Source organism: Hyperolius riggenbachi, chromosome 4 (assembly GCF_040937935.1).
Source record: "Hyperolius riggenbachi isolate aHypRig1 chromosome 4, aHypRig1.pri, whole genome shotgun sequence".
Lineage (NCBI taxonomy): Eukaryota > Metazoa > Chordata > Amphibia > Anura > Hyperoliidae > Hyperolius > Hyperolius riggenbachi.
Window position 1 is genome coordinate 65,030,224 of NC_090649.1, and position 72,089 is coordinate 65,102,312.

The 72,089-nt window shown below is 42.9% G+C and overlaps 1 protein-coding gene across 1 annotated transcript; it reads left to right on the top strand.

Annotated features, from left to right (window-relative positions):
* The first annotated feature begins 1,365 nt into the window (after positions 1–1,365).
* Positions 1,366–58,835, top strand: LOC137571257 (cytochrome P450 2K1-like). Its single transcript, XM_068280133.1, has 10 exons — positions 1,366–1,548; positions 25,010–25,172; positions 27,328–27,477; positions 31,978–32,138; positions 37,390–37,566; positions 42,260–42,401; positions 49,298–49,482; positions 53,346–53,487; positions 55,835–55,883; positions 58,706–58,835. Exons 1-10 carry the CDS (start codon positions 1,366–1,368, stop codon positions 58,833–58,835), a joined length of 1,482 nt encoding a protein of 493 aa, XP_068136234.1.
* The last annotated feature ends 13,254 nt before the right edge of the window (positions 58,836–72,089 follow it).

The following is a 72,089-nucleotide window of genomic DNA, read 5'->3' on the forward strand; positions in this document are numbered from 1 at the left end:
GGTACTCCAGTTTGGCTTCTCCCTAAAATTGGCCATAGACTACGATACATGCACTACATGATATATACATAGACATATGACTATGGTAGAGATTAGATTGTGAGCCTGTCTGGGGGAAAGTTAAGTGACAAGACAATGTACTCTGTACAGCACTGCAGAAGATGTTGGCGCTATATACATACTAAATAATAATAATAATAAGACTATACCTAAAGATGACAGTGTAGAGGAGCAAAAAGAGATTTACAGAGACAAATGCTGAAGACACATCATGGAGGATGAGTTTAGAATAGTGACCTTTGGACTTAGCTGTTAGAAGATTAGAAGCAAATTTGATGACCACTGTTTCTGTAGAGTGGTTGAGGCAAAAGCCAGACTAAAGATTATCAAACAGAGTGTTAATGCAGAGTTGGCCAACCTGTGCTAAATGGATGTGCTGTTGTCGTAGTTTGGTTGAGAAAGGTAGAAGGGAGACCAGGAGGTAGTAGGTAAAAACTGTGGAGTCAAGAGAACATTTTTAACTATTGGTGCAATTGTTTATTTGAAGAAGGGTGGGCCAGTGGCAATGGATTGGGTCTGATTGAAGAGGGAAGTTAGAGGGGAATAAGATGGTGAGGAATTGGTCCTAAGGTGCAAATAGAGAGCCATGGTTAGGAAAGTAGAGAGGAGAGTATATGCTCAATGAGAGAAGTGAAGCATAATAGAGAGGAATCAAGCGTAGATGCATCCACCAGAGTGAGTTAATATTTATTACATCAATATGAATACACTTAAAGTCACATCCTATTTTGTCATTTTTCAAAGTCTAGAGAAGATAAGCATAAGATAGGAGGAGGAATGGGGGTGCCAAAAAAGTTATGCTGGGTACACACGTTAGAATTTTCTGGCAGATTTACCTACCAGATCCATTTTTTCCAACAAGTCCAATCTGAATTTCGATCGATTTTCCAATCAATTTTTCAATTCATTTCCATAAAAGTGAACAGAAATCAATTGGAAAATCGATCAGAAAATCAATCAGAAATTCAGATTGGACATGTTGGAAAAAAACGTTCTGGCAGGTAACTCTGCCAGAAAATGTATTGTGTCTACCTAGCATTAAAGGTGTTAGACAATCATTATGGATTGCAGGAGAGTACAGTCCTTGCCTGGACTCTGGACAAGGACAATGTGGTCACCAAAATACACCTGTACTAGCTGAAAGTGAAGCCACAGGCTGTAGCTGCCATAGCAAATTGATTAGTCTATTGTCTACACACGTGCTTTCTACACATTGGCATTGCTTTTTCTCTTCACTGAGCTGTTTCTAACTGGAAAATTACCATAGGTAACATCTTCATTTTCATTGTAGATATTAGTGGAGACATGCTCGCTATTGACCCTGTGACAATTCTTCTGTCAGTCATTGTGATCCTTTTCTTGGCCAATGTATATAAACGTTCACTCAGAGACAAGTACAAGAATTTCCCACCTGGGCCCCGACCATTGCCGATCATTGGAAACATACACCAGCTCGACATGAATAAACCTCACAAGACATTCATAGAGGTAACATATCGCTTATAGTAAAGAATCTATTGTTCATTCACTTTTGACCAGGGATGTTGCTAGGCTCCTAAGAGATCCGGGGCACTTTTGGACACTCCAGCTGGAAAATGGGTGTGGTCACACACCAAACTGTGGGTGTGGTCATGGGTGGAGCAAACTTTACATGAACTTAACAGCGGTCTTGGATGAAGCCCCTCTCTGCATTAATACACAATACAAACCCAAAAATGCAGTATATCCCATAAATAAGCAGTGTCACTTAACTAGGCAGAGTTGCCTGGCTTCTGTGCTGGCTTTCTGCTGGGCGGGCTGACCTGCTGCCAGGTTATCTGGCAATCCCCCCATAGCATTACCTGACCTTCTAGTCGACCCCCTCCCATGCTCATACGGGCCTCTCATTGAGGTACCACAACTCCCAGCATGCCCCCATAGAAAAACCACAGCTCCTTTCATGCCCCATAAAGTAATCACAGTGCCCAACATGGCACCACAGCACCCTATATGCCCACACAGAGGCACCACAGCACCCAGCATATGACCCATTGATGCACCATAGCTCCCAGCATGCCCTCCATTGAAGCACCACAACTGACTGTCTGGGGAACATCCGGGGCACCCCAGAATAGATCCGAGGAACGTGCCACTGATCTTTGGGGCTAGCGACGTCACTGCTTTTGATTCTACAAGTCTATGTAATTGGAAGTATTACAGTTGAATATATTATGCTTTCCTTAGAGCTGGCATAAATCAATCCATCTCAAGCTTGGTTTTTGTTATAAACTGTTCTTATCACCTTGCTTCGACACCATCGTCTCACAGACTGTGAGATCACTTGACTCTCCACACAGCAAACAGGATATAGACTTGCTCAGGCTTCTTTCAATGTTTCCGTTATTTATTCAAGTCACAGGAATACAGATAGATACATTCATCATATCCTAGCCATGCCAATCTTCATGTTGCGTTATAAGCTCATGATTAGACTCCCTCTTGAAGTCAATCAGGTACCTTCTTCCTAACTACGTTACACTAAACTACATATGTACAGCATACATTATATCAGATTACAGAAAGGACGAACATGCTTAGGTCCCAGTCGGCCTTGCGAGCTAGTGCAGAAGGAAGAAGCAGAAGTGAGTTCTCCATTGCTCGCTCCAGATTTAATACCGGCTAGGAAAGAGTTAAATATGACATCATCTTCGCCACCCCCTAAATAAGTCTATTGGTGGACTCACTTGTGGTGTCATCATACACACCTACTCGATTAATAATCGATGAGGCACTTGACCCAGATGCGGGAATGTGAATGTTTAGTAAATATGGCCAATGTTTACTGTTCCTGTCCTGTAAGTGGAGGTCAGAGTAAACCGATGGCCTTCTCTTAGGAACATGTTCTCAGTATCTGCGTGTATCTTCTGCTACACGCAGACCCTGAGATGCATCTGTCTATTTTAAAGGCATACACTGCAGACAAGCCTTTTACATAAAACTCAGGCCAAGTAACTGAGGCCTACTTAAATTATAACAATCCCCCCTAAAACGGCTTGACCCGCAGATCCCAGCGTCTGAACCTCCCAGTACCTGGTTTCTTTCTTGTATGTTTCACTTTTCGATGTTCGTGCTCACACAACTTCTCTGCTCTAGGCGGTTACCCCTGGAAGAGAGAGAGCAAGACCTCTTGGTCTTCCTGTAACCAGGCTCTCTGGGGAGGCCCTACTTCTAAGTCCCTCAATACCACATGCTCAGCATTTGCGTCACTTGCGTATCACTCACAAACTTGCATGACCACAGAAAAGTGAAACTCGTTTGGTTGTTACAAAACGGAGCAGTGCCCGGTGCCTTCTAAAAGAGCGCCTTTATACAATCAGCTCCTAGGTACTACTAAACCTATACCCGTAACCCTGTAGATCCCTTAATTTAAACTATTGGTTCCGGAGATTGTTTATGAGGCACCAATCTCTGGACCGGTTAATTTATTTTACGTAATTTTAACCTGCAACCTCACCTGGATAACGATGCCTAAAGTTGTCATCCCCATCCAGACGACCAGTGGGTGTAGAAAGAACTTTGGAACTGCAGATGCCCCGTCCGAGTGTCCCTGGAACATCACCGGAACCTTTGTCCACCAGGGTGTCGAGATTTCCATATGGCGGAATATCGTTTTTCCGATAAACTGAACCGCATATGATCAGATACAAATAAAACCTAATTAATTTCCTTCCCCTAAGGTACAGAAGACAAAGACTTTTTAATGTATGGTGATTGTAGATTAATATAGGTGCATTTATTATTTAGAAATATATATATATAGCTTATTTTAATATAACTTGTAATGCTGAATTGCATTGTCTGTGGCTATAAGGTGAGGTTAGCTATGAATAACAGGCAGTCAGCTGAGTGCTATTTGCAATAGGTAATCTCATTCACCTTACTTGAACAATGGAAGCAGACAAGTACCTTGTTTGACCAAACAATTGCCAAACAAGAAGAGTCTTAGGACAATGAAAGAGACAGACCAGACCTTAACTAGCTTTTGTCGGTAAATGAACCAGTTTTTGTAAACAATGGCTCAGACCTGGCTGTATTTAATGCATAGAAGCCTTGGATGGGGGTTGTTTTCCTTTCACAATGTATGTGTTTCCAAAGTTCAGACACAAAAACAAAGCTTGGGAAATATATTGACTGTGCTGTCAGCAATAGTTCATATTAAAAAGCATAAAGTTATATTACAATTCCCCATCTAGGTTAAGAAAACAGACAGCACATGTATGCATCATTGCATAACAATTAAGAATGAATATAAAAAAAAAGGTTATGGCATTGTATATGTATTAATATAAAGATTATTTGAATGAATATATCCAGGATGATATAGAGATGCTATATGTTTACCAGTGTTGTATGTTAAACAATAATGTTAGAGATATAAAACCCTGCTAACAAGCACAATGTGTTATAATGAGAGATCCATGGTGGTTTTAAGCATGCCAATGATTTTTGGATCAAATCCAATCTATCTTAAATATGGTAGAAAAGGTCACTGTATAATAAATAATAACCAGTGATTCCAGCAAGGTCAGCTATCCATAGAGGAATTATAACATTGATTTATTCACTGTTGGGTTATAATAAAACATGATTTTTGTTTTTAGTTTGCCAAATATCCCAGTAAGTCTGTGATTAGTTAGCCAACAGCACCTACAAAGGGTGAAAGCCAGTATTACACTTGGGTTAAAGATTAGTCACAGAAAGCTCCCATTGGTCACTCCCACTGCCCAGTGATAGGCTAGAAGATCTAATCTCCTGGGCAGGACCATAGGTAGTGAGGGGAATAAGATGAGAGGGGTCATTCAATGAGGAGGAGACCATCAGGAGATCTGAGCAGACCAGGACATAGAGGATTCATGCCATCTGAACACAGCCACGCCTAAGAGGAACACGCCCAGAGGCCATCTTGGTGACTATACTTGAACCCAGTTCTGATTTTTCTTTTTAGTCATATGGCTTATCACAGCATGAATATCTGAACTTTTGATTTATTGACGATTGTCTTTCTTAAGTTTATAGTCATTTATAGCCAAAGGGAGTGCGTTCTTCCAGTGCACAGGAATTACTCATTCCATATATTTGATAAAACCCATTCAGTGGGTATATTTTTCTGTCGTTTAACACAACCAATAGTTCGAGAATCGCTGACTGTGAATGCCATAACTTGTTTTGGATAAAAGCGCTAGATACTTCAAGCTACCTCCTCTAGATATTTTGATACTTTGCCGCAGCATGTGCAAGCCACACCTAGCCAAGTTTAGGACGACTCAATAGATATCTTATTCCAAAATTATATGTATTTTACCCGCTTGCTCTGTGTAGTATCACAGGCCAGCGGAGGTTAAAGTGTAGACAGTGGGAAAATTCCTGTCATTTATAGCTGATTGCATAGAAATTGTGGGGCAACGCCCAGTCGTTATATCCACTGAGTCATCCTAAATTAGCCATTTTGTTTTTGATAAGCCACCATTTTGTTTGCGATAGCACCATTTTGATTTTTGATAGCAGCCATTTTGATTTTGATAACAGCCATTTTGTTTTCGTTCAAGTCATCCATTTTGTCTCCAGACATCCTGTGGTAAATTGAGTAACAGGGCCGACGGCCATATTTGAGGAGTCATATCTATGCACTGTATTTGAATTGACTGCTGAATGGTTTAAGCCTTTTGTATTTGGTGATTAAGTATAATAACATTTTGATGTTTTACTGAAATTATTATCCAGCTCATTGCTTATTATAAGAATGACCTTATGAGTTTTGTTATATATCAAAAGTGCAATTTTATATTGTTTTGATATTGTAATATTTATTCGATATTAAATTGATATTTTTATAAATTGGTCTATGTTTATTTACATGTTTAAACCAGTACTGTAAAACCTCGAAAAACGAGCTCACACAGTTAGGCGTGTGTTTGTATCTTAAGCTCCTCCTATTTTTTCCCAGGAGCATTACATTTACATTTTTGATTTTATAATTATTTTTAACAATTTATACAAACATTGACAAAACGCCCGACATAAGATTGGAGGCCCTAGTGAGATTCGTTTACTTTCCATTACTGGTTTAAACAGTGTAAAAACGTTTTATTGAGCTGGTTTTATTGCATTGGCTATTGAATCATGAGTGCTACAGGTAGTGATTCAGAACTTCATTTGGAACAGACATTCCGAAAGATTGTGGAATTCGTATTTATACAGTTAAAATATAATGAGGAAGTAGATGACTGGATAAGTAGAATGAGGAAAAGTATAAAACAGGAAGCTGATTGTATATTTCAATCTAAAGGTATGGTTGATCATTATCTTTCATGTATGACCACAATAACTTCAGATTCCGAACTGAAGAAGAGGTTGTTAGGCGCCCTACCTTCTGTGTTATATGGGTTATTAGAGGTAGATATCCTTTCACAATCTAGAAAAAAAGAGATTGTACAGTTGAAATCCCAATTGCGAGGAACAGAGGAAAACGTCCAATCATTAACCTCTCAGTCACATAATGTGGAATCAGATCTTCAAATTATAAGGGCTGATAGAGACCAATTAATGATTGATATTTCAGACAGGGAGGTAGCGATCAAAAGTCTGGAAAGAGACGCCGAACGGAATCGTGAAGCGCATCGCAGACTTAGACAGGATTTTGAAGAACTACAACAGCAGTACTTCAAAATCCAACAGGCAGGTAGACTCGATAGATCATCCAGCCCTTGCCCGCCAGTACTCACTCCATATGACCTAAAATGGCAAGGCATGTTGGATCGTATGGAAACGGTATGTAAAACTATGAATACCATGATAGATGACAGTACAAGGGTCCCTAAAGATCAACATTTGGATTCCTCTCCAGAGAGAGATATGCAAATGAGGGCCCCTAGGTATGATGATTCCCATAAAGGTCACGACTCCCTTGCTGATATTGATTCAGATGAATTGGAGGCAGATGAGAGAAAGCGAGAATCCAGCCCTATCCCAAGAAGGGGGAAAGGTACGTATAGAGGGGAGTCAAATAGGGGAAATAATCAGTATCCACCAGAAAAACAGAGCTCAGCCAGCATCATAAAATTCTTAAACACCGCTGTGCCAAAGTTCACTAAAAAGGGTTCAGCGCAAATAGCATCCCACATGGAGTTGTATGAATCCACTATGGACTCTTTAAATCTGTCTGAAGCAGACAAAATCAGATTTCTCCCATGGGTTTTTGATGATAGATACCGCCACTATTTCACTTCATTTAAGGAGCGGGGTATCATTAGATGGCAAGCAGTTTCACACGAAGTGAAGCTTGAGTTTGGGCCGTATCGCACTATCTCAGAAGCAAAACGAGATGTGTATCGACTTACTTGTCGACCCGATCAGAGCCCCCGAGAATTCCTTTCCGTGCTAAAAAACTCTTACAGTTTAGCATATCGGAATCCTAACTGGGAGTCTCTTGATTTTAAACAGGCATATTACGATGCATTGCCTACCCAAATAAAGTTAAGCATGGCCAATGAGTTAGACTTCGGAAACTCCCTAGAGAAAATGGTTACCTCAGCGACACTGCTGTTCAACATCAGTGGGAGTTCCAATGTAAGTGGGAGAAACAACAAAAAGTACCCAGAGCGCAGAGTAGAAGAAACCAAAGTGAAAGCGGACCTAAACCTTGAATCCCAGCAGAAGAAAATACCTCCTGCAAAAGTACCTATCCAGCAGGGCCAAAGACAGCAACAAAACCCTAATCAAAACAGACCACAAAATCCTAAAGGGTCAGATAGGGATAGCTCAGGTTCTGAGAACCAGGTCTACCGTCCTCGGTTCAATCGCAGGTATCAAGGATACCAGGGTTACCAAGGAAACCAGGGTAGTCAAAGGTATAGAGGTTACCAGGGATATAGAGAACCCCAGGGGTACAGACGACCCCAAAGATATAGACAATGGGATAACCGACCCAGGCAGCAGTGGGAAAGGAGACAGCACCCACCTAATTCACCTAGGGGTAGATCACCACCTAACTCACCTAGGAGTGGATCACCCGCAGGGAACAGATATGATCCCAGGAACCAGAACCCTCGCCGACCTAATAGGTTTGATCAGCTTGTTGATCAAGTGAACAAATTGAGTGACATGATGGGTAAGTTGGCTCAGGGATCTGCAGGAAGACAGCATGAGGATTTTTTAGCTGGGGAGGCAGGGCCCAGCTCTGCCAACTAAAGGAAACCGAGACAAATCACTATACGGAAATGGATATGGCAATACTAAATACGAGTAATGAAAATGATGTGCAATGTACCAACCTACCCCAGGTCGAGGAAGGGAAGTCTAATGTTCTTGATATTTCACCACAAATGGGTGATATTATGTCATTTGAGCCAGAGCGTGAAGTACCCTCTGTTCAGATTGTCCCATTGGTAGAATCCATGGGAACCCAAATGCCTTGCAGGCAGAATCAGGAGGAACAAGTTCCTAATACCCTGACGCTACAGAGAGATCATTCTCTGAAGCAACAAATGGAAAAACATTCCAATTTTCTTTGCAATCTTGAACAGGTAGATGGCCGGTATTTTATCGATACCCATCTACAAGATGGATGTATCGGACCGATCCCAGGTTTACTGGATACCGGTTCCCAGGTTACTATTCTGTCTTTTAACTATTACCAGCAGATCTTGGATTCATCACAAAGGAAGCCAAGATTAAAAGCCTTTGAGGGTGCGCTGATAAGCGTTGGTGGTAATAGTTTACAAGTGAAAGGCACATCCTGGCTGACATATAAGATCGGTAAAAAGATCATTAGACATCCAACTTTGATTGTTGATCTTCCATATGATAGATTGATCATTGGAATTGATCTGCTCAAGCGACTAAATTCCATAATTGACTTTATTAATGAAGCAATATGGGCTCAAGTCAATACTCCAATTGATTTTGAGCGCTCCAGCAATGCACAATCGCAACGCAGCTGCCATACGATTGAGGAAAGGCCTAACTCTGTTGAAATCCATTTCCGGAACAGTCAGATACCAGAAGTCACGATCCTGAAAAACGGTAAACCCGAGGAAAATGCTAACACTGCTTTTCACATCATAAATATCCGAAAGGATAAGATTGAAAAGATAGTCCTTGAAGAGGATGTGTTAACTATTTCCTTTAAAGGGGGAAACCAGGAAGTGGCAGGCATAACCAAGCATACACAGGCATTGATTGAAATCGAGAAAATCAATGATAATGTGCTGGTTCCCGTGCAAGTAAATAATATTGCTCGGGTAAAATATGCCAAGTTGGATCTCAAATCTGAGGCCAGCTACATAAGCCTAGGATTGCTGAAGCAGGTTACCGACTCTCAGGTAATCAAATTTATCTCCACTCAGGAATGGATCCACGATCTGGATAACGATAACCAGAGTCATAATGTAATTGCAAAATGCATCTTATCTGTGTCTCTGGGAAACAAATCTACAAAACATGTCTTCAGTGTGTTAAAGGAACCACAGTACCAAATGTACTTAGGAAACGACATTATTCACCGATTTGCCATACAGGTTGATCTGGTCAATAATGTTCTGTGGTCCAAATTATCCGGAAACCCAGAGGAATTCCAGGATAGAGAACAAGCCCTGAGATGGGGACAACGAATACCATATGCAGTGGAAATCACTGTCGCTGAAAAAGTAAAAATCCCTGAAGGTTGCAAATCATTTCTTTTACCCATTCAAGTAAAGAAGGGGCAAAAGATGAGAAATGCAGATGCATTGATTTGTTTATCCAATCGGATGCAACAATTGGGGTTGAAGGTAAAACCAATTCCCCTAATAAATATTCATCAGGAACCATTATATATGGTCATGCAAAACATGAGCCCTCATAGTATCACGTTACAGGAGGATACAATGATTGGCTTAGCCATTGACTCAGAATATTATACTTTTGGATTCCAAAATGAAGTCATTGGATTAATACCTGATGAATATTTGACAGAAGAACAAATAGTGGACCAACAATATTTCTCAACACCTGAAGGATTATTCAGCATACACTCTGTTTATCCTTTCAGTCCTGAGGAAGGTACATGTCATGTCGAGGAAACATCATTGATTTTCAATCATGAGATCAATGAAAGTGAGTATCAAACACTCCAGCAGGGTAAGGATCAAGCATGTTACACCCCAAATGACTTAACTAATAGGCTTGAAGAAGCTTATGAGATAGGTCAACCTGAGATTTTCCCAGAATTTCAGGAACGGGTGGAAGAACAGCTCTCTATATCTGATGGATGTTCTAATGAATCAGAACGACAGCAGCTAAGGCAACTATTCTGGGATTTCCAGGACATGTTTGCCAAGGACTCTTATGACTGTGGGGAAACTAACCTGCATGTTACGAGAATCCTGACTGATCCAGATGCACCCCCTGTGTTTATCAAACAATATCGACTTCCGCTAGCAGCCTACGAGTCACTATCGGAAATAGTTAAGAACCTGGAAAAGAAAGGTATTATCCGCCCAGTACACAGTTCCTTCAATCATCCAGTACTCGGAGTTCTCAAACCGAATGGTCAGTTCCGTCTATGCTCAGACTTGAGACAATTAAACAAACGTGTCTACATGTCTGGTTGGCCCGTACCATACATTGACCAATGCTTGGCGCAAATCCAAGGGTCTAAAATATTCACAGCCCTTGACTGCGCACAAGGATATTGGACAATTAAAGTGGATGAAAGGGATCAATACAAACTGGCGTTCACATTCGGTAATAGACAATTTGCGTGGACCCGTACGCCTTTCGGATACATCAACGCAGGCCACGAATTTGCTGTGTTCATGCACAAAGCAATGCCTGATGCAGCTGAACGAGGTACCCTAACTTATGTCGATGATATCCTTATCAAAAGTACAATCTTTGAGGAACATATTTCAGAGTTGAGATATGTATTGAATCAACTAAGAGAAGCAGGTGTTAAACTTTCCCTACAGAAAGCTCAATGGTGCCGATCTAAAGTAAATTTCCTAGGACATGAAATTACTGCAGAAGGAATTAATCCACAGAAAAAGAAAGTGGAAGCAATCAAAAATACGAAGTCCCCCACAAATCTCAAGGAACTGAGATCATTCCTGGGGATGATGAATTATTCTCGCAAGTTCATAGATAACTATGCTGAGATTACAAAGCCGCTATTGCAGCTGCTAAAGAAAGGAGTACAATGGGAATGGAATGAGTGCCATGAACAAGCTGTATCTGAGCTTAAAACAAAACTCATACAGGCCCCATGCCTTGCTTATCCAGAAGGTGGTAAACCCTTCTATGTTGAAACAGGTTTTACCGACAAGAGTGTAAGTGCAGTTCTTTTCCAAAAGCAAGAAAGACTGAATAAAATAATTGCTTATGCCAGTAAATCACTATCACCAGTTGAAATCAAATTTAATAATTGTGAGAAGGCATTATTAGCAACTGTGTGGGCTTTGCAATATTTCAGAAGTTTTATTCAAGGGGAAAAGATCATTGTAGAAACTGCACACCAATCACTACAATATTTGCAAAGTAACCAAATAAAAGAAGGTAACCTGTCAAACAGTAGGATAACGGCATGGACAATGTCCCTAATGGGATGGCCACTGGAAATCAAATATAAACAGGATACTAAAAATCCAGTTGCTCAAGGATTAGCTGAACTCCATGATTGCTCTCATGTGGAACATAAAGATGAGCCACCAGAAAACGATTTTCTGGAAGAGCAATCTCTATCTCCATATAAATCCTATGAAGAGGAGTACTGCAAATCACTACCATGTGCATATGTTGACGGCTGTTCTTTTCACACAGAAGGAGATGAAAAGATGCTGGTTGCAGGTATCGGTATCGTATGGAATAACATATTTCCAGAGATATCTGCGGGATACAAAATTGGTCCCAAAAGTAGCCAGGTCGCAGAACTCGCTGCCGTGTATAAAGCTATACAAATGGCTATCGAACATGACCTTAAGGAATTTGTTTTGATAACAGATTCTGAGTATGTTCGGAACAGTTTTGTGGAATATTTTCCCAGTTGGAAAAGGACTAGCATGACAAGGAGTAACAAAAAGCCAGTCAAACATGGTAAATTGTTTTGTAAAATTGATGAACTGGTTAATACCCACGACCTTACCATTTATTGGAAAAAGGTAAGGGGTCATTCGAAACACCCTGGCGCTGATAAAGATGGGAACGATCTAGCAGATTCCCTCGCTAAGAAAGCAGCCATTGATGGTGAAATCTTCGATATCAATGACCTCATGGGAACTATCGAAGTAAATGTCACCACTAGGGGGCAGGCCCAAAAGGAGTCTCAACCCAGTGTAGCAATGTGGAGTCAAGATTCTCCTAATGAGGATCTCATTGCGAGCCAAAAGGGGGATCCCATTATTGGTTTGTTTTATAAACATATTGGAAGTCCACATGATTATCCCATTACCGTGGAAGACTGCAGTGACAACGAAGAATTACGTATTCTGATGAAAGGTGTGTCACAATTTTCATTACAGGATGGATTGCTGATACGAACCTCGAAAAATGGTATTACGCAGTGGGTAGTACCCGCAGCATATCGGGGTTTGATGTTGCAACATGCTCATGATGCCCCGACAGCTGGTCATCGAGGAGAGAAAATAACGTATGAGTTATTAAGGGACTACGCTTACTGGCCACACATGTTACAGGATGTCAGGACATATTGCCAAGGATGTTTGGTATGCCCTCAATTCCAGCCACAAGGTCCCACTCACAGGGCACCGCTGATGAAAAGAGGCATAGCCATGCCATGGTCAGACATCCAGATCGATTTTATTGGTCCAGTAACAACATCTTCAAAAGGAAACCGATACATGTTGACTGTAACATGTTTGTTCACTAAATGGGTAGAATGTCTACCGAGTAAAACATGCAGTTCTAGTGTGTGCGCATCACTGCTCATTAACCACATATTTTCCCGATTTGGTCTTCCACAGCGCATCGAATCCGATCGCGGAAGTCACTTCACCAGTGAAGTAATGACCAAGATGTGGGAAATCCTAGGGGTAAAACGGAAGCTACACATAGCTTACCGACCAGCCTCTAGTGGTGGAGTGGAGCGTTACAATCAATCCATTGTAAATATCCTGAAAAAATTTGTTAACGAATCAGGTAAAGACTGGGACATCAAGCTGCCACTAGTTCTCATGGCTATTAGAGCTACTCCAAGCGCAGCAACCAAACTTTCTCCATTTGAGATGCTCACAGGTAGAAAGATGGTGTTACCCCAGCATTTGCTTTACAAAACCACAGATCACAACTTGATGAATGCAACTACTGCACATCAATACGTGGAGAACTTACGAAAGCACCTCCAGCATGCCTTTGCATTTGCTCAAAGAAACATCGGAAAAGCCGCAGTCAGTACGAAAACGTACTATGACCTCAAAACTACCCAAAAGGAGTATCAGGTTGACGATAGAGTGTATCTGTATAATTTTGCCAGAGACCAGGTAAAGGAAAGGAAGTTCCTCCCTTCATGGAAGGGCCCATATCCAATCACCGATAAACTGTCTCCTGTAGTGTATAAGGTTAAGATCCCTAAGGGGGATGACTTTGTTGAAAAATGGGTGCATATTAATCAGTTGCGTATATGTCACCCTAGCTCACAGTTGCGGAGAATTGAGCAATCTGGAAATATGTGCTAACAAATTATTTTTCTCCTGACAGGTATACCTAATGATGTGTTAATCTCTACTAGAATCCATATGGACACAAAGATTTCATACCGGCGCAAAGATGCCCCACCTGACGATTGCCATCCTTTACGCAGTCCTAATTTTGGGGAAGAGTGCCGAGCCACGAGTGATGCCAGATTCAGCATCCGTGATGTTACCGGATACAGCGGAGTTCATCATGACCAGATAGATGTTCCTATCCTAGAGGGCCCAGATGAGCCTAAACCCGCGATGTGTCGTTGAATGACGAGCTGATGTATCCGAGGTCCATTGAAGGGAGATGCAAGTCTGATACCTGTTCCACACCAGATACTCACAGGAGTGAGTTATTCAAATCTTGAAGCAGATCCGGAAAATCCTTTTATTTGAACCAAAGGCCAAAGCAGTTCATCGCTGTTACAGTTGCTGTTTGCCACCTTTGCAGCAAGAGGAAACCTGTTTGTTTACAGCCGGAGTATCATTTGCCAAGTTTATTTTTCTTGAAGCGTGAAACATGAACTTCAATATGATGAAGTCAATGTTTTAAAGTCCATTTCCCTTTCATACTTGGATTACAAAAACATAACATGAAGGTTATTCACAACGCGTTCCCACGGGAATGAAGCAACGAAAAACGTTTAATAATCCTTGTTGTTCTTTTGAAATGATCACACCCTGGAACATTCCAAAAGAAAAGGGGGATGTGTCGAGATTTCCATATGGCGGAATATCGTTTTTCCGATAAACTGAACCGCATATGATCAGATACAAATAAAACCTAATTAATTTCCTTCCCCTAAGGTACAGAAGACAAAGACTTTTTAATGTATGGTGATTGTAGATTAATATAGGTGCATTTATTATTTAGAAATATATATATATAGCTTATTTTAATATAACTTGTAATGCTGAATTGCATTGTCTGTGGCTATAAGGTGAGGTTAGCTATGAATAACAGGCAGTCAGCTGAGTGCTATTTGCAATAGGTAATCTCATTCACCTTACTTGAACAATGGAAGCAGACAAGTACCTTGTTTGACCAAACAATTGCCAAACAAGAAGAGTCTTAGGACAATGAAAGAGACAGACCAGACCTTAACTAGCTTTTGTCGGTAAATGAACCAGTTTTTGTAAACAATGGCTCAGACCTGGCTGTATTTAATGCATAGAAGCCTTGGATGGGGGTTGTTTTCCTTTCACAATGTATGTGTTTCCAAAGTTCAGACACAAAAACAAAGCTTGGGAAATATATTGACTGTGCTGTCAGCAATAGTTCATATTAAAAAGCATAAAGTTATGTTACAATTCCCCATCTAGGTTAAGAAAACAGACAGCACATGTATGCATCATTGCATAACAATTAAGAATGAATATAAAAAAAAGGTTATGGCATTGTATATGTATTAATATAAAGATTATTTGAATGAATATATCCAGGATGATATAGAGATGCTATATGTTTACCAGTGTTGTATGTTAAACAATAATGTTAGAGATATAAAACCCTGCTAACAAGCACAATGTGTTATAATGAGAGATCCATGGTGGTTTTAAGCATGCCAATGATTTTTGGATCAAATCCAATCTATCTTAAATATGGTAGAAAAGGTCACTGTATAATAAATAATAACCAGTGATTCCAGCAAGGTCAGCTATCCATAGAGGAATTATAACATTGATTTATTCACTGTTGGGTTATAATAAAACATGATTTTTGTTTTTAGTTTGCCAAATATCCCAGTAAGTCTGTGATTAGTTAGCCAACAGCACCTACAAAGGGTGAAAGCCAGTATTACACTTGGGTTAAAGATTAGTCACAGAAAGCTCCCATTGGTCACTCCCACTGCCCAGTGATAGGCTAGAAGATCTAATCTCCTGGGCAGGACCATAGGTAGTGAGGGGAATAAGATGAGAGGGGTCATTCAATGAGGAGGAGACCATCAGGAGATCTGAGCAGACCAGGACATAGAGGATTCATGCCATCTGAACACAGCCACGCCTAAGAGGAACACGCCCAGAGGCCATCTTGGTGACTATACTTGAACCCAGTTCTGATTTTTCTTTTTAGTCATATGGCTTATCACAGCATGAATATCTGAACTTTTGATTTATTGACGATTGTCTTTCTTAAGTTTATAGTCATTTATAGCCAAAGGGAGTGCGTTCTTCCAGTGCACAGGAATTACTCATTCCATATATTTGATAAAACCCATTCAGTGGGTATATTTTTCTGTCGTTTAACACAACCAATAGTTCGAGAATCGCTGACTGTGAATGCCATAACTTGTTTTGGATAAAAGTGCTAGATACTTCAAGCTACCTCCTCTAGATATTTTGATACTTTGCCGCAGCATGTGCAAGCCACACCTAGCCAAGTTTAGGACGACTCAATAGATATCTTATTCCAAAATTATATGTATTTTACCCGCTTGCTCTGTGTAGTATCACAGGCCAGCGGAGGTTAAAGTGTAGACAGTGGGAAAATTCCTGTCATTTATAGCTGATTGCATAGAAATTGTGGGGCAACGCCCAGTCGTTATATCCACTGAGTCATCCTAAATTAGCCATTTTGTTTTTGATAAGCCACCATTTTGTTTGCGATAGCACCATTTTGATTTTTGATAGCAGCCATTTTGATTTTGATAACAGCCATTTTGTTTTCGTTCAAGTCATCCATTTTGTCTCCAGACATCCTGTGGTAAATTGAGTAACAGGGCCGACGGCCATATTTGAGGAGTCATATCTATGCACTGTATTTGAATTGACTGCTGAATGGTTTAAGCCTTTTGTATTTGGTGATTAAGTATAATAACATTTTGATGTTTTACTGAAATTATTATCCAGCTTATTGCTTATTATAAGAATGACCTTATGAGTTTTGTTATATATCAAAAGTGCAATTTTATATTGTTTTGATATTGTAATATTTATTCGATATTAAATTGATATTTTTATAAATTGGTCTATGTTTATTTACATGTTTAAACCAGTACTGTAAAACCTCGAAAAACGAGCTCACACAGTTAGGCGTGTGTTTGTATCTTAAGCTCCTCCTATTTTTTCCCAGGAGCATTACATTTACATTTTTGATTTTATAATTATTTTTAACAATTTATACAAACATTGACAAAACGCCCGACAAGGGCAAACTGGAACTCACCTGCTCATTTTTGTGTTCTACCTCGTTAAGATCACCTGTATCATGGTGAAATCTTACCTCTAACTTAGTGTACTGTTTGTTTAACCTTTGTAACAAAATGTGGCCGTCTTGGATCAAACCCTGTTCCCCTTTGTCCCATGTCGTGTTCTCTTTCAGGACGGGAACTACCCGTGAAACTTTGACCTTTAGAGTTCTCTTAACAATTTGAGAAACAACGTCATCAAACCTGGATGACAGGATCCATATGGGATCTCCACTCACACAATATGTTCCCCTTGGAAACTCCCCCTTATCGGAACAATTATGAGAATATACCTTGAATGTATCATTAGACCTTATGTTAAAAAACCAAACCTTTCCTTCCGCCACCGGAACTATCGGTTGGGCTTCAGGGTGGATCTTTTGAATGGTAGCCTCGCACTCTGCGTTATTGAGCCTGCAGGCATCTTCACTAAATTTGACTTGCCCCGGCCAACGCAGGTACTTCTGCAAGAATTGCCCACATGAGGACAACTCTACTTGTTTCACCTCCCTGTCTAGCACCAAAAAAGGTTGACCTCTCAGGTCCTGGTGTAAGACATGGGTTGAGGTGGGAACTAAGGAAGTGGCGGTGCCTAAAGGAATGTTGCACCGTTTCCATTTGTTCACCCAAACATCTCGAAGCTGCCATGCAAAAGATCCTTCTCCAGAAAAATTAATATACCTCTCCTTGTCCAATCTTTCGCTGACACAATATGTCCCCAGCTGTCCTGATTGGACCTCTTCCCCCCTTATGTCCTGAGGCACACTATGTACCTGAGGTCGGGAAGACTGTACTCTCTGCAATCTTTCGATTAAGAGTACCTCATCACTTACCCAACTATCATGAGGATAAGCTGCTGCATATGGACTGTGTAATATCGTCCCCTGTTGTGACCCGTGTGGTGTAAATGGGGTTCCCTGTGTGGGCTTTCCCTCCCCCGGGACCGCTCTCCCCACCCTCTTTGTCACCTGGAAATGTGGCTTGATCTCGATTTTTACTTCTTGTTTCGAGAACCACCCACCCTCGGCTTTCCAGCCTTTACGTGTGTAAAGTTGTTTCAGAGGCACTCTCTGTTGGCAGCTCCAGAGTGTGATGTTGTCCCCTGCGTCTCTCTGGTAAGAGAATTGACGCCTCCTGCTTGTTCCTCTCCAATCTGGAACCATCTCACTCTGCATAACCAAGACAAGGTACCCCTGAATCACACACTCCACCTTTTGCATGTACCCATTATACTGCAATGTACCTTTTAACAAACCTTTGGATCGGTGCATCGATTCTGGGAGTGTGGCATTCAATAGCAGATTTACACTGCCATTAAATTCCCACTGCCCGCACCCTTGACCCTTCAGACCTTTCACCCACCTTGTGCCATGAAATTTGCTTTCTGGCACAAGTGCTCTTTTCCTCCGTCCCTGCATGGTCCATCTGTGCCAAGCGGAGGGAGGTGTGAAAGGATCAGTACCTTTGTCACCCAACATTAACATGCTTGGGCCTTGCATTCTCATTAACCCCTTATTATACATGAGAATGTCCTCTCTTCGTTCTCCTAGGACGGAATGGCAACCTAGGATCACCATCAGCATGGTACTCTTCATTATAAAAGCACCACCCTGGGAAAGAAAAACATTAGCACTTTGCATTATGCTTTGCTCCGACAGTTTTGTTAGTCTCTTTCCGATCTCCGAAATCTCGTGTTTTAGTCTCTTTCCAATTTCAGGAATCTCGTGTTTTAGTCTCTTTCCGATTTCAGGAATCTCGTGTTCCTCCAAGCTTAGATTGGCATCTGGAACCTTTCGCTTATCCGACTGACATCTCCATCTTTGCTGCCAGCACTGCAGCTGTCTCAATTCCATATTGCCAAACACCTGAAATCGAAATACAAACAAATCAATTCTTATTAATGATTTGGGATTCGCCCTGCGGCTTGTACTCTTTACACTTTAAATTGATCAATGTATACCGTAATTGATCTCGTTGCTTTATGGTTCTCATGAACTCTGTTTACTCTTATTGGTAGATTGGAGTTAAACTTCCCCCCCCTACCTCAGTACTATCCTCAGTACTTACCTGTTTAAGATATGCTCCCGCGGACTTCACCTATGGAAGCTCGCTTCACCTTTGGAAGCTCTCACCCCATTGCAGCTCACTCCACATCCCCCCTTATCTGTCCATGCGCGGCCGTCGCATGCACAGATTACGGATGCCACACCTGTTGCTGCTTTGCAGGTGAGCCTGCAATGCTCTTACTCATTATCGCATTTACTTATCTAGAACTTCATCGCGATACCAGCTCTGCTAGAAGTTCTGTGTGTTGTACCCTCTGATCAATGTTTGCCGTGCCACTACCCCCAGACTTCACAAAAAAAACGGCTGCCTCCCTGTAGGAAGGAGCACTTTACACTTAAACTACACAGGGTGCAGGGCTAAGCATACCAGCGTCACATGCCTGTATGCAGATCCCTGAATGCCCGCTTGGTAGGTAGTCACATGGCAAACACCGTACTGATACACTGTCACTCTGTAAACGGCAATTCTATCATCTGTATAATTGCCCCATGAACTGCTGTCAGTCCTTGTTCTTTGTGCTACAATTGATAGGAGGTGGAAAAAACATATTTGACCAATCAGTGGACGAAAAAAAAACGCACACAAAAACAGCTCCAGCCCAGCATAGACCTCTCAGTCCAGCTCTGGCCCTGTTCACGACAAAACCGGAAAAAACGTTACCGCTCTGCAGAAGCGGCGACGGAAACCCGAATTGGTCAATTCCCTTTTTTCCAACTCCGGCACCCCCTTTGATGCGCTGTCCCCCTTTCCTTCTATTGGGAACTCATGCTGCACCACCCATTAAGGTGCCTCACTTACAGGAATAATCCCATAAGCAACACAGTACAGACCCATTTCCGATCTGTACTGCTCCGTGTGTCCCTGCACCGAGCTGGGAAACACTTCCTATTCTGGCATTCCTGTCCATGGACTCTGGGAAAAACTCTGGGGAAATACGTTGAAACCCGAGACACACAGTAGCATGTCTCTGTATCTCTCCCCCCCTCCCTTTCAGCTGCTCTGCCCGGAGCCGCGAGCACAGCCTGACGTGACGTGGATCCCCCAGCCCCTCCTCCCCCCTGCCATGACGTGTGGGGGCCATGACTCACGGGGGCGGGCTCTCTCCACTGCCGCCATTTTGAGTCCTGGACTGCCAGCCAAGATGGCTGCTCCCATAGCAGCCTCTCGTTCCTATAGACCTAGGAGAGAGAACAAAATACAAACAAACATTTTTTTTTTATGCCTAGTCACACACAGCATCTATCCACAGTGCACAAAAATCAGCCTCAGCATTCCTTCACGTCTCAGCTGTAATCCGAACTGCAATCAGACATACGGATCCCCAGAGACGTAGGAATCTTTCTCACTCTTTCACAGACATAACTAAGAACCGCCCGAGCGAGCTATACGACTCCAAACCACTGTAACTGTTTTAACTGTTAACATCCCAGCTCGAACTTCAACACAATACAGACATTGAAAAAACATGTTAGCAGCAGCACCAGCAGCACCGACTGGAAATACGAGAAACGTGCAGAACATCTCACAAACAGAAAGACACTCGCTTTCCTCTTCTATCCCCTCTCTCCCCCCCCATCCAGCCCCAACAGACTGAAGCACCGCTGGCTTATCTCCTCCTGCGGGGGACCCCCCCCCTTTTTCCCAGCCTCTGTAGAGACCGGGAAGAGAAGAGAAGAGAAAAAAAACTTCTTGCCAGCACAAACATGCCTGAGACAAATGCAGAGATAACCACTCCGTAAATATACAACACAGGAAGCTTGAATCTGAAGAGGGAGAAAAAAAAAAAACCAAGCACATAAACCAGACTCCCCCCTCCCACCATGCATGGGAGAGATGAGAAGCCCGCAGCCACCATGCTGCACTTAACACAGAATGTACACATTAACACATTAACCTCTCCTTGTTATAATACCCAAATACAACACAGATAAGGCCATACAACAACGTAAACAAACTTGCCTGAGCAGCAGATTATTCGCAATTCACCAGCATTCCGCAACTTTTCCCACGAAACCTCTGTGGACACCGGAACGTCAGTGGGGGGCATCCACCTTCCCCCACAGCGGATCAATCTCCAGCGGCAGTTGCGAGCAGCCGTAGCCTCGGAGAGTTCCTTCTGACCCAGGTTTTTAGGCTTGTAACTGTGTGCACATGCAGTTACAGTGTAACGTCCAAGAGTTTCGCCGCTGATTTTTCGAATCGCTGCCGTGTGCTTGGCTCCCGCACACTTCCCACACCACTTATCAGTATCAGCTTGACAAGCTTTACCGTCTGCGTCCGTCTATTCCGCTTGTCTTGCTGTGGAATATCTTGAAAACTTCTTTTTCGGCCCCGGCCCGTCTGCCTGTTTTGCTAAACAGGGAAGGGTTAACGGCACCACTGTTATAAACTGTTCTTATCACCTTGCTTCGACACCATCGTCTCACAGACTGTGAGATCACTTGACTCTCCACACAGCAAACAGGATATAGACTTGCTCAGGCTTCTTTCAATGTTTCCGTTATTTATTCAAGTCACAGGAATACAGATAGATACATTCATCATATCCTAGCCATGCCAATCTTCATGTTGCGTTATAAGCTCATGATTAGACTCCCTCTTGAAGTCAATCAGGTACCTTCTTCCTAACTACGTTACACTAAACTACATATGTACAGCATACATTATATCAGATTACAGAAAGGACGAACATGCTTAGGTCCCAGTCGGCCTTGCGAGCTAGTGCAGAAGGAAGAAGCAGAAGTGAGTTCTCCATTGCTCGCTCCAGATTTAATACCGGCTAGGAAAGAGTTAAATATGACATCATCTTCGCCACCCCCTAAATAAGTCTATTGGTGGACTCACTTGTGGTGTCATCATACACACCTACTCGATTAATAATCGATGAGGCACTTGACCCAGATGCGGGAATGTGAATGTTTAGTAAATATGGCCAATGTTTACTGTTCCTGTCCTGTAAGTGGAGGTCAGAGTAAACCGATGGCCTTCTCTTAGGAACATGTTCTCAGTATCTGCGTGTATCTTCTGCTACACGCAGACCCTGAGATGCATCTGTCTATTTTAAAGGCATACACTGCGGACAAGCCTTTTACATAAAACTCAGGCCAAGTAACTGAGGCCTACTTAAATTATAACAGTTTTGAGCTGAAGTGGACGAGTCAGGTAAAAAGGGCACCGGAGATTTGGGCACAGCCGGTGCCGCCATAGGCTGTTACGTCAGTAAGATGTATGCAGGCAAAAGACAGAGCCTAAATTACAATAAAAATGATGTAGTTTGGCCACCAGAAATAGCTGGAAGCCGAATTGGGTCTTACCCTGACTCAATGGAGGCCTGGAGGGGGAATAGTAATTAATGCCGTTTGGAAATTTGCCACAGCAGGGTGAGCCATTTTTTTTGGCTTTACCCTGCGCCAGAATTTACCTGCGCCTTAATTACATGTACAAAAAAGTTGATGTTTATTTGTTTTAATAAGGTTTTAATCTGAAGCAGATCCCAAGTCAGAAGGAAAGAAGTACTGGACAGTAAAGGAAACCTGTAGTGAAAGGGATATGGAAGCTGCCATCTTTGACCTTTTTAAAGATCTAACTGTTGTGCTGCTTCTCTGCATCTTATTTATTAAAGCACACTTGAAATGACAGGGATATGACGGCTGACATATTTATGACCTTTCAAACAAGGCACATTGCCTGGCGGTTCTGCTGATCCTCTGCCTCTAATACTTTTAGTCACAGACACTGAGCCAGCATGCAGATCAGGTGCTCTGACTGAAGTCTGACTAGATTAGCTGCATGCTTGTTTCGCGTGTGTGATTCAGCCACTACTGCAACCAAAGAGATCAGCTGGACTGCCAGGTAATAGGCATTGTTTAAAAGGAAACACATAACAGCCACCATATCCCTCAAATCACAAACATTGGTCCAAACGACAGCCGAGGCTTTTGTGATTTTAAATTTCTTTTTTGCAGCTTCCAGGATTCGGTTGACAGGTGAGTGGTTAGGGAGGGGACCGTGTGGGAGATCTGCCTACACGGGGCATCCCTGTAAAACGATGCAATCTATTGCATCCAAACGAAGCCTCCCACCTGAATGCTAATTTATGCAATTCCTGCTAGATTTGGTACAGCAGGCAAAGGGTGTATAACAGTACACCTGATTGGCCGACTGGCGCCTGCTGACCAGATAAAGGCAGGAGTTTGCTGTAGCTGGGAGTTAGCAATTGTGTTTGTTGCACTTTACAAATGTCAGCATTACAGTATTATTATTAAAGTGCTATCTCTTGAGAAACTCCAAGTATGTGGGTAACTAAGGAGAGCAGCTACTCAGGAAGCCCACCCAATGTGCTTTGGAGCATTAGGGAGTCTTGCCTAAGCACTTCTTACTGGTTAGGTACCTTTTTTAAGCCAGGATTTGAACCCTGCTTTTCTACATCAAAAGTGGTACCCTTAAACTGTATAAAATACATCTTCCCTATGTTAGTGCGTATTTCATTTAAGCAAAATTTTGCATACAAATTTGCTATTACAAGTAATTAAGATTTTGAAATTGAATTGATGTCACGTAAATCATTTGTAAACTATAAACACAGCAGACGTAAATTATTTTGAGCGTAAATTGCAGAAAAACGTTCACGCAAACCAGAATAGTTGGGGGAATAGTGGGAACAAGTGAAACATTTTTTTTTTCGAAAAAACGCAGTTTTTGAGGAAATCAGTTTTAAAAAATCTAAAGAAAAATGTTTTTTAAACTCACTAAAATTACATTTCGCTGCAGTACACTTTTATATATACTGAGTTGCAAGGTTTTGTATACTTATTTGAATATGCCCATTCACAATCGTTTTTGCCGTTAAAGTGTACCTTAGATGACATGTGGCGTGCTGAGAAGGACATGTGTATATACAGTGGCAAGAACACAAACATCTATGCTGTGCTCCTTTTCTTTTTTTTCCTGCCTGAGAGAGTAAATATCCACCTATGCAACTGACAGTTTTTCTTCAGTCGGGACCCAGTCAGGCTATAGCACCCCTCACTGACAACAAATTACAGCTATACAACATTTTCCTAAGAAGATAACTGGGCTTCTGACTGCAATGAATAGATAAAACTATTATTCTTCATGTTTTTTTTCCTGTGGGATGCATTAGACACTGCAATTGAGCAGAGACAATAAAACGTTAAATCTACTTAAAACCATGAGCTGTCTAAAAAAGTCATTTCTAGGAGTAGGAGGACAGATCCAGTTGTATATCTCATCAGTTCATTTTCATCTCGGGTTCACTTTAAGAAGAAACTTATTTGACTAGTGCAATTTAAATTGGTAAAGAGCGACCAAGCACTGGAACAGTGGGCTGGAAGAGGATTCTGGAAACTTCTGGATTATCTAGACACTTTTCACTACTTAGGTAAGTATCTAACAGTTTCCAGTTCAGGTGTCCTAATAAATAAGTTATCACACTGATAAGGCACTGCTTTTGTCTTCAGCCGGCAGAACTCGTGCTGTAAATTCTTGGTTGTCTTTGATCTCTCCATCCAAGCAGAACACATAGAAACTGAAAGCAGTAGTCTTCTTTTATTGTCTCACACTGCCCCCTAGTGACAAGTGGCCATAAATACACATCCCAGCAGTAGTAATTTAGAAGCTAGGGAATCTAACAAAGTAGAAATACAATAATGTGCTTAATAAATTGTCCTGGAGCACTTGAAAGTCTCTAAATTAAGTGGTTGCTGACGGGTTAAATAAACATGACATTTCTTTCACTTCAGATTTTCTTTAAAAACTCCAACTGAAAAGGGTAACAGGATAACCAACTTAAAAGTGTGTCTGATTATGACTTGGAGGCAAGTTCATTAAAAGGCACTAAATGTGTGGCTGAGAATTCTAACTATAAGAAAACCTTTCTCTTGAAGGGATTTTTTTTTAAAATGATGGAAAAAAATAATTTGTGGGTTAGATTTTGACTTAATTCAGCTTTTCTTTCTTTATTTACAGTTATCCAAGACATATGGACCAGTATTAGGTATACATGTAGCTTTGGAGAAGATGGTGGTCCTCTGTGGATTTGAGGCTATCAAAGACGCCTTAATTAATCACGCTGATGTGTTTTCAGACAGGCCAAACGTACCAATGTTTTCTAAAACCATAAGAGAAAATGGTAGCTATTTGTGGATTTTCTGAAGTGGTATCAAGTTGTTATTTAAGTTGATGTTTTTCCTATTAATATCACTGTGTTTTTTTTATCAATGTAGCACAAACATGGCACTGTGCAAATAAACATTTAACAAACAAGTAGGGCTGGACAGGCACATTTTTACATTTCAATCTCGCTGCAAATTAGGATGTTTTCAGTCGTCTACCATTGAGTTTCCTACCTTACCCAGATCTGCAGTGAGTTCAGACCTGAGCAGCTCAGACTTTGTGCGCAGCTTGGGAGTACTAATTGATGGGAAATTACAATTCAGGAATCAAATGTCATCTGAGGAATATTGCAAAAATTAAGCACCTAATATTACCAGCAGATCTTCCAACCCTAGTTCATGCCTTCATCCCATCACGGCTGGACTTTTGCAATGCTCTCTATTCAGGCCTTCAAAAACAAAGACCTGCACCCACTGCAAACTAGTAAAAAATACTGTGCAAGGTTGTTAACAAACTAACCCCACCATGCCACATAACACTGATCCTTCACTCACTCCGCTGAAGATTGACTTATTGACTTTAAAATCTTTGCACAATTTGGTTCCTTGATACCAGAATTTGTTACAACTGCATTACACCTCCCACAATCTAAGATCAAAAGGATCTAAGAACTTAGTCACCCCCAAAGTCCATTTCAAAACTTTTGGAGGCAAAGCCTTCTGTCATGCTGTCCATACACTTTGGAACTCTGCCATACCCACTCAGGACATCTCCATCCCTGGAAGCATTTAAGTTCAAACTAAAAAGCCATATGTTTACTCTGGCATTTATAAACACCTGGCTAATTCCTCTGTAACACAATCCACCCAGCAACTATATATTGATCCGAGACTTATCTATGAGCTTTGAGTCCTATGGAATAAAAGTGCCTTATGAATGTTACTGTATTGTATTTTGTAGAAGTCCTGTACAGTTCACCTTTCTTTTTTTGAGTAGATATACTACTGTAGAAAAAAAAAATTGGGGACATCCTTAGCTATTTGATTTTCAGCTTCAATTTGTGCAATTAATTTATTTATGTAAATATTTACTTATTTATTTATTTATTTTTGCAATCTTTATAGTTTTTTAAAGAGGAACTCTAGTGAAAAATAACATAGTTAATAAAATGTCTTATTGTTTTACAGTATTAATTTATAAATGATTTAGTCAGTGTTTGCCCACTGTAAAATCTTTACTCAACCTAATTTACATTCTGAAATGTATCACAGGTGGGACATCTTTAGTCCTGCCCGGTGATCTCTAGGTCTATTGTCATATTTACTATTATTTGAGGTCTAGGTTTGTTTAGTTATAGGATAAAAATAATCAACATTGGACATCTTCTTTCCTTAACTTTCCATATAGCTGTTCAAAATGTGCAACTTTCAAATATCATCCAATTTGCCTAGAGTTTCTTGTCTTTATAACAATAAGATGCAGAACAGGGACTACATAACTTTAATATTTTATTTTTTAGCCTATAAAAATGAAACACCTTACTGTACATGCCTATATGTTAAAAAAGCAGGAATGGGTGACAAGTAATGCAAGTACATTACATTATTGAGCAGAATGTCCTTGAAAAGGAACTATAGTGCAAATAATGTAATGAATAAAATTACTTTATTTTTGACAATATTCATTTATAGATTATTTAGTCAGTGTTTGTCCATTGCAAAATATTTCCTGTCCCTAATTTACATTCTGAAATGTATCACAGGTGGTGACAACTTTAGTTCTGCCAGGTGATCTGTATAAAATGTTCGTTACTGAGAGTTCTATGCACAGAGGGAGATATTGCTTGCTTGGCAGTTGGAAACAGCCGTTATTTCCCACAATGTAACGAGGTCCACACACAGCAGACTGTCAGGACCATGGTCATGACATCACACTGTGGGAGGGGTTTCACCACAATATTAGCCATACAGACCCCCATACCCCACCCCCGGATGATCTATTCGAAAAAAGGAAAAGATTTCTCATTGGAAAGGGGGTATTAGCTACTGGTTGGGATTCAAGCCTTGGCTAAAGTTCCTCTTTAAAAGTAATTTTAGGCACAGTTGGTCACTTAAATGTAAGTACACTGACTCTTCAAACAGAAACTTTGTGTGAATGTTAATTTTATCCAGGTATTGTCTTTACTAATGGAGAGACCTGTAAAGTGATGAGAAGGTTTGCTCTGTCCACACTACGAGATTTCGGAGTGGGAAAGAAGACTATAGAAGACAAAATTGCTGAAGAAGCTGAATGCCTAGTGAAGACATTCCAGTCCTATAGAGGTGAGTGTTCTAGATGGTGGCAGTATGCTGCAGTAATCTGTGGATCTTTAAAGGACACCTGAAGAGGGATGTGACATGTGACATTCACTAAATTGTGGTAATCAGAATAGCATACCTAAAGTCTTACACACAATGGGCTTGATTCACTAACCGGCGCTAGGCCGGTTAGGACGCCCAAACACTTAGCGGGCACAAACTAGAGAGTTAGCTAGTTTGCGCCCATACATCGCGCTCAAAGGTGTGAGGCCCCGTTCACACTGCATGCGTTTCCGGCCGCGTTTTGGAGACACGTGCAGGTGGCCAACACGCACGACATCAGACAGTGCATAGAGTGCACTGTCTGAAGTTCACACTGCATGCGTTCCGGACCTGTGCGGTCCGGGAACGCATGCTGCACGCATTTTTTGCCAAAACGCATGGCTGTCCCATTCACTTTTCAGTGATGGGATCAGCCACGCAACGCATACAAACGCGGATGGCATGCGTTCGTACGCGTTGCGTTCCCGGTTGCGTGCCCGTACGCGTTCGTAATGTGAACGAGGCCTGACGATAATCTCTATCTCTATTGAGAAGGTGGAAAAAAATCACCTAGGAGAAAACTCAGGAGAAAAAGTAAATTTAATGAGGGCCTATATGGATTTAGTCTTCAGGGTCCACAGTAGATGTCTTCTCACAGTAAACATTTTCACACCTTGTCAATAAAAAAGCAAGCAAAAAACGATCTATCTATCTATCTATCTATCTATCTATCTATCTATCTATCTATCTATCTATCTATCTGTCTCTCTGTCTGTCTGTCTGTCTGTCTGTCTGTCTGTCTATCTATCTATCTATCTACATATCACTTCTTTACCTTTTTATCTTGCAGACTGAATACAAATTTTTCTCCTGGAAGAACATTGAAAAAGAAAGCTAATTGTATACGTGTCTGAGGCTCTAAGTGACACTTGCTACAGTCATACTGCAGTCAAACTGTACCATAACTCTCGCTGTAAAGTAACTGCAGTTGTAATATTGATGTGTGGCTGAGAAAGACACACAAGGGCCAATAACAGAGAACAAGTTAGGGTTTGAAAAACCTGGAGGGACCCTGCCTGACATTTTTCAGAATAAGAACAAAGAGTCGCGCTCCTGACCTTATTCAGCAAGACTAAAACAAATTAAAAAAACCTGACAATGTCCATCAGGGTTAGTGTCCATCAGCACATTCATGTTGTCTTGGTTTCTTTGTTTATCTTCCTCATAGGCCAACATATCACATGCAGAAAATAAATAGAAAAGACACAATAGTGTAATTCTGTAAGGCACTTGGAATCCACCACCTCCTTCTATACAAATCAACCACCGTGGGATACCAATTAAGACTACTGCACCCAGTGTGAGCACCTTGACTCTCCCCTTAATGTCCAAACTCACCCGCAATCCTCCTAGAAATCTCCGGAGGTAAGATTGACAGCCTATGAGGGGATCAGTTCCACCACTCCAGCCAGATCAATTGAACACTGTATAAACTGAAGGCACAGAGCACATAGCGTAATAACGATTTATTTTATTAAGAGCCCCTGATGAGTCAGAGATGCTGATGAAACACGTAGGGCAGAGCTACATCAGACGTCATTGGCCTTACCAGGAAGTAATGACACCAAAGGGGAGATGCAGGGATTTGAACGCGAGAGTAGTCACCCGGGGACCCAACTGTGTTTGATACCCTCTTACTCAAGTTTACCTCTGTGAGAGCAATAGAAGTTTTTATAATACTTTAATAAAACGTTATTACGCTACGTGCTGTACCTTCAGTTTATACAGTGTTTAATTGATCCGGCTGGAGTGGTGGAACTGATCCCCTCATAGGCTGTCAATCTTACCTCCGGAGATTTCTAGGAGGATTGCGGGTGAGTTTGGACATTAAGGGGAGAGTCAAGGTGCTCACACTGGGTGCAGTAGTCTTAATTGGTATCCCACGGTGGTTGATTTGTATAGAAGGAGGTGGTGGATTCCAAGTGCCTTACAGAATTATACTATTGTGTCTATTCTATTTATTTTCTGCATGTGATGTGTTGGCCTATGAGGAAGATAAACAAAGAAACCAAGACAACATGAATGTGCTGATGGACACTAACCCTGATGGACATTGTCAGGTTTTTTTAATTTGTTTTAGTCTTGCTGAATAAGGTCAGGAGCGCAACTCTTTGTTCTTATTGAGTTTTTTAATTGTATAATCCGATTAGTATGAGCGCGCACCACATACACTGCAGATTTTTATTGTGTTTTTTCCCCGGAGCGCTGGCCAAAGTGGATTGTATTTTAACTTTTTCAGAGCCTGGGCTTTGGAGACTGTATACAGTGGCTTGCAAAAGTATTCGGCCCCCTTGAAGTTTTCCACATTTTGTCACATTACTGCCACAAACATGAATCAATTTTATTGGAATTCCACATGAAAGACCAATACAAAGTGGTGTACACGTGAGAAGTGGAACAAAAATCATACATGATTCCAAACATTTTTTACACATAAGTAACTGCAAAGTGGGGTGTGCGTAATTATTCAGCTCCCTGAGTCAATACTTTGTAGAACCACCTTTTGCTGCAATTACAGCTGCCAGTCTTTTAGGGTATGTTTCTACCAGCTTTGCACATCTAGAGCATGAAATCCTTGCCCATTCTTCTTTGCAAAACAGCTCCAGCTCAGTCAGATTAGATGGACAGCGTTTGTGAACAGCAGTTTTCAGATCTTGCCACAGATTATTGATTGGATTTAGATCTGGGCTTTGACTGGGCCATTCTAACACATGAATATGTTTTGTTTTAATCCATTCCATTGTTGCCCTGGCTTTATATTTAATGTTGTTGTCCTGCTGGAAGGTGAACCTCTGCCCCAGTCTCAAGTCTTCTGCAGACTTCAAGAGGTTTTCTTCCAAGATTGCCCTGTATTTGGCTCCATCCATCTTCCCATCAACTCTGACCAGCTTCCCTGTCCCTGCTGAAGAGAAGCACCCCCAGAGAATGATGCTGCCACCACCATATTTGACAGTGGGGATGGTGTGTTCAGAGTGATGTGCAGTGTTAGTTTTCCGCCACACATAATGTTTTGCATTTTGGCCAAAAAGTTCCATTTTGGTCTCATCTGACCAGAGCACCTTCTTCCACATGTTTGCTGTGTCCCCCACATGGCTTGTGGCAAACTGCAAACGGGACTTCTTATGCTTTTCTGTTAACAATGGCTTTCTTCTTGCCACTTTTCCATAAAGGCCAACTTTGTGCAGTGCACGACTAATAGTTGTCCTAAAGACAAATTCCCCCACCTGAACTGTAGAGCTCGTCCAGACTCACCATGGGCCTCTTGACTGCATTTCTGATCAGCGCTCTCCTTGCTCGGCCTGTGAGTTTAGGTTGACGGCCTTGTCTTGGTAGGTTTACAGTTGCATCGTACTCCTTCCATTTCTGAATGATCGCTTCAACAGTGCTCTGTGGGATGTTCAAGGCTTTGGAAATCTTTTTGTAGCCTAAGTCTGCTTTAAATTTCACAATAACTTTATCCCTGACCTGTCTGTGTGGCTGGATGGTGTAATGGTTAAGGGCTTTGCCTCTGACACAGGAGACCAGGGTTTGAATCTCGGCTCTGCCTGTTCAGTAAGCCAACACCTATTCAGTAGGAGACCTTTGGCAAGTCTCCCTAACACTGCTACTGCCTATAGAGCGCGCCCTAGTGGCTGCTGCTCTGGCACTTTGAGTCCGCCAGGAGAAAAGCGCGATATAAATGTTATTTGTGTTGTCTGGTGTGTTCTTTGGACTTCATGGTGTTGTTGCTCCCAATATTCTCTTACACAACCTCTGAGGCCATCACAGAGCAGCTGTATTTGTACTGACATTTGATTACACACAGGTGCACTCTATTTAGTCATTATCACTCATCAGGCAATGTCTACTGGCAACTGACTGCACTCAGACCAAAGGGGGCTGAATAATTACGCACACCCCACTTTGCAGTTATTTATTTGTAAAAATGTTTGGAATCATGTATGATTTTCGTTTCACTTCTCACATGTACACCACTTTGTGTTGGTCTTTCACGTGGAATTCCAATAAAATTGATTCATGTTTGTGGCAGTAATGTGACAAAATGTGGAAAACTTCAAGGGGCTGAATATTTTTATATATATATATATATATATATATATATATATATATATATATATATATATATATATATATATATATATAAATATATATATATATATATATATATATATATATATATATATATATGTGTGTCCAACCTTCTTGCATAGTCAGTAGGGTACTGTTGGAGTTTGAGGATATGTTGCTTGAAGCTGATTGTTGATTTCATCCATGTGCTTTTATTTATTACTATTTGTATTTTTTTTTAATTAATATGGCGCCAACATCTTATGCAGCGCTGTACAGAGTATATTGACTTGTCAATTGACTGCCCCTCAGAGGGGCTCACAAATGAATCCACTTTCTTCTTCCGAACTCCAGGGAAGCCCTTTAATAATCACACCATCCTTAATGCAGCCGTTGCCAACGTCATCGTGTCCATACTACTGAGCCGTAGATTTGAGTATAATGATCCCACCATACAGAAGCTTATGGATATTGTAAATGAGAGTCTAAGACTATTGGGGACACCGGCAGTAAGAGTAAGTCATTTCCTATTTTAAACTAAGCACAAGGATACATATTTTATTTTTATTGTATTTATTTTTTACTATGCAGTAGTCTTATTATTATTTTTTTTAATGTATTTGAGATTGGAAGGTATTTACGTGTTTGATCTTTTCATTGTTTTCAAATAAGCTTGAAAATGCTCACAGCTTGATTTAGTTAGATGTACACATGATGCCAGTGCTGTTTTCAACCTCCTTGCCGGTTTTCCCGACCTGAGCTCGGGGTAAAAAAAAAGAAGCTGTTAGTGGTGATCCCGAGCTCAGGTCGGGGTGGGCAGTGCAGCGCTTTACCTAGCAGTTTTGGAGTCCCGCGCGTGATCGCGCTGTGCAGCGGGACTCCAGCCTCTCTCCCCGGCAGTGTGGGGTCTTTCCCTGGCCGCCGGGATCCCCATGTCCCCGATATTCTTCCGGGGACCCGGCGGCCAATCGGAGCAGCGGAGCGGCGGTGGCGGCGTGACGTCATCGGGGGCGGGGCTAATATTTAAAACGAACTTCCCTATATTAGAGAAATATAGAGAAGTTCATTTATATGTATATTAGCGCCATCTTGTGGTTAAAATGATAACTGCAGCGCTGGAGCCCAGGAAGGTAAATTTTTTATTCTGCTGCAGATCTCCATGCCAGAATGATTTTTTTCAGGTTTTAGGGTCTGAATGAGTGGAAAAAAATTGCACCTCTTTTAGACCCTAAAATCTGGAAAGAATCAGACCGGCAAGGAGGTTAAAGGTTTCTATTAGGAATAAGGTTTCTTTTTCACTATGGAAGATCATAAAAAAAAGAAGTGAGGGTTGATCTTATTCAGTATACAGTGGAGGAAATAATTATTTGACCCCTCACTGATTTTGTAAGTTTGTCCAATGACAACAAAATGAAAAGTCTCAGAACAGTATTATTTCAATGGTAGGTTTATTTTAACAGTGGCAGATAGCACATCAAAAGGAAAATCGAAAAAATAACCTTAAATAAAAGATAGCAACTGATTTGCATTTCATTGAGTGAAATAAGTTTTTGAACCCTCTAACAATAAAAAACTTAATACTTAGTGGAAAAACCCTTGTTTGCAAGCACAGAGGTCAAACGTTTCTTGTAATTGATGACCAAGTTTGCACACATTTTAGGAGGAATGTTGGTCCACTCCTCTTTGCAGATCATCTCTAAATCCCTAAGGTTTCGAGGCTGTCTCTGTGCAACTCTGAGCTTAAGCTCCCTCCATAGGTTTTCTATTGGATTAAGGTCCGGAGACTGACTAGGCCACTCCATGACCTTAATGTGCTTCTTCTTGAGCCACTCCTTTGTTGCCTTTGCTGTATGTTTTGGGTCATTGTCGTGCTGGAACACCCATCCACGATCCATTTTCAGTTTCCTGGCAGAGGGAAGGAGGTTGTCGTTCAGGATTTCACGATACATGGGTCCGTCCATTTTCCCGTTAATGCGATTAAGTTGTCCTGTGCCCTTAGCAGAAAAACACCCCCAAAGCAAAATGTTTCCACCCCATGCTTGACAGTGGGGACGGTGTTTTGGGGGTCATAGGCAGCATTTTTCTTCCTCCAAACACAGCGAGTTGAGTTAATGCCAAAGAGCTCTATTTTGGTCTCATCAGACCACAGCACCTTCTCCCAGTCACTCACAGAATCATTCAGGTGTTCATTGGAAAACTTCAGATGGGCCTGCACATGTGCCTTCTTGAGCAGGGGGACCTTGCGAGCCCTGCAGGATTTTAATCCATTGCGGTGTAATATGTTTCCAATGGTTTTCTTGGTGACTGTGGTCCCTGCTAATTTGAGGTCATTCACTAACTCCTCCCGTGTAGTTCTAGGATGCTTTTTCACCTTTCTCAGAACCATTGACACCCCACGAGGTGAGATCTTGCGTGGAGCCCCAGAACAAGGTCGATTGATGGTCATTTTGTACTCCTTCCATTTTCGAACAATCGCACCAACAGTTGTCACCTTCTCTCCCAGCTTCTTGCTAATGGTTTTGTAGCCCATTCCAGCCTTGTGCAGGTCTACAATTTTGTCTCTGACATCCTTGAACAGCTCTTTGGTCTTTCCCATGTTGGAGAGTTTGGAGTCTGCTTGATTGATTGATTCTGTGGACTGGTGTCTTTTATACAGGTGACTAGTTAAGACAGGTGTCCTTAATGAGGGTGACTAATTGAGTAAAAGTGTCTAACCACTCTGTGGGAGCCAGAACTCTTAATGGTTGGTAGGGGTTCAAAAACTTATTTCACTCAATGAAATGCAAATCAGTTGCTATCTTTTATTTAAGGTTATTTTTTCGATTTTCCTTTTGATGTGCTATCTGCCACTGTTAAAATAAACCTACCATTGAAATGATACTGTTCTGAGACTTTTCATTTCTTTGTCATTGGACAAACTTACAAAATCAGTGAGGGGTCAAATAATTATTTCCTCCACTGTATATTACTAACTTCTGATTAGGTGTCACTGAGATAACAATGATGATAAGGATGTTGGTTGACCAAGAAGTCTATAGTCCACACCATACAATTTTCTGTTACATTTTTCTGTTAGATTTTCTGTAAGATTTTCTGTAATTAGATTATTTTCTGTAAAGTACTGGTAGAGACTGGTCATTATCTCTGCTGCATTGTCTTCTGGTTATCTCCTGATGACTAGAACAATGCCTAATTGCTAGGCAGATAGATGGTTAGATAGATAATTTCCAACATGTTGGAAATTATCTATCTGGCAGGTAAATCTTACAGAAAATTGTATGGTGTGTACTAGGCAAGGGCCCGTTTCCACTTGTGCGGTGCAAATTAGTTGTGGAAAACGCGAAAACGAATTCGCATGTGGATGCAAATTTTACTGTGAATTTTACCGCGAATTCGCGTACATTTTCGTATATGTTAGTATGTGTGCAAATTTAACCATGTCAGTGCCTGTGTGCTTTTACATTGATTTTATGCAAAAACGTACGCAAAAACGCATGTGAATTTCCTATTAAATACATTGTATGCAAATTCTGATGGCACTGCTGTGCAGATTTTTCCTGCACACAAAACCGCACAGGATTTCTGACAAGTGGAAACAGGCCCATCCACTTGTATTGGCTATGCGACTCTGCACGCAGAAAACGCATGCAGATTCGCGATAGTGGAAACGAGCCCTTATGCAAACAGCTCCTTTGATGTCATTAGTTTTGCCCTGAAGCAGAAAGGTCAAGTGGCCAGAGGCTCATAAATAAATCATCATGTACGGTGCTTTCACTGCTCTTTAAGGTAAAACCAGTTACATTTTTATAAACCCAAAATACAGATTTTATTTATTGTTCAACACTGGAGGGCTAATGGTGTTACTATGAAAATCATTTATCAGAAACTCTTTTTTGTCTTTTAAATCCAGAAACCCCAATGGAAAAAATCCTAGGTCAGCAGGCTTCCACAAAAAAATCACTGTCTCCAATCGTCATTAAAAAGCAGGATAAATTGGTGCACAAATGCACACTAAGGCCCCGTTCACACTGCATGCGTTTCCAGCCGCGTTTTGGAAATGCGTGCAGGTGGCCGACACGCACGATATCAGACATTGCATAGAGTGCAATGTCTGATGTTCACACTGCATGCGTTCCGGACCTGTGCGGTCCGGGAACGCATGCTGCACGCATTTTTTGTAAAAACGCATGGCTGTCCCATTCACTTTTCAGTGATGGGATCAGCCACGCAACGCATACGAACGCGGATGGCGTGCGTTCGTACGCGTTGCGGTCCGCATGCGTTGCGGTCTGCGTTCTGCAGTCTGAATGGGGCCTAAGCAGTGGCACGTCAAAAACCTTCTGGTTAGATCGGGGTCCCCTCTAGTTTCCTAACAGTAGGATGTGCATTGCAATGAATGAAACACACCAGATACACCAGATACTTACATGGAGGCTTCCTACAACTCCACAAAGTACTGTTGGGGACCAGCACTGCATCTGCCTACTGTAGGCTCCAAACAGCAAATGACATCACACTGTGGGAGGGGTTTCACCACAATATCAGCCATAAAGAGCCCCCTGATGATCTATTTGAGAATAGGAAACGATTTCTCATGGGAAAGGCGATATCGGCTACTGGTTGGAATGATTTCAATCTTTGATTACAGTTCCTCTTTAAAGGGAACCTAAAGTGAGAGGGAGATAGAGGCTGCCATATGTATTTCCTTTTAAACAATGCATATGGTCTGGCTGTCCTGCTGATCCTCTGCCTTTAAGGGCTTGTTTCCACTGTTGCGACGCGATTTCGGCCGCATTCCGACGCTTGTAAAAACGCATGCGGATGCGTTTCCACATGCGTTTTTACCCGCGATTTCGCCTGCGATTTCGCATGGCAGGGTGCCATGCGAAATTAACCATGACACTGCCAGGGCTAAATAAAATTGAAAAAGGTGCGAAATCGCACGCGAAATCGCGGGTAAAAACGCATGTAACAAACGCATGCGTTTTTACTATTAAATACATTAGCGGCGATTCGCACGGATTCCCGACGCAGGCGAAATCGTTGGCTCTTTTGTGCGTTTTTTTCACGCTGAAAAAAACGCACCTCAACAACGCTACAGTGGAAACAGGCCCATCCACTTGTATTACATGTGCGGATCTGCATGCGTTGGACGCATGCAGATTCGCGATAGTGGAAACGAGCCCTAACACTTTTAGCCATAGACACTGAACAAGCATGCAGATCAGGTGCTCTGACTGAAATCTGACTGGATTAGCTGCATGCTTGTTTCGGGTGTGTGATTCAGACACTACTGCAGCCAAAGAGCTTAGCAGGACAGCCAGGTAACTGGTATTGCTTAAATGGAAATAAATAGGGAAGTCTTGCTTTAGGTTCCCTTTAAAGGACAACTGTAGTGAGATATATATGAAGGCTGCCATATTTATTTCCTTTCGAGCAATACCAGTTGCCCGGCAGCCCTGCTGGTCCATTTAGCTGCAGTAGTGTCCAAAACACACCAGAAACAAGCATGCAACTAATCTTGTCAGATTTGACAAAAATGTCAGAAACACCTGATCTGCTGCATGCTTGTTCAGTGTCTATGGCTAAAAGTATTACAGGCAGAGCATCAGCAGGATAACCAGGCAACTGGTATTGCTTAAAAGGAAATAAACATGGCAGCATCCATATACCTCTCACTACAGTTGTCCTTTAAGTACTGCACAGAAATGTGTGAATTTTAATATTCATTCATAGAAATCCATGTCATCTTGTTTTTATTTAAAGCTCTATACTAGCTTCCCATTACTGCTAGGCCTGCTGCCTGGACCTCATAAGAATATTGCCAAGAATGGCTTACAGCTGGAAAGCTTTATAAAGGAGATATTTACCAAGCAGAGGCAGATGCTGGATGTAAATGACCAACGGAATCTTATTGATGCATTTCTAGCAAAGCAACAAGAGGTAAGAGTGATTCCTTATGTGCAAAAAAAACCTGTGGTGTCTAACAGGGGCGTAACTAGGAAAGGACAGTTTTTGGGGAGCTGGAGGGGTCAGAGCATGAGGGGAGAGCTTGGTGGCATGTCGGTGGGGAGGGGGGACGGTCCCCCCCTACCTCATCTTGGGCTCTCCCCTCTGCGCCCCCCTCCAGCATTGAATAAAGTGTATGCAGGCGGTGGGCAGTGGCAGGTACATACCTTCCGTGCGCTCCATGGATGTTCCTCTCTAGCTTCTGACGCGACTTCCTGTACAAACAGGAAGTCGCGTCAGACACTAGAGGGAGAAATGTACGCGCTGGAGTGCATGGAACGTATGTATCTGCCGCTGCCCCGCCGCCTGCATACACTTTATTCAATGCTGGAGGGGAGCACGGAGGGGAGAGCCTGAGGTGGGGGGGGGGACCGTCCCCCTCCCCACCGACGTGCCACCAAGCTCTCCCCTCATGCTGCGAGCCCTCCAGCCCCCCCAAAACGGTCCTGAGTTGGCCCGGGGGGGGGGGCCCGGGCCCTCCTGCGAGAGCATGGGCTGCATCCCCTATTGTTATGCCCGTGGTGTCTGAAAAACAATTCAATAGATGGGGAAGATTTTGGTGGTGGAATATAAACCAAGCTCATGGCGACATTTAACAACAATTCCGTGAAGCATCATTCGATTGGGCATTCAGTAGGAATACCAGATTTAACCCTTTAGCAACCAATTTATTTAGAGACTTCCAAGTACTCCAGGCTAATTTGTTTTAGCACATTTTTTAATTTCTTATTTGTTGTATTTCCTTGCTAATAATTAGTACCGCTGTAATGTGTATTTATGGCCACTTGTCACCAGGGGGCAGTGTGAGACCATAACAGAGGACTTCTGCTTTCAGTTTCTACATGCTCTGCTAGCAGAGAGACATCAAAGCATTCCAAGAATTTACAGCACAACGAGTTCTTAGGTCAAAAGCAGTGCACTTATTTCAAGCGGAAAAAATCATTTGAAGCTGCTAATGGGTTAATAAAACAGAGGCACAAAACAAAGCTGATGTATTATCCCACCTTGCTTATTTGATCCACACATAACAGGGATAGCGGAGGACTACCACAGTAGTGTGCCGCATGACTGGTGGGGAGCGCCGATACTTAATCGGAGCAGGCATGAATTGCGACCGAGGTGGGAGCTTGGACTTCTGCTCTAGATGCAGTGCGGATGGGGCTATTGGCATATGTTGTTTTAAAGTGATCACGTACGGTGACAAGTTGATGTTTACCTCTTTATGCATATGTTTATTTGTAAATGGTACGGATAAGCTAGTTAGCTATGGGAGTGGTCTGTTATATGGTTGTATATAGTGTTGGGCGAACAGTGTTCGCCACTGTTCGGGTTCTGCAGAACATCACCCTGTTCGGGTGATGTTCGAGTTCGGTCGAACACCTGATGGTGTTCGGCCTTTTAGTTCGGGTTTGCCCGAACTGCTCAATGCCCGGCCGAACAGGGCCCCTGTTCGGCCGAACAGGGCCCTGTTCGGCCGAATACGGCCCCCCTGGGTTGCAGGCATAAGGGGGGAGCATGCCCCGATCGCGGGGGGGGGGGGGGGGGGGTCGGAAATTCCCCCACCCCCTCCGCTAGCGCTCCCCCCTCTGCCCGCTTCCCCATAAAAAAGTTTGCGTAAAGTTAAATAGTACCGGTGGTGGGGGGAATTTCCGACCCCCCCCCCGCGATCGGGGCATGCTCCCCCCTTATGCCTGCGACCCCATAGGGGGGCCGTATTGCGGCATGTTCGGGACCCCATTGACTTGCATTGAGTTCGGGGTTCGGGCCGAGCATGCCGAACATCTGGCCCATGTTCGGCCTGTTCGGCCCGAACCCGAACATCCAGGTGTTTGCCCAACACTAGCTGTATAGTACAGGCGTCCGTATATAGGTAAGCTTTTCACTAAATAATATGTTGAAACTTTTGCTGCAAAACTGCATATCTTGAAGAAGGGGACCCTACATTAAAAAGACTCGAGATGCTAGCTTAATATTGCCCCTGTTTAACTCTCTAGTAAGGCCACATCTGGAATATGGAATTTCGGTTCTGGGCCCCACATTACAGGAAAGATATTGCAGTTTTAGAGCAGGTGGCGGTGCAGAGACAAGCAACAAAATTGATACGTGGGGTGGAAGGTCTCACTTACCAAGAAAGGTTAGATAAACTGGGTTTATTTAGTCTAGAGAAAAGACGCCTTAGAGGGGATCTAATTAACATGTATAAATACATCAGAGGGCAATATAAAAGCTTAGTGGATGAGCTTTTTGTCCCTAGGCCTTCTCGAGGGACTAGAGGACATGATCTGCACATGGAGGAAAAACGTTTAAGCCATTTATTTAGGAAAAGGTTCTTTACAGTAAGAGTGATTAAGATGTGGAATACATTGCCACAGGAAGTCGTTATGGCAAACTCTATACCTGCATTTAAAGGGGGCTTACATGCTTTCCTTGTGTTGAAAGACATCCATGGCTACAATTACTAGGTAATGCCTAATGAAGTTAATCCAGGGATTTTATCTGATTGCCATCTGGAGTCAAGAAGGATTTTTTTTCCCTTTTGTGGCTAATTGGACCATGCCTTGTAAGGGTTTTTCAACTTCCTCTGGATCAACAGGGATATGTGAGGGAGCAGGCTGGTGTACTTTATTCTGTGGATGAACTCGATGGACGTATGTCTTTTTTCAACCCAAATAACTATGTAACTATGTAACTACGTGGCCCCAATACAATTGTCAGAATTTGTAGTTTGCTGATGCTTTAATAAACACGGGCTGTTTATTGCAATGTTCTATATTTCAAAATGATATTTATTGGGCACCCCAATTTCCGCTTTCCGCACCCAATAGGCGATATTTGCATTAGCACCTATTACATTGCCCAAATCGTCTATTAGCCCTGGCACCCAACTTTCCAGATTTTGTTCTTACTTATTTTTGCTGTTAAATGTTAAAGTATTGTATAAGCTGTTGTAAGTAGCTTAAAACAAATAAAAGCATGCTGAAAACTACCAAAAATATATACTATACTATATATACTATACTATTGCCTCAAATCACTAAGCATTACCACATCCAGTAATACCTAGGTTCTCAACGTGTGGTACGCGTACCCCAAGAGGTACTTCTGGTGGTTCCAGGGGGTACTCGGGCTTGATATACTTAACCAAGAATAACAAATTTAGAGTTTTAGAAAATGATAAATCTAAATTAAACAACATCAAATTAGTATTTTAGCTAATTAAAAGCAATAGTACATGCTTGGAAATTGTTTAGAACCATTATCATGTACTAGGATTAAATATATGTTTGTCAAGGGGTACTTGTGGTAATGTTTACTACGCTGGGGGGGGGGGGGGGGTAATTGGTAAATACAGGGTTTAAAAAGGGATACCACCCAATAAAATGTTGAGAAACACTGGGGTAATAGACAAACAGTTGCACCTTTACAAATTCTGCAAGTCCCAGCCAGTCAGCGCTGGTGCAATCTGGGCGCGCGATCCCCCGTTGCGCTCAAGCAAGCCGGGTAGCGTTCTGTGCCTGCGCAGCAGTCCTGCAGGCGCAAAACTCTCCCGCTGGTGGCAGTGCATGCACAGTACACTTCGACTGGCCAAATTACTGGGCTGAGTTGTGGAAGATCTAAGGAGCAGAGAAGGACGTTGAAGGACCGATCAGCCTGAAGTGGGCTGGAAGAAGCCCCAGGAATATATAATTGTTATCTTTAGGTCCATCTCAGGTTTCATTTAAAGTGTAACTGTTGTGTATAAAATAAAAAATCAATGGTTTATTTTTATCTGGTAAACAAGTTATAAGGATGCTAACCAAGCAATCCAAAAGTTAAAATCACTATTACTTTTCTTGTTGATAAATTATCATTCCCCAGTTTACCTGACTCTTGTTTGGTGCATTGCCACACAAAGTAAGTTGCAGGGCATGCTGGGTTGTCTTTTTTTGCTTCAGTACTTTCCTCTCGGACTTAACTAATGCAGCCTGATTGGCTGGAGCCTTCCACCCCACCCCCATATTCCCCTGCCACACCTCTGTTGCTCTCTGATGGGCCAATATTTCTCATGATGAGACAATGCACTTTTTATCACAGAGCTAGGTGGGTGTGGCTGAAGACTTGGAGGAGGGCGGGCAATGCATACACAATCAGGCAGAGGAGAGTAAGGGAGGAAATGACATCAGGATTGGCATCAAGGTAGACACAGTTAAAATGGAGAATCCTAAGAAGGATTGTCTTCTTTTTACTATAGAAAAATCACTAAAATCAAAATGTGGACAGTGCAGTACATATGTAAGTAGAGCAAGTATTTATCTGACAGCTCCTATTTAAAGTAAATAATTGAACTAGGTTTTAATATGTATAACACATGACTTAACTTACAACCTCTCAGAACATATTGTGTTTGTAAGTAGAGGACCGCCTGTAGTTTGAAATGTCAGATTATGATTTCACATTGTAATTGTGGATTTGAAATTTGTTTAACTCCAGACCCTCAAGAATAGAATTTGACAGGTTTGTAATACAGTGCTATTAAAGCACACCAAAACTGTGCTGAAATCTGTAGCCGTCAACTTAGTTCCTTCAGCCCTCCGTGGTCTGACAGGTCCTACTGTTGAAATAACCTATTTTCTTCTGTGTTATGCAGGACAAGCCAGAATCCAAAAAGTATTTCCATGATGAAAATTTGACTGCCCTGGTGGCCAACTTATTTGCGGCTGGAATGGAGACAACGTCCACCACTCTACGATGGAGCCTTCTGCTCATGATGAAATATCCTGATATACAAAGTAAGAAAGAAAGCTCTTACAGCTGACTATAGCCTGTCCAACATTTTGCATTGGTGCTCTAAAATGTTACTTTTAAAGAGAATCTGTATTGAAGAAATATTATATAAATAAACATGTCAGCCTGTTCAGGACATCTCCTAGCCCCCTCTGTGACATTCTCTACACTCTCCGCCGCAATATTAGCGATAAAATAACAGTTTTATAAACTGTTTTGCAGCCCTCAGATGTTATGTGCAAGTTTAGAAAAAGTTTTACCTTCTGCCTCTACGGCTCTGTGCCGCTGAAGCGTGACAAGAATCCTCAGACTCCTTTATAAACAAAGTTGTTTTCTTCTGAGCCAGGAGTCTGGGCTCTGCACTTGTATCTGGGTTACAAATTGTCAGCATGTGACAGGCAGCTCCTTCCTCCCACGGCCTCACAGACACACTGAAACTGAGAGCAGGGACCTGACTGTGAGTGAGAAATAAACAAAGCACACAGGAGTGAGCCTGGAGGGGGCGTGCAGGGGGTGTGCATAATTTGTCCCTATCACAGCAGAGGCAGCTCCTTCCTTGCGTACGTTAAAAAAGGGCGGCGGGAAAAAAGGGTGCAGGGTTTTAAACGATAATCATGAATAACGTTTAAAAAAAATTGTGCTATATTTCATTTAAAAATAATGTTTTATAAAGTTATAAATCATTAAATAATGTGTATGAAATCGGCAATTGTAAAAACGTTAATCTTCCCTGTTTAAAAAGTGAAATGTATAATAACGTTTTATAAAAGATTAATAAGAATTTTACTAAAACTATACCTAACCCTACTCTCACACAGAACCCCCCCTGTACCTACCCCTAACCCCTAGACCCCCCTGGTGGTGCCTAACCCTAAGACCCCCCTGGTGGTGCCTAAACCTAAGACCCCCCTGGTGGTGCCTAAACCTAAGACCCCCCTGGTGGTACCTAAACCTAAGATCCCCTTGGTCGTGCCTAACCCTAAGACCCCCCCAGTTGGTGGCTAACCCTAAGACCCCCCTGGTGGTGCCTAAACCTAAGACCCCCCTGGTGGTGCCTAAACCTAAGACCCCTCCTGGTGGTGCCTAACCCTAAGACCCCCCCCCGATTGGTGGCTAACCTTAAGACCCCCCTGGTGGTGCCTAAACCTAAGACCCCCCTGGTGGTGCCTAAACCTAAGACCCCCCCTGTAATAAGCATTAATAACATTTGTAAAAAAAATATTGTGCTGTTTTTCATAAAACAATAATGTTTTAAAAAAATATTGTACTTTTTTTGTTTAAAAATAATGTTTAAAAAATTACAAATCATTAAATAATGTGTAATCATGAGAAGCAGTTATAAAACATTAAAAGTCTCCGGGCGCCGCTTGTAAGACGTTATTTTTCTCCGGTGCCCTTTTTTCCTGTTGGGCGCCCATTAGGCTGAACATTTTGTTACAGTCAGTCTCTTTAAGACGAGTCTATAATTTGCAGTAGGTCACATTGGAGGCTCACTGCCTCATCCACTAACCTCTGTGTCTCCTTCCCTAATGTCTCCAACCCTCTACCCTCTAGATTCTAAGTTTGCAAGGGCAGGGACCTCCTCCCTCACAGTGTTTCTTATTGTGCTGTAAGTTGTTATATGTACATGAACCAGTATTAGTGATGTCTCAAACCACACATCATATATATATGATATATATATATATATATATATATATATATATATACTGTATATATATATATATATATATATATATATATATATATATATATATATATGTGTGTGTGTGTGTGTGTACTTGGGTTGCTGGATGTCCTGATTGCGCAAAGTTTTGAGCTTCTCATGTATCTATGTTCCCGAAATATGTCTTCTTTACTATTTACAGTGCAATGGAAGATGCTGCCGCTATATAAAGATAAATTAATTATAATAACATATGCACACACAACTTTTCAGTTTTTATTTGCATTAAATGTGCATGCATTTTGCTTTCATCCCACTTCATCAATTTGGGCTATATAGCCAGGCCCATTGCTTAAAATCTATATGAGGCTCCCTGCACACTGCAAATCCGAGTAGTACGCAGAACGACCGCCTAACGCACATCAGCGGCGGCTGGTTCTGCGCTATGCGGCTGGGGTTTGCGCGCTGCATGCGCACGCATTAGCTGGCAATATGCTCCACCCACCCACCAGCCAATTAGCAGCACCGGCGGGTTGTTAACCCCCGATCTGCCGCGTTAGAAGCGTATAATTCACTTTGTAATGTATACAAAGCGTATTATACAGGCTGCCTCCTGCCCTGGTGGTCCCAGTGATCGAGGGACAACCAGGGCAGGAGGCAGCCCCCCTGGTAAGCAGAAGCACACTGATCCTGCCCCCCCTGCCCACTGATCGACCACAGCTCCCATCAGACACCCCTCCCCGCCCACCCCCCAGACCCCTGTTTGCACCCAATCACCCCCCTAATCACCCATCAATCACCCCCTGTCACTATCTGTCAATGCTATTTTTTAGGTTAGGTCCTAAACTGCCCCCTGAGGGCTCCTGATCACCTCCACACCCTTAGATCCTCCCCAGACACCCCCCCCCCCTGTGTACTGTATACATCTATCCTCCCCTGTAACCACCCACTGATCACCTGTCAACCTGTCAATCACCTGTCAATCACCCACCAATAACCCCCTGTCACCACCTGTCACAGCCACCCATCAGATCAGACCCTAACCTGCCCCTTGCGGGCACCTGATCACCCGCCCACACCCTCAGATCGACCGCAGACCAAACCTCAGATCACCTCCTAAGTGCATTATTTACATCTGTTTTCCCCTCTAATCACCCACTGATCACCCATCAATCACCCATCAATCATTACTTGTCACTGCTAGCCATCAGATCAGACCCTAATCTGCCACTTGGGCACCCAATCACCCGCCCAAACCATCAAATAGCCCCCCAGATCCCCTCTGATCAACTCGCCAGTGCATTGCTTGCATATATTCTCCCCTGTAATCACCTACTGATCACCTATCAATCACCCCGTCCCCCCCTGTCACCACCTGTCACCACCTGTCACTGCTACCCATCAGATCAGACCCTCATCTGCCCCTTGCGGGCACCCAATCACCCGCCCACACCCTCAGAACGCCCTCAGACCCCAGCCCTGATCACCTCGCCAGTGCATTTCTTGCATCTATTCTCCCCTCTAATCACACCCTGATCACATATCAATCACTCCGTCACCCCCTGTATTTGAAAACTTATTTTAAAAATGATTGTTTTGAAATATCGCTTTTTTTGAAATGTAATGTTTATAACAGTTTATTGTTCTGTCTTTTTTTTTTGTTTGTATATATGCTATTTGTGGTAGGGTAGGGACATGGGGAGGCAGTTAATGTTGGTCATCAGGAAGGGGGGTTTAAGGTTAGGTGTCAGGAAGCACTCTCTATGCTGCTATAGAATATAGCAGCATAGAGGGAGCTATTGTGGCTGGGAATGCAAAGAATCACTCGCATTCCCGGCCTGACGGCACCTGTTGCCGAAACCGGAAGTGGCTGTCGGCGGGGCCAGGAGCATCTGATGGAGTCGGCGTGGGCAGGGCCAGATTTGTATCTCTTAGTGCCCTAGGCCAACGGTCAATAACCGCCCCCCCCTCTCCGCCGCCCCCTCAAACACACTTGTATATGCATGCAAAATATGAGCGGACAGTCAGTGACATGACTACGTACTCTGTAATGTGCAGCAGAAGATGTCAGTGCTATATAAATACATAATAATATGGTAGGACATTAGGTTATGACTATGGTAGGATTAGATTGTGAGCTCCTCTGAGGACAGTCAGTGACATGGCTATGTACTCTGTAAAGTGCTGCAGAAGGTGTCAGTGCTATATACATGCATTATAATAATATGGTAGGACATTAGACTATGACTATGGTAGGATTAGATTGTGAGCTCCTCTGAGGACAGTCAGTGACATGGCTATGTACTCTGTAAAGTGCTGCAGAAGGTGTCAGTGCTATATAAATACAAAATAATAATAACATGGTAAAACATTAGACTATGACTACGGTAGGATTAGGTTGTGAGCTCCTCTGAGGACAATCAATATCATGACTCTGCAAAAGGCTACATAAGATGTCAACACTTTATTACAAGTCAGTGCAAGCCGTCTGCACATATGCAGTAGCACAAACACTATCAGGATCAGCTTTTTCTTTGAGGATCTCAGAGCTGGATTGGCCTGGCACTGCAGGACAAGAAAAGCATCTTTTGGACCCAGAGGCTTTCTCTTCCTGATGAAAGTATTCAAATGTGCCTCTCACAAGCCTCATAGGTTTGCTCTAAATGCCGCAGAGAAGAGGGAAGATAGGGGTGGGAAGAGATAGTGGTGAATTGAAAAGTGGAGAAAATGAGGTGAAGGGAAATATAGGGGAGGACAGGGAAGAAAGGAGAAGAGGAGAAGGGAGGATTACAAAAAGTACAAGAGAGGGGACAACTACGGCAAAAAGAGATTAGCAAAGGGAAGAGACAGTGAAAGAAGAAAATAATGAGTAGTAGAGGAAAGGAGAGACAGTGGTAGAGAGGAGGGGGGGGGGGGGCAGAGAGTGAGAGGAGATAGGGCAGTTTCTTAGCTGTTGCTACAGGTTTCCTTTTCCCCCAAACACAAAATTGATTGAAAAAGGGAGACAGGAAGGAAGAGGAGCAAAACAAAAGGAAATTGGACATTACAAGGCAGGAAAAGAGAGAGAGAGAGCAGAGGATAGGACAAGAAAAGAGAGAGAGTGAAGAAAAAGTGAGGGACAGGACACTTTTCACATGGAGACAAAAAGGCAATAAATCAGATATGCTGAGACAAAGCACTGCAGCTGCCAGGTCAGCTGCGGACAGTATATTGCGGCTGTTTATTTACTTATTGTCCCAGCCTGGCCATCTAAAGTGTGAAACCTCCATCCAGCTCTGTCCCTATAGCTCCCTAGACACTGATCCCTGGGTGGGCGCCTATGTCCTCCTAATCAATCTTGTTAAATGCTTACCAGCATTGATTGCTGACAAGCTGCTCCGTGCCTGAGACTGGCTGTCCGTGCACAGTATCCTCCTCAGCCCCTGCTGCCGGTGCCGGGATCTTTCTTTAAAACCAGATCAGTCCTCCTTGCCGCCACAAGTGACTTCTGGCCAATTCAAATCATAGAGCTGACCAAGCCACTCCCCCAAGCCGCGCTATTGGTCGCCTGTCATCATTGGACTGCAGTGATTGGCTGCTGTGCTCTGATCCATGCAATGCTGGAGGAGAGGGGCGATCAGACAGCTGCAAGTCTCGGACGGACTCCGATTCATCTAGGCAGCACAGGTGCACATGAGTCCAGCTTGTCCGCGGCCACCCACTTCCAGCCAATACATGTTGCAAACTTTTAATAGAGGGCGGCCGCGGACGGAACAAACTCTGCTGCGAGGATGTGTCTGAGCAAGTATCTGGCAGGCAACTGTGCACTGACGGACGGATCAGAGTGATCTGTGTGTGCGGCTGATTCAGAGAATATACTGTGCGGCCCCCAGCCGCCCTTTGAAGTCTCTGCAAAGTTTCCGCCCTAGGCCCCGGACTCGGAGGCCTGCCCAGAAATCCGGCCCTGGGCGTGGGCACGATGCAGCTGCAGGGGGCTGCTGGAAGCTCAAGTGAGTAAAACTCATTTTTTTCAGAGACTTAAGTGTCTCTTTAAAGGGATATTGTAGGGGGGTCAGGGGAAAATGAGTTGAACTTACCCGGGGCTTCTAACGGTCCCCCGCAGACATCCTGTGTTGGCGCACCCATTTACCGATGCTCCGGCCCCGCCTCCGGTTCACTTCTGGAATTTCTGACTTTAAAGTCAGAAAACCACTGCGCCTGCACGCCCGTGTCCTTGCTCCCGCTGATGTCATCAAGAGCGCACAGCGCAGGCCCAGTATGGTCTGTGTCTGCGCAGTACACTCCTGGTGACATCAGCGGGAGCGAGGACACGGGCGTGCAGGCGCAGTAGTTTTCTGACTTTAAAGTCAGAAATTCCAGAAGTGAACTGGAGGCGGGGCCGGAGCATCGGTGAGTGGCTGCGCCAACACAGGATGTCTGCGGGCGACCATTAGAAGCCCCGGGTAAGTTCAGCTCATTTTCCCCCGACCCCCTACAGTATCCCTTTAAGGTTAGGTGTCAGGAAGAGGAGTTTAAGGTTAGGTGTCAGGAAAGGGGGGGTTTAGGGTTAGGTGTCAGGAAAGGGGGTATAGGTTTAGGCATCAGGAAGAAGGGGGGTTTTAAGGTTAGGCATCGAAGGAACCCTCCCCGTTCTGTCTGAAAGTAGGGTAGGGTTCAGTTGTAGGAAAATATCAGTAACATTTACCAATGTTTTATTATCATCATTACGACTGTAAATATTTTTCCGTTTTCATTTGGCCCCCAATTCACAATGACATTTATCGTTTAGAGTTAAACCGACTTCACCCGGCACCCATTTTTCCTTGCACCTCTATTTCACACCACAGTTTTGGGTCAGTAAGTTAACTATAGTAATATTACCTTACTGCCCAGCGGGGGCGTAACTAGAAATCACCGGGCCGCCTGCAAAACTTTGGATGCCCCCCCCTGTACACTGAGTAGGGGCTGTCTACAAATCTTTGTATACAAAACTTTGTATGATTCCATACCAGTGGCTGAGCAGATGCAGTCATTAGAACAATTGTGCAGAGAGCAGAAAGTTTTTTCTCTCCTTGCCCTTATTTGTTAGGCTCTCAGGACAGGGCCCCCTGTGGCTTCTGGCCCCCCATGCAGCTGCATCCCTTGCAGGGTCTATTGTTACTCCCCTGCTGCTTAGCATTGTGGAGGGTAAAAAAAAGATTATTTTTAGTAACATTTGAGAAATCTGAGAAAGTACAAACATCTGCTTTCCAACAGAGAAAGTACAAGATGAAATTGAGAAAGTCATTGGAACAGCCCAACCAAGACTGGAGCACAGGAAACAAATGCCGTACACTGACGCTGTCATCCATGAGATCTTGCGCTTTGGAGATATTATTCCAACAACTATTCCACATGCAACTTCTCAAGGTGTCACCTTCAGGGGGTATTTCATTCCAAAGGTGAGTGACAAATGTTAAAGGATGAATGCAAAAAAATGTATACGCCATGTTGATCTCATATCCTCATTTCATTTTCCGTCTCCTCCTGAAATGAGGATCAGAAAATCATAAAAAGTGATCATAAAATCAATACTCAATTAATCTTCATTGGATCCATCTCCCGATCAGCTAGATTGATTTATTGGGTGAGGTGTTATAAAGGCTGCAAGTTGGAGGTGAAGGTACAGTTAGCATCAAGAAGGCTGCACTTGTTGGCCATTATTCCATCTTTAATTTTTCTGGGCACTGAACAGTAACAAGATCCACCTGGAGATCGACACAGTAGTACCAGGCAGACATATAATTGCTTTAGCAGTGCCTGGATAGTGTATTGGTTAAGCTCTCTGCCTCTGACACAGGTAACCAGGGTTCGCGTCTCAGCTCTTGATATTCAGTAAGCTAGCGCCTATTTAGTAAGGAGAACTTGGGCAAGAATAGTGTTCCTGCTTACTGAGCGCGTCCTAGTGGCTGCAGCTCTGGCACTTTGAGTCCGCCTGATGAAAACCGTGATTAGTTCTTTCTCTAGTTAATCCTCAAGATTCATCCCTGGGAATGTTTAAAAAATGCCTGTAAAGTGAACCAGAGACGAAGCACCCTCATGTATTTTACCATATATATCAGTGGGAACATTAGAGAAAACACCTACCCTGCTCTCTGTTTCATTCTGCACTGCACAGCTTGCTTCTAATCAGCCCTGATAAAATCTCCGAATGAGCACACAGTCTGTGTTCTCTCATGTCTTTTCAAGTCCAAGCCTGCCCCCTGCAGGCTCTGCTCAGGAATCATTATAGCTGAGTCATTATAGCAAAGCCAGACTGAATGCTCAGACGGGGATTTTATCAGGGCTGATTAGACGCAAGCTGTGCAGTGCAGAATGAAACAGAAAGCATGGTAGGTGTTTTCTCTAATGTTCCCACCGATCTATATGGTAAAATACATGAGGGTGCTTCATCTCTGGTTCACTTAAGGAGAAAAATGAATGGTCATGTGCCCAGGACAAATAACTCTGGTCCTCCCATTATTTGTTCTATTTGAGTACTGCATCACACCTAGTCCACAATGAAGCTTTCAGCAAACATCTCTGTCCTGCAATGTATGTTCATTCTGTTTCTGTAGCTTTCAGATGACCACAATAATAGATGTATAGCTGCCCTGTCAATAAGAGCCAGCCTCTCATGTTACCATAGAGCCAAGTACCCAAAAGGGTGGGATGTGGTGGCCTTGTTCAAAGCTTGACTGCAGGAACTTGACAGCTATCACAGGGAAGCCAAGACAGAAGGGACCCGCTGAAGAAAGAGAAGTAGACCAAAGACCAAACTGCTGCTTTATTTGGTTCAGTCATCTAAGATATAAGTCATTGGACTACTACACAAAGACACGGTTCTATTTTTTGTCTGGAGTTACACTTTCAGAAACCAACTTTTTATTCAGCGTGTAAAGGTCTGCATTTTGTTATAATTAAATCCCATTGATTTTAACCTCCCTGGCGGTAAGCCCGAGCTGAGCTCGGGCTATGCCGCGCAGAAGGAGATCTCAGCCCCTGGTGGGGCGATTTTCACCATTTAAAGTGCTGTACGCGCAGCTAGTACTTTGCTAGCCACGCGTACAGCTTGATCGCCGCTGCTCTGCGGCGATCGCCCGCATGCAGCGGCAGAAGAGGGCCCCCCCCCGCCAGAGCCCTGCGCTGCCCGGACCAATGAGTTCTGGGCAGCGCTATGGGCTGGATCAGAGGCGTCTGATGTCAGGACGTCGGCTGACGTCCATGACGTCATTCCGATTGTCGCCATGGCGACAGGAGAAGCCAAACAGGAGAGCGCGTTATATACGCGTTCCCCTGTTTGCTATTGTTGCCGGCGACGATCGAACTAGAGGGACACATGCGCCCTCTAGTGGAGTTTCATGTAGCTACCACTCTGGTAGCTTTACATGAAACATAAAAAAATAAACCGCCAGGGAGGTTAATGAAATTGGTGTTTTGCTTAGGGATCAGAGTTATACAAAGATGAATTTTCATTGTAGTTTTATACTAGTCTTGTTTTAAAATCTAGATAAATTCAACTTAGGGTGCAGTGTTCCTTTTCATTATACATGTTAATCCATTTCTTGTATATGCCTGAGGGCCTGTTTCCACTACATGCAGATTCTGCATGCAGAAAACTGACTCCAATGAATGCCTATGAGCCTGTTTCCACTGAACACGATTTTTCTGATGCAGATTTCCCATAGGCATTCATTGGAGTCAGTTTTCTGCATGCAGAATCTGCGTGTAGTGGAAACAGGCCCTTAAAGCAGGAATGTCGAACGCCAGTCCTCAAAGGTTGAGGTCTTCACACATGTTTGGCACAGCTCAAATTAATTGATAGGAATGGATCAGGAAAAAGGTGCAGTTCATCAAGTAGAACATATTTCTCCATTCCTCAGTCCTTCCTAAACACTGGCATGGATATGACTCTCAAAGACTGGAGCTTGACACTTGTGCCTTATTTTAATACTGAGGTGAAAATAAACTGATTAGACAAAGAATTGTAGCTATCCTCCATTACTTTTTTAGATACCCCCCAGTTTTATTTTATGTTTAAATCTACTTTTTCAGTTGTTAACGTTTCATTGTCTCTGCTCAATGACACAGTCTTTGAAGTATGCCAGAGCTTAAATCTATGATCCTCCCTGATCTCAGAAGTTGTTCTCTGCAAGGAAATAGTTTTAGGGCTGTAATTCCTTACCAGTAAGGGGTTACTGTCCATAATCACTTAAGGTCCCAAATGGAGATTAACTGTTATTTGCATATTTACTCTTTCAAGAAGAAAAATAAAAAAAAGGAATATAGCCTAGTTATTTGTATGCTTGGCACAAAACACACGTTTATTTCATCATGTCACATGTCACCTTGGCATTCCTTTAAATTCATGAAAAACTTAAAGCATATGGGCCCAGGTAAGTTAAACTCATTTTTTTTTCTTTCGACTTAAATCAACTTCTTCTTCCTGAGTTCTCTTAGGAGATGATTTTCGTGTTCTCTTGAAAGCAACTTTTTTAGTATTTCACAACTGTAAAAGTTCCCAAAAGTTGGTAAAAAAAGTACTATTAACATTTTTTTTAGTATTTTCTTGCTTGCTGGTGGTTTTAAAACAAGGGCCCATATGCAATTAACTTTTTTTCCTGCATTTTCTCCTAGGAGTTAGTTTTTCAATGTCTTTTTAAAATAATTTTTCAGCGCTTTGCATTTAAGAAAGTACCAAAAATTAAATGGCAAAGTACTATCAAAATTATTTTGAGTACTTGCCCGCTTACTGGTGCTTTAAAAAGCATTTTATTTACAACTTGTGAAAATATCATCTAGGAGAAAACTTAGGAGAAAAAGTGAATTGCATATGGACCAAGGTATGAAAAATCCACTTGCATATGGCCCCTGGGGATTCTACCAGCCCCCTGCAGCTGCCTGCTGCCCAAGCCATCACTATGGGATCATCCATACCCCCATAACGACCTTCTTTTGGCTGGACGACATAGTGAGTCAATGGCCACTGCATATCCTCCATCATGCTCCCTTTGCCAGGAGCATTCTGCACAGTAGAGATTTCCCCGTACTGAGCATGCACAGAACACTCCCTGGAGCACAATCAGGGGTGTTAGGACCAGGACCGCACATTCAAAAGAAGGGGTACTGCGAGGGACTGGAGGATCCCTCAGTGACGGCGCGGGCACAGGGACGCTGCAGGGGGGGGGGGGTGGTAGAAGCTCCAAGTAACTTAAACTTATTTTTTTTCTTTCAATTTAGGTTCACTTTAAATGAAAGGACCAGCTTACATCTTTACTTCCTGCAGGGCACCACAGTGATTCCAGTCCTGTCCTCTACACTGAGAGATGAAGCCTATTGGGAGAAACCCTACCAGTTTTACCCTGAACACTTTCTGGATGCTATTGGAAATTTAAAGAAGAATGAAGCTTTCATTCCCTTTTCTATTGGTAATTCTTTATAGATTTAGTGATGAACTTTTAAAAATGACCTTTATATCCCACCGTTTTGTTATGTTTAAAAACTTAAATTTATTGTTTCGTTTCAGCTCAGTGACACTGTCTGCCCTGTGTCTCAGAGAGCTAAAATATACAATCTATTGATCTCTTTTTATCTATGCCCTGCTCTCAGAAGCCCAGTTCTCTGCCAGGAAAGTGTCTTATGGCTGCAATTCCTTGTCAGTGAGGGTCACTACTATGCTATAGTCTGGCTTGGTCTCAACTGTAGAGAAACTGTCAGTTGCATAGCTGAATATTAACTCTTCCAGAACACAGCATGGTTATTTGTAGTCTTGCCACTGTACATACACATGCATATCTCACAATATCACATGTCACTTTAGGCTCCTTTCAAGCTAGGTACATACAGTATACTGGATGACACTTGCCTGAGGCTTGAAGTCTAGTGGGTGTACGGGAGCCTTCCGACATCCTAAGATCCACTATCACACGCCCCCTAGTGGCCGGACCGCTCAATGCCTTGAAACCTATTTCAACCCACAGACTGTCCAACCTTGTGGACGCAATCAATGGGCTGAAACCACTGGAATTAGGCAGCAGACAGGCTAGGAGGAAGCATGTAAGCTACAGAAACACAAACTACACAATATTTCAGGGTACAAAGCTGCCACCACCTCTGTAGAGGACAGAGGACCTATTCTGACTGATTCTAAAACCTGTGAATAAAATGGTTAGAACACACTATTCTGGCTATAACGAACAATACTTCAGAGTAGCCGATCTTTGGAAAGCTAGAATTCCTTCTGGTTGGCTGAATAGCAGGGTGCATCTGAGACAAAAACAAATGACTTAAGTTATTTTATTTATACATGCAATATAAATAATTAATATATACAGAAAATAATTGAAAGCAACAATTAGACAATGATAACCCAGTATAAAATAAAAGGGAAAAAATAAACAAAAATGGATACCTAAAGTTAGAAGAAATATGTCACTTTGTGGATGCAAGTTAAAGTCCTTTGTTCCAGATTGAAGGCACCGGGAACATATCAATGGTCCTCCAGCTGGTTCGGATCAGATGGAAAATGGGAGAACTGCTCCTCCCTGCATGCAGCTTGGTTTTATTGAAGCTAGTTTTGGGGTGGGACAAAGCCTGCCCCATCCGGTTTACAGACCAATCACAGTCCATCTCCTTGGAGGGAGATTTTAGGTTTAAACTGTAGAACGCTGTAATTCAAAAACAATGAATGCCATATTTGTGCTGATAACAGATTTACACACAGTGGATCTGGGGGATTCCACAGAAACCAAGGGCCAATGATCTAGCCCAATTAGATGCAGCAAAGTTAATATCTCGGCTTTGAAAAGAGCTATGAACTTCCACGATATTTTAAAACGTGCGCAATTTCATCTGCGATTGAATGTGTTATTACTGTAGGGATAGTCAGTGGCATTCTGCTATAATCTTCAGCTCTAGGACATGGCGGACAGGTGAGCAGTTAGGGAGGGACCCCTGTGGGAGGGATGCCTGCACGGGGCGGTCCTGCTAGCGATGCAATCTTGCGATGGCGTCCAACTGAAGCCTCCCACCTGAATGCTAATGGCTGCTAGATGTGGTATGGCAGGTAAAGGGTGTATGACAGTGCATCCTGATTGGCTGACGAGCACCTGCTGACCAATTTCAAATGTAGCTGGATGCATGTACTGCTGTGTTCTATTGCTTGTGTGTGTTGGATTTAGCATTCTGCTATAATCTTACCAGAAAATTACTGGGTATATTTCCAATATGTGCTGCGCACCTAGAGAGTCATGCTGGTGCCAAAAAGTCTGCGAGACCCTAGTTCTGAAAAGGCCCTCCTGCTTTGGGCTTCCTGACTTCTACAGCAGGACAAACCAAATGCTACTGCTCAATGCTCAGATAGAAGTCACACTTAGCTGAGAAATAAGGCTCATTTGAACTGGTTAATTGAATACAAACATTGGCCAGAAGAACAAATTTAATCCCATGAATAGAGCTCTGCTATTTGCTAGAATCGGTGCAGAAAACCAATTGCGATTGCGTTTTTTCACGGCTCGTCTGTGACATCCACCATGATGGATCATTAGCAAAAACAATGTCCAACCAACCCCCGGACATGTTGTTCTTCTTCTCACTTCGGTTGGAAGCTGCTCCAGCATTCCCCATGTGTCCTCCCTGGTCCCCCTCCATCGCAACAGATTGTAAGCCTGTACCTAGCTTAAGATACTTACCAGAGTTTCAGAAGTCACATTATTCTTAAAATATAAGATCCAAGCCACAAAGCAATATACATTGATTTGATTTTTATCCTTTCAGGTAAACGAAGCTGTGCAGGAGAAACATTGGCTACTATGGAGATATTTCTCCTCTTTACGGCACTGCTCAAAAAAAAAAGTGGGATCAGCGCATCACCAGGCCGCCTCTGAATGGCCTCAGCTCAGAGATGCGCTGAGCCCCCCCAGAAACTGCAAACGCACCTTGAACCCAAACAGAGGCTCTGCATATACACCAAAGGAAAACTATTAAGTGGGAGCAGCTGACCAGAAATAAATCAATCAAACATAGCAAAGAAATGAACAGCGCTACTTAAAAACAGATGAGTGCTTACCTGCAAAAAAGTGCACACCCCACTCATGGGATTCAAATACACAATGAGCATACACGACCTGTCTACCACTTGGAGGATGTTAGTTTCACTAACAATTTGCAATTTGTTGGGTACTTGTCCCTCCCACTGTCGAAGAAGTCTTTCCTCCATGGGAGGGGACCTAACACTAACTAAATTCTACCTATGCATATGCATAGCCTGGGCGCGCTACCAGTAAAATTGAGAATTGCGCAAAAAAAGTGGGATCAGCGCATCACCAGGCCGCCTCTGAATGGCCTCAGCTCAGAGATGCGCTGAGCCCCCCCAGAAACTGCAAACGCACCTTGAACCCAAACAGAGGCTCTGCATATACACCAAAGGAAAACTATTAAGTGGGAGCAGCTGACCAGAAATAAATCAATCAAACATAGCAAAGAAATGAACAGCGCTACTTAAAAACAGATGAGTGCTTACCTGCAAAAAAGTGCACACCCCACTCATGGGATTCAAATACACAATGAGCATACACGACCTGTCTACCACTTGGAGGATGTTAGTTTCACTAACAATTTGCAATTTGTTAGGTACTTGTCCCTCCCACTGTCGAAGAAGTCTTTCCTCCATGGGAGGGGACCTAACACTAACTAAATTCTACCTATGCATATGCATAGCCTGGGCGCGCTACCAGTAAAATTGAGAATTGCGCAAAAAAAGTGGGATCAGCGCATCACCAGGCCGCCTCTGAATGGCCTCAGCTCAGAGATGCGCTGAGCCCCCCCAGAAACTGCAAACGCACCTTGAACCCAAACAGAGGCTCTGCATATACACCAAAGGAAAACTATTAAGTGGGAGCAGCTGACCAGAAATAAATCAATCAAACATAGCAAAGAAATGAACAGCGCTACTTAAAAACAGATGAGTGCTTACCTGCAAAAAAGTGCACACCCCACTCATGGGATTCAAATACACAATGAGCATACACGACCTGTCTACCACTTGGAGGATGTTAGTTTCACTAACAATTTGCAATTTGTTAGGTACTTGTCCCTCCCACTGTCGAAGAAGTCTTTCCTCCATGGGAGGGGACCTAACACTAACTAAATTCTACCTATGCATATGCATAGCCTGGGCGCGCTACCAGTAAAATTGAGAATTGCGCAAAAAAAGTGGGATCAGCGCATCACCAGGCCGCCTCTGAATGGCCTCAGCTCAGAGATGCGCTGAGCCCCCCCAGAAACTGCAAACGCACCTTGAACCCAAACAGAGGCTCTGCATATACACCAAAGGAAAACTATTAAGTGGGAGCAGCTGACCAGAAATAAATCAATCAAACATAGCAAAGAAATGAACAGCGCTACTTAAAAACAGATGAGTGCTTACCTGCAAAAAAGTGCACACCCCACTCATGGGATTCAAATACACAATGAGCATACACGACCTGTCTACCACTTGGAGGATGTTAGTTTCACTAACAATTTGCAATTTGTTAGGTACTTGTCCCTCCCAGGCTATGCATATGCATAGGTAGAATTTAGTTAGTGTTAGGTCCCCTCCCATGGAGGAAAGACTTCTTCGACAGTGGGAGGGACAAGTACCTAACAAATTGCAAATTGTTAGTGAAACTAACATCCTCCAAGTGGTAGACAGGTCGTGTATGCTCATTGTGTATTTGAATCCCATGAGTGGGGTGTGCACTTTTTTGCAGGTAAGCACTCATCTGTTTTTAAGTAGCGCTGTTCATTTCTTTGCTATGTTTGATTGATTTATTTCTGGTCAGCTGCTCCCACTTAATAGTTTTCCTTTGGTGTATATGCAGAGCCTCTGTTTGGGTTCAAGGTGCGTTTGCAGTTTCTGGGGGGGCTCAGCGCATCTCTGAGCTGAGGCCATTCAGAGGCGGCCTGGTGATGCGCTGATCCCACTTTTTTTGCACAATTCTCAATTTTACTGGTAGCGCGCCCAGGCTATGCATATGCATAGGTAGAATTTAGTTAGTGTTAGGTCCCCTCCCATGGAGGAAAGACTTCTTCGACAGTGGGAGGGACAAGTACCTAACAAATTGCAAATTGTTAGTGAAACTAACATCCTCCAAGTGGTAGACAGGTCGTGTATGCTCATTGTGTATTTGAATCCCATGAGTGGGGTGTGCACTTTTTTGCAGGTAAGCACTCATCTGTTTTTAAGTAGCGCTGTTCATTTCTTTGCTATGTTTGATTGATTTATTTCTGGTCAGCTGCTCCCACTTAATAGTTTTCCTTTGGTGTATATGCAGAGCCTCTGTTTGGGTTCAAGGTGCGTTTGCAGTTTCTGGGGGGGCTCAGCGCATCTCTGAGCTGAGGCCATTCAGAGGCGGCCTGGTGATGCGCTGATCCCACTTTTTTTGCGCAATTCTCAATTTTACTGGTAGCGCGCCCAGGCTATGCATATGCATAGGTAGAATTTAGTTAGTGTTAGGTCCCCTCCCATGGAGGAAAGACTTCTTCGACAGTGGGAGGGACAAGTACCTAACAAATTGCAAATTGTTAGTGAAACTAACATCCTCCAAGTGGTAGACAGGTCGTGTATGCTCATTGTGTATTTGAATCCCATGAGTGGGGTGTGCACTTCTTTACGGCACTGCTGCAAAACTTCACCTTCCGAGCTCCTCCCGGTGCTGCGCTCGACCTGACCCCTGATCTGGGTGGTATCAACTCACCATTGCCCCATGAAATTTGTGCAATGCCTCGTACCTAGCTAGAATACCTGATCAAACAAGACATCTCTACTAAACAGCATGCCAAGCTCCAATGCCAGCTGCTTCTTTATGTTAAAATAATATTGCAATCACAGTATCAAAATGCTAAGCAAAGACTTAATATGTAAACTTTGGCTAGAATGGAGAAGAGTTGAGGCCAGTTCTCTTGTATGGTTGATGGCCAGTGCAGCTACTGCTTCTTAAAGAAAAAATTTAGTGAAACGGGTAAAAATAAAAATAAAAAATCAATACATTGCATAGTGAAAAGTTAAAAACTAGAAGAAAGATCAAGAAATGATTGATATTCGCCATGTCATTTGTTCATATGGTTTGATCCGCAATCAGCCTGCAGGTCATCATCTTTACTACTGGCAGAGAAGAAAAAAAGAAATAGACAACAGCAAAAACTGCAATTATTTATAACCATACCCACTAATATTGTGATAGGCTAAAAAGTTTTTTTTTTTTGTTTATTTTAACCACTTAAACCCAACTGGACGAGATTTCTCGTCCAGTTGGGCTGCGCGCACTCCCGCGGGTCGCGCGCTAGCCCGCGGGCCCCCCCGTGCGCGCGCCCACTGCTGGCTGCTAGTCCACCGATCAGTGAAAGGGATTATAAATTCCTTTTGCTGATCGGACCCCCCCCCCCCCCCCCCCCGGAGAAAAGCCGACAGCGTCTCTTCAGACGCTGCGGCTTTTCTGAGCTCTGGTCTCCTTTCTTCTGCCTGGGAGCGAGATCGATCGCTCCCAGGACTTTTTGATTCTGGCCATCTTGTGGCCAAATAGCAAATTACACCTAAAAAAAAAAAGTTTTAAGAATAAACCTATAAATATATTTAAAAAAAACCCTGTTTACCTCCCACACCAAAAAATACCCACATACAAGTTTAAATAAAAAAAAAAAAATTACAATAATAAAAAAAAAAAAAAACATAAATAGTTACCTAAGGGTCTGAACTTTTTAAATATTCATGTCAAATGAGTATATCAATATGATTTAATAAATTATGGGCTTCTAAACAGTGATGGACGCAAAACGGAAAAAAATGCACCTTTATTTCCAAATAAAATATTGTCGCCATACATTGTGATAGGGACATAATTTTAACGGTGAAATACCCGGGGCATATGGGCAAATACAATACGTGAGTTTTAATTATGGAGGCATGTATTATTTTAAAACTATAATGGCTGAAAACTGAGAAATAATGATTTTTTTCCATTTTTTTCTTATTCTTCCTGTTAAAATGCATTTACAGTAAAGTGGCTCTTAGCAAAATATACCACCCACAGAAAGCCTAATTGGTGGCGGAAAAAACAAGATATAGATCAATTAATTGTGATGAGTAGTGATAAAGTTATTGGCAAATGAATGGGGGGTGAAAGTTGCTCGGATGTAAAAAAATTTCAACCCTTCGGGCTTAAGTGGTTAATAGATTTACATATACAAAGAGAGAGATACTGGTTGCTTGGCAGTTGGAAACAACCGTTATTTCCCACAATGCAACAAGGTTCACAGACAGGAAACTGACAGGATCTAGGTCCTGACATCACACCGTTAGGGCTGGATTTCTGGATCACAAAGGCTCGGGCCTTGGGTGGCTGCAGCCCAAGGGGCACCTGAAAATGAAAGAGGAGTGGCTACATATGAAAGAGAAGGCTTAAAATGGGGAGCAACACATGAAAAAGGGAAACTGATGCTCAAGGGAGCTGTTCATGGAAGAGGGGGCTGCTATACATGGATGATACACATGGAAGAGGGGGCTGCACATGGAGTGGGAGGGGTGCTGCTGCACATGGATGATACACATGGAAGAGGTAAATACAAGTAAAGTGGGAGAGGTGCTGCTGCACATGGAAGCAAAGCCACAACATACTTGGCCTAAGGGCACAAAAAGTATAAATCCAGCATTGCACACTGTGGGAGGGGCTTTACCACAAAATCGGACATACAGGGGACAAGGTTGGGTGGGGTCACAGATTATTGTAAAATATAGGGCAACTGGAGAAATCTGCTGCCGATACATATCGTGTTTACATAGCAGCATTAAAGATATCCCAATAAATGAATTAGGCTTATACACACGTGGCACAACTGTCGCTATAAACACGTGGCACGCGCATTTCTGAGGGACAGTTGCCCCGTGTGTCGCCCCGAACTGTTGCGACAGTTGCCCCGAACTGTCGCCGGAGACAGCAGTTGCCGTGCGATTAAAAAGTTCAATCGCCGGCAACTTCTGTCTCCGCAACTGTCGCTAATCTGCCATGTGTACTGCGTGTGTATGCGGACTAGCGACAGCTACCCACACACTGTGAACGGAGCTTCCGGCGGGGGGCTGAACCTTTGGCGACAGCTTCCGCCGCATCTCTGCCTGTTGGGCAGAAACGTGTAGACAGCTGTCACTCAAAGTTACAGTAATATCTTATGCAGGGGCGTTACTAGACATCACTGGGCCCCCCTGCGAAACTTTGGATGGGGCCCTCCCGTGAAACTTTGGATGGGACCCCCCCACCCCCCTTGCTTTCTGCACAGGAAAACTGCGGACCAATGTGTTTTCCCCATGCAGATAAAAATACTTAGACTTAATCGAAAACGTCAGGCAATCTATGCTACCCTCAGATTTGCTTACCCGGGGCTTCCTCCAGCTCCTTGCAGCCAACAAGTTCCTCATTTCAGCTTTGCTCCCAGTACATTCATACACACACAGCCGTATTATTTTACTACATGAGAGCACATGCTATATGGAGGAACAACAATGATATGCTGAGCATAAGATATAGTATCACTGTAACTTTGGCAAAGCATTCAGAATGTCACTGATTGATACTGTTATTACAAGAACTTGGACTCAGTATGAGACAATAAGCTCTCAATGAAGCAGCAACAGTAATGGTACATATAAATTGATCTATGTCTCGTGCGCTCACTGCTTACAATAAACAATTAGTGAACATACATACATAAAATATTTTTTACACATACAATAGACTAGAAAAAGTCCCTCTCAAAGTCCAAGAACTAATTTTACGTGTCCATGGATCGCTGCACCAGTCATCAAGCATCAGATGTGTATAACAATATTCCTTTTGCGATGCTGCGCTCACATGTAGTTGAATCTTCATACAGTTGTATCACTCAGAAAAAAAGAGAAAAAACAAAACCATAGCATAATACTGTATTGTGACAATGCCACATCCCTCACACCCAGTGCCAGGAATTAGTCGTGAGCTCTGCCCAAAAAATCCACCACAGGTCACCAGGTCACACTGGTCCTCACCATGTGCTATGGCCGCCAGCCACAGACAGCAGTTATACACTTCTCAACCCGTGCAAGTTTCCTCAGGCTTACACACCACCACCAACATACGTGGCCTCTCACCTTCTGCTTTGCTGCCCAAGTTAAAGACAGCAACTGCACTTAAACACCCAACGGAACTCTCGCTGTCAGCCTCGAATAGATGTTTCCATGGAAGCAGGAGTCTCACATCAGCCTAATAACTGAGAAGCTCCACATAGTGTAAAACCATTCGCTTTAATAAAATGTTTAAAAGTAGTGCACTCACAATTTTCCAATAGAAACAAGCATTTTAGTAAAATTCTCCACGCCAGCTCAGTCCGCCCGTAGCTCCGCCCTACGCGTTTCGTGCATGCGCACTCATCAGGGGCTTGAGGCGCATGACCGGCCAGCGTCTTAAAATACTCCTATTTCCCTCCCCTCATCCAATCGCCAGTTTCCCTCACTTAAGATGGCCGCCGGAATACTTCCGCCCTACACCATCCTTTTCATCACCCTATGAGGAATTGCCATGTCAGCAAGGGTATACCCCGTCATTGCAGTCCGCCCACTGCACCTACATTGGGAGGCCAGCCACGTCTATTCACGCCCAGGGTGCCGCCCCCAAACATCATCTCATGGCTAGTCATTACACCATGCCGATAATCCAGCGCTGTGATTGGCTCAGAGCCGGAGCCTTCCGCGATAGTACGGAATTCTTATTTGTTTTAGCCCTTTTTATACAGTATGGTCCGCTCCTCAAACCCCCTCATGACAACACTGCAATTTACCACATTCATTACCCCAAAATAATAGACAGTATCAGTTTCCCACATACCCCAAAAAAAGCATCATTATTATCATGGCAGCTTAGAGACATACACCCCCTTAACTCCCTCCATATGGTTCTTTCCAAACATTAATGTCCAGCATCCCCCTTATAATTGCACATTTCTCCTGTCATTACCCACCTCATCCTTAGTCCAATACCTAATAGCCAAAAATAATTGAAAATAAAAATAAAAATAAATACAAAAATAAAACAAAACAATTTTTACCTTTCATTAAGTCCAATGTCCGGGATCCAGCTACTGCATGCACCCACACCCCCCACACACATGGCAGAGTGCAAGTGAACCCAGCAAAAAAGGAGGCCAGCATCACCGGACATATGGATAAATAGTCTTAATACGAAAAACCTTGCCAGGAGAAAAAACCTTGCCAGGAGAAGGAGAAGAAGAAAAAAAGAAGAAAAGAAGAAGAATCCCAGCCCCCGTAGTAACAACAGTCCAATCCTCCACAAACAGAGCCCCATATTTTTATTATTAAATGGGGTACATGTGTGTCCCCAAAAAAAGGAAAGGGGCACACATCTACCCCACCTCTATCTAATCATTCGAAATAAAACAGTTCAAATCGAACTCGACATTCAGGCCCCTTGGGTGCAAAGTCTTGAGTTCATGAATCCAACGTGACTCCATCTTAGACAATTCCCTAATCTTATTACATCCTCTCCAGCTACCCCTAAGCCTATCAATCCCACAGAAACTCATCATACCCGGATCCCGCCCATGGTGTTCAGCAAAGTGTTTAGACATATTATGTGCAGGATTGCCCTTTTTGATGTTTCTAACGTGCTCACCTATCCGATCCTTGAGTTTTCTTGTGGTCCTCCCAATGTATTGGTGTCCGCAAGGACACCAGCACATATATACAACATGAGTGGTGCTGCAAGTGATGCAGTCCCTAAATACATATTTCTTCCCATTAACCTTACCCACAAACTCCTTCCGTTTCTGTGCCTGCGACTCTGTGCAACCTACACACTTTCTACATGGATAGAACCCTTTATTTCCCATCATATCTCCCCTATTCCTTTGTGGTCCATCAATGAAACTTGGAACCAGGATCTGCTGCAGATTTTTCGCCTTCTTATATATAAACCGTGGATGGGCAGGTATATTCCGTCCCAACACCGTGTCGGCCCTCAATACATTCCAGTGCCTCCTTATCACACTCTCAACTTCACCATGCCTGGAATTATAATCAAGCAGCATTGCGTATTCCTGTCTCCCACCTCCATCATCACTGTTCCTCCCATTTCCCAACATCTGTCCCCTATCCATTTTCTCAGCAGCATCACGTATCCTTCCCAATGTCTCCCTCTCATACCCCTTTTCCACAAACCTCTCTATCAGCATATCTGTCTGTTCTCTATAATCCGAGATCTCAGAACAATTGCGTCGTATTCTGAACATCTGTCCTTTGGGTATGTTGGTAAGCCATTTTTTGTGATGGCAACTGGAATATGGGATGTATCCATTCCTATCTGTTTTCTTGAAATAGGTCCGCATCTGTAGCCTATCTCCCTTTCTATAGAGGTCCAAGTCAAGGAAGCAAATTCTGTTCTCATCACTCTCCACTGTTAATCTAATACCCCTCTTATTGGAATTAAGCCATTCCACATATTGATCCAATTCCAGTCTACTCCCTTTCCAGACGATACACAGGTCGTCTATATACCTAAACCAGTATCTCACTGGTTGGCTATTGCTATTCTCCAGCACCTGTCGTTCCCACTTATCCATAAAAATATTGGCTAGACTGGGTGCAAACTTTGCCCCCATCGCACATCCCGTTATCTGCCGAAAAAATTGCCCTGCATACCAAAAATAATTGTGCTGTAAAACGAACTTTAACAACCGTAGAATAAACAGAACTTGCTCCCTCTTTAGTGCACCATCCATCCTTAGGGCTCTTTCTACTGCCTTCATTCCCAAATCATGCGGGATTATTGTATATAATGAGGCTACATCCGCTGTTACTAGGAGATCATCTCCACCTAACGTAATCTTTTCTACCTCTTTAATCATTTGTTTTGTGTCTTTAATCAAATGGGGGAGTTTTTGTACAATGGGCTGTAGGAATTTATCAATATATTCGCCTATTCTCTGATTTAGGGACTCTATTCCACTAATTATGGGCCTGCCCGGGGGTCTCTCCAAATCTTTGTGTATTTTTGGATTCTGATATATCACAGGTATCCTTGGCACGTCAATCATAAGATATTTAAACTCTGAATCATCAATTATCCCCTCATCAAGCCCTCCCTTCAGAATATCTCTTAGTATCCCTTTGTATTGCCTAGTGGGGTCTCCTCTCAGTTTCTCGTAGGTTGCACTGTCCCCAACTATCCTGTCTAGTTCATCAGTGTACTGGTCCTTCCTCATCACCACAACACCACCTCCTTTATCAGCAGGCCTAATCAGCAGGTCCTTTCTTTCAGCTAATTTAAGTGCTGTCACTAACTCACCATCCTTCCTCTGATCACCCAATTTTTCTAAATCTGTCGTGACCAATCTTCTAAACACTTCAACTGTACTTCCCGTACTGTATGTATTTGGATTGAATAGGGACCTATTTTTCAGTCCTGTGTGCACATAATCGGGGGCTGGTCTATCATTATTCCTAATTGTGGCTTCTTTAGATAGGAAATATTTTTTAATATTAAGTTTCCTAACGTACTTCTGTATATTGATGTACGTACCAAATTTGTCTAGTCCCTGCTTGGGGGCATATTTCAGGCCTTTATCCAAAATGGCCATCTCTTCTGGTTTAAGCTGGACCTGACTAATATTAAAAATGCCCTTTCCCTTCACCTTCTTCTTTTTTCTTCTCCCCCCTCTGCACCCTCTTCTATTCCTCGTTTCCTGCCCCCTCCCCCAGGGTCCACCTCCCCCTCCCCCACTCGCTGCCTCCTCACCTCGTCCCAAATTTTCCCAAAAAAATCATCATCAACATCATTCAGTGGATCAAACCGATTCTGTGTAGGTACATAGTTGGGTATATCGTTCCTCTGATACTGTGATCTGCATTCTCTCCTAGGTCTCTGCGGGCCCATCCCTGCTCGAAAACCCGGGGTCCTGGGTTGATTGAAGTGGCCTCTATGCCCCCCTTCATTATATCTATCCTCTCCTCTATATCCCCCAATCCTCCCCCTTCTTGCTGCTCCATTCATTTGTACTCTCGGGCTACCTTCTTCCCATCTCTCTTCTGTTCTAGGAGAATTGAACTGTACCTGTTGGGGTCCCATTCTATACCCTTCATATCTTGTGTCTATTCGGGGTTTGTACTCACCTTGCTGCTGCATCTCCATATGCTCACTCCCAACGGCCATGTTCCTCTCCGCTTTCTCTTTCCTTTTAATCTGTTCTACCTGCCATCTATAGGCCTGCTTATTTTGATACTCCTGCCAATCACGCTGGAAACGGCCCACCTTAATTTCACCAATTTCTTTATCAATTTTTACTAAATTCCTCACCATATTTTCAGTACGCTGTCTAAAATCACTGGCTTCTTTAAAACTCTCCATCTTCTGTTTCTGTTCCTCAATCTCTTTCTTAATTCTATCTGCTCTCACGTTTTTTCGCTTCAGTAGAATTTTCAAGAGGTTAATACCACAATCATTTAAAAAATCTCCTAACTCTTTATCATTCTCATCTCCCTCCTCTCCATCATATACCACAAGATCCCATCTAAACCGTTTGGGAATAATTCCCTCTTTGATAGATTTTCGCAGGCTGGCAGCATCCCACCAAGTGTTTATCTCCTTTTGCATCAGGGAGTGCATATTCCTAAAACAATTATCCACATTTCCACTCTGAGGGTTAGCCTCCTTAGTGAATATTGTGTCAATATCAACCTGCCCCCTGTTAAAAACATTCAGCAACTCCATATTATCACAATCACAAAATAACCAGTGTGCTGCACTAACAATTATGCTTACTTGAAACGTATAAATTGATCTATGTCTCGTGCGCTCACTGCTTACAATAAACAATTAGTGAACATACATACATAAAATATTTTTTACACATACAATAGACTAGAAAAAGTCCCTCTCAAAGTCCAAGAACTAATTTTACGTGTCCATGGATCGCTGCACCAGTCATCAAGCATCAGATGTGTATAACAATATTCCTTTTGCGATGCTGCGCTCACATGTAGTTGAATCTTCATACAGTTGTATCACTCAGAAAAAAAGAGAAAAAACAAAACCATAGCATAATACTGTATTGTGACAATGCCACATCCCTCACACCCAGTGCCAGGAATTAGTCGTGAGCTCTGCCCAAAAAATCCACCACAGGTCACCAGGTCACACTGGTCCTCACCATGTGCTATGGCCGCCAGCCACAGACAGCAGTTATACACTTCTCAACCCGTGCAAGTTTCCTCAGGCTTACACACCACCACCAACATACGTGGCCTCTCACCTTCTGCTTTGCTGCCCAAGTTAAAGACAGCAACTGCACTTAAACACCCAACGGAACTCTCGCTGTCAGCCTCGAATAGATGTTTCCATGGAAGCAGGAGTCTCACATCAGCCTAATAACTGAGAAGCTCCACATAGTGTAAAACCATTCGCTTTAATAAAATGTTTAAAAGTAGTGCACTCACAATTTTCCAATAGAAACAAGCATTTTAGTAAAATTCTCCACGCCAGCTCAGTCCGCCCGTAGCTCCGCCCTACGCGTTTCGTGCATGCGCACTCATCAGGGGCTTGAGGCGCATGACCGGCCAGCGTCTTAAAATACTCCTATTTCCCTCCCCTCATCCAATCGCCAGTTTCCCTCACTTAAGATGGCCGCCGGAATACTTCCGCCCTACACCATCCTTTTCATCACCCTATGAGGAATTGCCATGTCAGCAAGGGTATACCCCGTCATTGCAGTCCGCCCACTGCACCTCCATTGGGAGGCCAGCCACGTCTATTCACGCCCAGGGTGCCGCCCCCAAACATCATCTCATGGCTAGTCATTACACCATGCCGATAATCCAGCGCTGTGATTGGCTCAGAGCCGGAGCCTTCCGCGATAGTACGGAATTCTTATTTGTTTTAGCCCTTTTTATACAGTATGGTCCGCTCCTCAAACCCCCTCATGACAACACTGCAATTTACCACATTCATTACCCCAAAATAATAGACAGTATCAGTTTCCCACATACCCCAAAAAAAGCATCATTATTATCATGGCAGCTTAGAGACATACACCCCCTTAACTCCCTCCATATGGTTCTTTCCAAACATTAATGTCCAGCATCCCCCTTATAATTGCACATTTCTCCTGTCATTACCCACCTCATCCTTAGTCCAATACCTAATAGCCAAAAATAATTGAAAATAAAAATAAAAATAAATATAAAAATAAAACAAAAAATTTTTACCTTTCATTAAGTCCAATGTCCGGGATCCAGCTACTGCATGCACCCACACCCCCCACACACATGGCAGAGTGCAAGTGAACCCAGCAAAAAAGGAGGCCAGCATCACCGGACATATGGATAAATAGTCTTAATACGAAAAACCTTGCCAGGAGAAAAAACCTTGCCAGGAGAAGGAGAAGAAGAAAAAAAGAAGAAAAGAAGAAGAATCCCAGCCCCCGTAGTAACAACAGTCCAATCCTCCACAAACAGAGCCCCATATTTTTATTATTAAATGGGGTACATGTGTGTCCCCAAAAAAAGGAAAGGGGCACACATCTACCCCACCTCTATCTAATCATTCGAAATAAAACAGTTCAAATCGAACTCGACATTCAGGCCCCTTGGGTGCAAAGTCTTGAGTTCATGAATCCAACGTGACTCCATCTTAGACAATTCCCTAATCTTATTACATCCTCTCCAGCTACCCCTAAGCCTATCAATCCCACAGAAACTCATCATACCCGGATCCCGCCCATGGTGTTCAGCAAAGTGTTTAGACATATTATGTGCAGGATTGCCCTTTTTGATGTTTCTAACGTGCTCACCTATCCGATCCTTGAGTTTTCTTGTGGTCCTCCCAATGTATTGGTGTCCGCAAGGACACCAGCACATATATACAACATGAGTGGTGCTGCAAGTGATGCAGTCCCTAAATACATATTTCTTCCCATTAACCTTACCCACAAACTCCTTCCGTTTCTGTGCCTGCGACTCTGTGCAACCTACACACTTTCTACATGGATAGAACCCTTTATTTCCCATCATATCTCCCCTATTCCTTTGTGGTCCATCAATGAAACTTGGAACCAGGATCTGCTGCAGATTTTTCGCCTTCTTATATATAAACCGTGGATGGGCAGGTATATTCCGTCCCAACACCGTGTCGGCCCTCAATACATTCCAGTGCCTCCTTATCACACTCTCAACTTCACCATTGTTTTGTTTTATTTTTATATTTATTTTTATTTTTATTTTTATTTTCAATTATTTTTGGCTATTAGGTATTGGACTAAGGATGAGGTGGGTAATGACAGGAGAAATGTGCAATTATAAGGGGGATGCTGGACATTAATGTTTGGAAAGAACCATATGGAGGGAGTTAAGGGGGTGTATGTCTCTAAGCTGCCATGATAATAATGATGCTTTTTTTGGGGTATGTGGGAAACTGATACTGTCTATTATTTTGGGGTAATGAATGTGGTAAATTGCAGTGTTGTCATGAGGGGGTTTGAGGAGCGGACCATACTGTATAAAAAGGGCTAAAACAAATAAGAATTCCGTACTATCGCGGAAGGCTCCGGCTCTGAGCCAATCACAGCGCTGGATTATCGGCATGGTGTAATGACTAGCCATGAGATGATGTTTGGGGGCGGCACCCTGGGCGTGAATAGACGTGGCTGGCCTCCCAATGGAGGTGCAGTGGGCGGACTGCAATGACGGGGTATACCCTTGCTGACATGGCAATTCCTCATAGGGTGATGAAAAGGATGGTGTAGGGCGGAAGTATTCCGGCGGCCATCTTAAGTGAGGGAAACTGGCGATTGGATGAGGGGAGGGAAATAGGAGTATTTTAAGACGCTGGCCGGTCATGCGCCTCAAGCCCCTGATGAGTGCGCATGCACGAAACGCGTAGGGCGGAGCTACGGGCGGACTGAGCTGGCGTGGAGAATTTTACTAAAATGCTTGTTTCTATTGGAAAATTGTGAGTGCACTACTTTTAAACATTTTATTAAAGCGAATGGTTTTACACTATGTGGAGCTTCTCAGTTATTAGGCTGATGTGAGACTCCTGCTTCCATGGAAACATCTATTCGAGGCTGACAGCGAGAGTTCCGTTGGGTGTTTAAGTGCAGTTGCTGTCTTTAACTTGGGCAGCAAAGCAGAAGGTGAGAGGCCACGTATGTTGGTGGTGGTGTGTAAGCCTGAGGAAACTTGCACGGGTTGAGAAGTGTATAACTGCTGTCTGTGGCTGGCGGCCATAGCACATGGTGAGGACCAGTGTGACCTGGTGACCTGTGGTGGATTTTTTGGGCAGAGCTCACGACTAATTCCTGGCACTGGGTGTGAGGGATGTGGCATTGTCACAATACAGTATTATGCTATGGTTTTGTTTTTTCTCTTTTTTTCTGAGTGATACAACTGTATGAAGATTCAACTACATGTGAGCGCAGCATCGCAAAAGGAATATTGTTATACACATCTGATGCTTGATGACTGGTGCAGCGATCCATGGACACGTAAAATTAGTTCTTGGACTTTGAGAGGGACTTTTTCTAGTCTATTGTATGTGTAAAAAATATTTTATGTATGTATGTTCACTAATTGTTTATTGTAAGCAGTGAGCGCACGAGACATAGATCAATTTATACGTTTCAAGTAAGCATAATTGTTAGTGCAGCACACTGGTTATTTTGTGATTGTGATAATATGGAGTTGCTGAATGTTTTTAACAGGGGGCAGGTTGATATTGACACAATATTCACTAAGGAGGCTAACCCTCAGAGTGGAAATGTGGATAATTGTTTTAGGAATATGCACTCCCTGATGCAAAAGGAGATAAACACTTGGTGGGATGCTGCCAGCCTGCGAAAATCTATCAAAGAGGGAATTATTCCCAAACGGTTTAGATGGGATCTTGTGGTATATGATGGAGAGGAGGGAGATGAGAATGATAAAGAGTTAGGAGATTTTTTAAATGATTGTGGTATTAACCTCTTGAAAATTCTACTGAAGCGAAAAAACGTGAGAGCAGATAGAATTAAGAAAGAGATTGAGGAACAGAAACAGAAGATGGAGAGTTTTAAAGAAGCCAGTGATTTTAGACAGCGTACTGAAAATATGGTGAGGAATTTAGTAAAAATTGATAAAGAAGTTGGTGAAATTAAGGTGGGCCGTTTCCAGCGTGATTGGCAGGAGTATCAAAATAAGCAGGCCTATAGATGGCAGGTAGAACAGATTAAAAGGAAAGAGAAAGCGGAGAGGAACATGGCCGTTGGGAGTGAGCATATGGAGATGCAGCAGCAAGGTGAGTACAAACCCCGAATAGACACAAGATATGAAGGGTATAGAATGGGACCCCAACAGGTACAGTTCAATTCTCCTAGAACAGAAGAGAGATGGGAAGAAGGTAGCCCGAGAGTACAAATGAATGGAGCAGCAAGAAGGGGGAGGATTGGGGGATATAGAGGAGAGGATAGATATAATGAAGGGGGGCATAGAGGCCACTTCAATCAACCCAGGACCCCGGGTTTTCGAGCAGGGATGGGCCCGCAGAGACCTAGGAGAGAATGGAGATCACAGTATCAGAGGAACGATATACCCAACTATGTACCTACACAGAATCGGTTTGATCCACTGAATGATGTTGATGATGATTTTTTTGGGAAAATTTGGGACGAGGTGAGGAGGCAGCGAGTGGGGGAGGGGGAGGTGGACCCTGGGGGAGGGGGCAGGAAACGAGGAATAGAAGAGGGTGCAGAGGGGGGAGAAGAAAAAAGAAGAAGGTGAAGGGAAAGGGCATTTTTAATATTAGTCAGGTCCAGCTTAAACCAGAAGAGATGGCCATTTTGGATAAAGGCCTGAAATATGCCCCCAAGCAGGGACTAGACAAATTTGGTACGTACATCAATATACAGAAGTACGTTAGGAAACTTAATATTAAAAAATATTTCCTATCTAAAGAAGCCACAATTAGGAATAATGATAGACCAG

Bases quoted from the DNA above. Each gene is read 5' to 3' on its own strand.
- LOC137571257 (XM_068280133.1), top strand. From the start codon at position 1,366: ATGCTCGCTATTGACCCTGTGACAATTCTTCTGTCAGTCATTGTGATC. The intron at 37,567-42,259 runs GTAAGAGTGATT...TGTGTTATGCAG, and splicing joins TTCTAGCAAAGCAACAAGAG to GACAAGCCAGAATCCAAAAA. The intron at 49,483-53,345 runs GTGAGTGACAAA...TACTTCCTGCAG, and splicing joins GGGGGTATTTCATTCCAAAG to GGCACCACAGTGATTCCAGT.